The following is a 72089-nucleotide window of genomic DNA, read 5'->3' as shown; positions in this document are numbered from 1 at the left end:
AGGGGCTCTTTTGCTCAAGATGGAAGTACCAAAATTGAATCCACCTGAACACTGGGCAGTAGGTACAAGTGGATGATGCCAGATATGTGGCCAAGCGAAAAATAAAACCACGATAAGGTCCTGCTCAAAATGTCTAGACTGGGTATGCCCACATAATTGTTTCGACGTGTGTAACGAATGTTTTGGATGCTTTTATTTTCATTTATTAATTTTGTCAAATTCAACTCGTATATCGTCAAATTTACGTTTATGAAGTGCATTGTAATAGTTTACTACGTTTGTATATTTTGTGTTTGGTATTCGTACTCATTTTTATACAATCTAAGGTAATACTTGTTTAACAATAAGTCATTAACGTATAATATGTTTTTTGAATCACATAGTATGGTAATAATACATTTTAATAAAGGTAAAAATGAAAATATATTGTACAATCGTCAGGCCCGGTTTAAGGCCAAAGCGAGAACATCCACGGCTTGGGGTGCCACGCCCACAGGCGCGACAGAGACACCGAAACTTTCTACACACGACTTATCGTTCGTAGTGGCCTCTTGCGGCGCCAAGCTGGGATGGGTGCGAGGGACGCCCGAGTGCAAGATTTGTTGCTGCGAAATCTGACATGTGTGAAAGTGTACGAGGGAAAAGTGCGAGGGAGGTAGCGCTAAATGATAAGTCGCTGGTTCGAAAAAAGTGTTCTCGAACCATTCGTGACAATCGCCTAACACTGAAAAACAAAATGGGTGACTTTTGTCGTTCACACAATCTATCGTGTAACTTTTTTCGGCGCGACCACTGGAAGGTTATAGAAGGCCGTCATTCTGTACGATGTTCAGCCGTAAAAATACTGTATAAAGCTGACGTTTATAATGAAAACAGCTATATTCATCTGGGGTAAGAAAGAATAATATATGAGCTGACTGGACGATGAAGCAATAATGAATAATTTGAATAATGTGTTGTCAGTATTTTATAAACGCTGTTAATTAAATGTATAGATTGTTTTACAAACTCAAATTACAGATGTCAGGTAGGTCCTATACCTAATTTCAGATAATGGACATATGCTTCGTGTATTTAAGATTTTGTACGGTATTTAAAGTGTGGTGTCTGTTTAGTACAACAACGCTAAAAGCCAAATGAATATTTTATCCTTGCCAGAGATATACGCTATCTCCGCCCGCCCCCCTTCCCTCCCACTCAAACCCCATAATTTGATGTATATCTTAAGGAAACGACGTACAATTCTGTTTGAATGTTAGTCGTGATTTATACCGTATAGACAATAGTTATTCTCTTACATATTTTGAGTCTGCAGTCGAAATTTTACAGATATTGTTCTTATGATGAAAATGGAACAAATGAATTTTGTACGAGCGATATCATGGAGTAAAAGATGTGTAACACTGCATCCTTCAAGCTGATCTGTGTGACGTCTGTCAGTCACACATACTACATTGAATTAGCATGAAGACATGTTGACAGTGTGACAAATACGCATCCGTCTTACTTAAAAAGATAATGCAGCTATATCAGTTCTTTACGTATTCCGTCTTCGCAAGGTAATTGAAATTAGTATGTATAAAGAAGAGAGATTTTTGCAGTTGTATACACATGATGGGAAACACACGGCTAAAATATTTTGAATAGATGATTACGATTTTTCTTTCAAAAAAGTTCATTAGACGGTAGCTGAAGGTTAGGAAATCTTTGTACACTTTTTAATGATTCGTCTATCATATCTGTAATTCAAAAGAAACAGACCTCCTCAAGTGCGCGAGCGTCGAAATAATTTAAACAAAAACAGACCTCCCGAAGCGCGAGAGCGTCAAAATAATTTCTGGACAGCGTAACTTTTATTCGCTTGACTACGATTTCCGTGTTGTTGATTTTGCATCTTATCAAGAAGTGGTGCGGTTATCGATTATCATAGTAATTCAAGTGCAGTTGCCTTTTATTTCCTCTTTCTTTTTTACGGGCGTTGGATAGTTGTAATACATGTCTTGATTATAAGCGTTTGAAGATGAAACGCACTGATATTGTTACCTTCGAAATATTAAAAAAAAAGAATATTATAAAATTGTAGAGGTTGAATTGTAAAACAATACCCTACTCTACTCTTTCCGCTGTCGATAGTTTGAATTCGTCAATGGACTGGGTCATGAGTTGATTATCTTGTTGCTCGTTGCGGAAGAAAGATAAGTAATGTTGTGATTCATATCAACATCACGTTGATGTTTGCTGTCACTAATGAGGGACGACCTGTTTTAGAATATTCCGCATATCATCTACATCAATGCAGTTATTGCAGCGAACACGATTTGGTTGTTGAGCTCCACGTTAATCCTATCGTACAGCTGACCCTACGTAGGATTTTCATTTCTCTATGTGGTATATTATTAAATCGATGTGCCTGCTGAATCGTCCACGTACAGAAAATTTCAAAATCTCAATGTTTTCTGGATAGCCGAAGGAAGCGTAGCATGGTAATGCAGTTGAACGAGATACGCGTGCCAGTCGGATGGAACCTTTTAATCTTGGCGAACCTGTTGGTGCTATTTGATAGGGTAGACTGTATGTCACATAGTGTTTCTCCCTCCCTCCCTCCCACCCTCTTTCTTTAATTGCCACACCCAGTGGCTCGAATATGAGAGTACAACAATACCAGAATCGTGATTGTGGTGACAGACTGTCTACAGCATTCCGCGAAATTTGTTTATAAATGGTGTTTTTGAATTCAGAGGAAATTGAAGCCATTGCCATTTGAAATTTCCTATTGCAGACCCACGGTAACTTATAAGAGAAGTTTTATTTATTTGTGTGGCTCATGGTTTGGAGAAAATCTTTCTAGTTCTCATCATTTCCATACCTTACTGGTGTGGGTCGAGTTATTTCAGATTTACTGGTTAGGCGAATGAGAAGGGTGTATTAGGAGTATAATATACCGTTTACAGTGTTATTGATGATGACATGGAAAGAGGAAAATGAAACGCAGCACTGCCATAAGGCTTAGTAGGGTCATTCCATCTCAAATCAACTAACAGTCTGAACCTTGATATCTCAGATATGGATGAATTTTTTTCAGGTGATGTACCCACTAACACTAGTTTAAATCTGAAATTCCAAGTTTTTCTGACCTTTGGTTTTTGAGTTTCAAGGGTTTAAAAATCAAAAAAACCTACGTTTTTGATCAATTGATGATTGTTTTAAAATGCTGTAGCTCAAAAACTATACAACGTAGAGAGCTCAAACTTGCACCATTGTTTTCCTCTGAAAATTCCTCTCAATTTGATATGTAACATGACTATGCTACCTAAATCTGAAAATTTTAAACTATTCCAAAAAAACATTTTTTGAAAGTTCCAAAATACCTACCCTCGGATTTTTTTTATAAAAATTGTATGTGTTGTCCAGTCTAACTGTCTACATGCATGCAAAATTTCAAGATGGGATCTCAATAGGTTCTTGTATAAAATAATATTTTACTACCGCAATACACACTAGTGAGGTGAAAAGCGGACTATTTCTAGGCTATGAATAATAAGGTAGACCTGTGTAATTCTAACAAACTTAAATTATTATGTTAGCCTTTTTGCGCAACATTACCCTTTTATTGTTTGTTAATTCATTAAATGATATTTTAATGCGAGAATAAAATATATAAAAAAATAATAACTTAAGAATCTTGCAATTTTGTACGACTTCACTTTTTATTATAAAAAAATGTGAGATTTTCATATAGGCTCAAGGCTCTAGTTTTGGCCACTACCCCTCTTATGTCCACCTTGATGTAATGGGGAAGCTACACTGCATCCTTTCATCATATATTATAAATGGGAGGGAAAACTAAAACATCTGCAGTATGTCTTCATATCAGATTGCCTAAAACATAATGCAAGAGCGCTTGCAATGGCCTTGGCGGAACTGTTAAGTGTCTAGCTGCTAAAGCCAGCTTTAAAAGGCCATATGACCAACAAATCTTAACACCCAAATCACTTTAGGGTCATTCCATATCAAATCACCCAATAAAAAATAAATTTTACACCCACCTCCTTAGATTTTCATGAAATTTGGCTCAAGTGGTTCTAATACCATCCTGACAACACCTGCAATTTTTTTGCTGTATCTCTTATAGTTTTTTTAATAAATTTTTAAAGTTTTTATGTTTTGCATTTTCCGAACCTTCGGAAATGGTAAATTTAATTTGTATTCAAAACTTTAAAATTGCTTATCTTAAAAACTCTTTTAGATAATATCATGAAATTTTGCAGCAAGTTTATTTATTATACATATTTGAAGATAAAAATGATACTATTAAAATATGTTAATATTTTCTATGAAAAAAATAGATATCTATTTTGTTTCTATTTTTTTTAACGGATGTTTTATTTTATAAGAATTGAACAATATCTTGAGTCTCAGACCCGATAGAATGCTTAAATTTGTTTTAATGTACTCTTAAACATATAGGCTACTTGATAAAACAAAAACAATCATGGCTTTTTAACATGTTTATTAACTATAGTAGATTACATTAGAATTATGTACAAAGATAGTGTACTTACAACACTTATGTATAACCCAACTGATTGCTTCAAACATTGAATTTTTTGAGTAATTTTGTCTTTTTAATAAACATTAATGCTGATTCAAACTGTTTTTCCACTTCATCCAAGAGCTTTCAGTTCTTTTGATACAGTCTTTTTTTTGAAGTAATACATTCTTCCAGTGCCGCTTGATTGAGGTGCGTCTACTACACAGACTATGTGCTCCAAAGGCACTATGCAAGGATCTCCTCTTTCAGGCCAATAAATGATGCAGCTGGTCCTGAAGGATGTAGAAATAGAATTTCTGCATCTTCTTCATCATTGAATATTGTTTTTAGCAGTCCAAAGTACCAGTTACCATCATAATTTGCAGCCACATAGCTATTCATAATTGAATATTGTTTTTAGCAGTCCAAAGTACCAGTTACCATCATAATTTGCAGCCACATAGCTATTTATGGATGGTTCAACACGAACCCAATCAGAAGAAGAATGGAAAGAAAAGACTAAGGAGGGTTTTACACTATCTGTAGCCCTTCTAATTTCAAGGTTGTTTGTTGAAAGTGGTTTGAAGTTATGAAAACTTCTTGTTCCAGGAATGGTTCGGGTTGCTGAAAAACGTTTTTCTAGTTGCAAATCAGCTTCTTTTTGTCAGTAAAGTGAAAATGAATGTTTTCAATATTTTTTTCACAAAACTTGTACACATCGATTGCTGTCATTATTTGTTCTTCGTCTGAAAGCTGTAGACTGGCTTTCCTTAAAATTCTTTTAATAGTTCCTCCTAGGCCATCACAAATAGACTTCCCAGGACTTGTTGCAAAAAAAGAGTGTTGGGCCTTCAAATTAAAGACTCTCAAGTGTTCAGTCAAATTTTTAAAACTGTTTCTATTTTTGTACTGCCGAGCACAACCATCTGTAAAGTAGTGAACTGAGTCAATGTCAGTATGATGTAATGACAGCCACTTTGTAATTTCTTTTTGTACAAAGTTAACAAAACCAGAGTCATGTTCTTCGTCATCGCTAATAAAACAGTGGTTGGAAACAAAAACATTGTTTTCCTCATTTCTTAGAAAAACTCCAACTGGGTGTAGAGTACAACCACCTCTATTCCAGTAGTAACTTTGGATCAATAATTTTCACTGAAATCCATCACAATAATTGCTGTTTTGGGTGGTGGGTCTTCTTTCAGTCTTTTAAAGGCTGCTGATTGGGATTTTGCTATAAATGAGTGCGGGGTGATCTTTTCCAATGACCTAACAATAAAGAAATGTAGGTAGTCTTCAACACTGATAGACTGTTTGATCATTTCTGCCCTGTCTGTGTTAACCCACTGACTGATTACAATTTCTTCTTCTAAATCATAATCTTCACTTAGTTTTTCAGTTAAGTACTCAGTGCAGTATTTGCAGGACAGCTGTCGCAATGATGTAGCATGCAGTTTTGGTTTTCCGTGTTGCACACAAGCATCTTAATTAGGTCTTTATAAGATTCTTCAATTTTCACAGCATCCAGTAATAGTTTAACATTCTGGTGGATACTCCATACACATACAGTGTGTGTGCCTGCAGCACCAGCAAGGATACACCATTTAGGTCTCAAGAAACAAAATTTTGAAAATCCTACTTCTACCTCTGGATACTCCCATTTGAAAGAATAATAGAGTTCTCTCAAGTTACACAAAATGAGTCTTTTTTGCATGTACACTTACTTTGTCTTTTGTTTCAGGTAGCACTCTGGAACTTTCATCCTTTTCATAAAAATCTGTTACAGGTCTTACTGTATTTTCAGAAAGAGTTTCACCTTTACATTAAATTCATTCATCACTTTATTTTGACTCCAAGAATCTGGAGCCAAGGTCAGAATCTGGATTTTTCTAGACCTCCCAACAGATGAAATCTTCTCTTTCATAAGAGAAATCATTACATCAAAATCCTTTGCTTTCTCAACCACACTTGTATCTTCTTCGTCATCATCAGAACTTGGTGCATCATATTTTAATGCTTTTGAAACTGCCTTTTTTGCAGTCTTTTCAATACTGCTAACCTTCCTTTTAAAATAAGACCGTGTACTTTGTTCTGACAAGCCATGAAGCTTTATCGGTGTTAAACCTAAATTATCAAGAGCAATGTTTGTTTGTACGAGGGATTCATTTCTGGATTCCAATGATTCTAATTCAACCATGACTTCATCATATGTTTCACTTTCATTGACTTCAACTCTTAATTTTTCCTCACAAAAGTTACGGCATGTTGAGCAAAGCTTTTGTCCAGGTTTTATGCTAATATTTTTTGTCAGTAATTGTTTAGAAAGATCCAAGCCTACACTTCTCAACGATTTTTTGATGGGCTTTTTGTGTTTTTTTAGTGGGTCTACACATGTTGTTCGATACTATTCAAAAACATTTAAAAAGTAGTAGCTGTGGTGTGAACATATATTCTTAAATTCACACAGATTAATTCCAGATTGTAAGTGGATCAAATCTTTTTCTTCCTCACTCAATTCAGATACCGGTTGTAACTTATTTGAAGGTGTGTAGGTTGTTTGGAAACAGTCAGATTTTTTAAATAACCCTACGGCTACAGGTTTGAATATCTGACATACTGATTTCACTTTTGGTCTGATTGCTGTTCTGGTTACTTTTATAGGATATTGGAAAAGAATCTCTGTAAACTAAGTAACAGTACTTACTGAAAGTTCGAATAAACTTAATAAAATACTATCCAAGCACTATTTAACACTGTAATAATTTTTTACTTCAAAACACAGGAGCAACAAAGCAAAATCCAAGCGTACATTGTTACTCCAAGAAGACAAAAACTTATTTTCGGTGTCTAAGTCACTTGGTACTTTTTATTTTTAAAATATAATTAATATTATTTTAAAAATTAGATAACTATTAAACAGGTTCAAAAGCCAACATAATTTTTCTTTTATCTAATAGCCTACTATACAATTAAGAGTATTTTAAAACAAATTTGAGCTTTCTATCAGGTGTGAGACTGTAGATATTGCAGTTTTTGTAAAACTAAACAACCGTTAGCTAAAAAAAAAAAAAAAAAAAAAAAAAATTAAAAAAACTTGTAAATTTTTATTCATTTAGAAGATTTTAATATATCTTTATGGTAATTTTTTTTAACATTTAGGTATAGTACACAAACTTATTCCAAAATTTCATACTGATATCTTGAGTATTCTTTAATATACAAATTTTTTTAGTTGTGAGGACACATTTAAGTTACAACTTCCGACTTCTGAAACAACGCCAAATCTAAAAACTTTAAAAATTTATATAAAAAAGACTATAAGAGATAGGGCAAAAAATTTTTACAAGTCCTTTCAGGATGATAAAAGAAGTAATTGTACCAAGTTTCATCAAAATCTGGTATGGTTGGTGTCAAGGCCTGGGTGACTTGACATGGAGTGACCCTTTATGTATTTGCCATTGAAAACATAAAAAACATTGACTTTGAATATTGCACAACAGAGGACTATGAACTGACCAAAGAATACTTACTTCCTCGGTTTAGTGACTCAAAAGCGATTGTGGGAAAACAAAGACAGTCAAATTACTGTCAAGCCTTATCATTGTAGTCTGGATGAGTCTCTTGAATATGTGACAACGCTGAACCAAATAACACCACCACATATGGAAAATATTACTGCTGGTTTTGTGACAGTAGTATTTGATGACTTTTGGTGGCTAGGATGCATTGAAGAAAAATACAATGACATGTACCGAATAAACTTTTTTACACCCAAAGGGTCCAGCCCAGTCTTTTTACTATCCACAACCAAGAGATATTAGATGTCCCAGGAAATACTCTTTTACAAACAGCGAATCCAACAACCGCTACAGGAAGAACCTACACTTTAAGTGCTAAACAAATGAAGTTGTCGTCTCTTGCTTTGGAGAAATACCTTAAAAGATCAAAAAAGAAGCACTTTTAAATTATGTTACACCTACTCATACTAAACACTAAGTTGCATAAATACCATGTGTATTAACTTTGTAAATACCAATTGGTATTAGAAATACTGTTCTATCCATGCATATATCAACAAGTTAATCTTTTTCCCAAGTGAAATTACTTATATGCCAATTTCTAATATGAGGAACTTGTAAAGGATTACAAGTAACACTGGAAAACCAAGAAAAAGATAATCTCTGCCATTTACAACTAAGGATGAAGGTGAGTGGCTTTATTAAAAATTTTAACTTGTAGCACATATATTACCAATTAAAATGTGTTCACTTCCTTCTGATGCATAGTTAACAGAATCATGAACATTAAATTAAAACAACACTATATTATTTAATGAATTAACAAACAATAAGAGGGTAATGTTGCATAAAAAGGCTAACATAATAATTTAAGTTTGTTAGAATTACATAGGCCTACCTTAGTATTCATAGCCTAGAAATAGTCTGCTTTTCACCTCACTAGTGTGTATTGCAGTAGTAAATATTATTTTATGCAAGAACCCATTGAGATCCCATCTTGAAATTTTGCATTCATGTAATCAGTTAGACTGGACAACACATATAATTTTTATAAAGAAATCTGAGGGTACGTGTTTTGGAAATTTCAAAAAATGTTTTTTTGGAATAGTTTAAAATTTTCAGATTTAGGTAGCATAGTCATGTTACATATCAAATTGAAGGGAATTTTCAGAGGAAAACAATGGTGCAAGTTTGAGCTCTCTGGGTTGTATAGTTTTTGAGCTATATCATTTTAAAACAATCATCAATTGATCAAAAACAGAGTTTTTTTTTTTATTTTTAAGCCCTTGAAACTCAAAAATCAAAGATCAGAAAAATTTGAAATCTCAAATTTAAACTAGTGTTAGTGGGTACATTACCTGAAAAAAAAATTCATCCAAACCTGAGAGGTTATGGTTCAAATCATGTAGTACAATTGGTTGATTTGACATGGAAAGAGCCAGTAGTTTATTTGAGGTACTAATTAATATTTTTTAAGGTAAAAAATGGATTGCTGTGCTTACTCACTTCCAATGGGTGGAACACCAGCACTGATTCATATGCCCTCACTTTATGAGATGCACAGAAGAGATTTGAAGTTTAATTCTGTGTCATAGGCTGTGGCAATATGTGAAGTAATATAGCCTTGAACAGACCTTGGCCAAATTTTTATTACCAGAATTTACTGTTTTTGATGGTTGCTTGAACTCTTTGTTAGATCTGGAATTCTGCATTTCTTTTTCCCCATCCAGAGTTTCTTCATATCCCTTTTGATGACAGTTAACTTTTCATTTGCTCTTGTAGACGTATCGTACAGCATGTGTAATGAGTGATATTTACACTATGATATTGTAACTTCTCTACTGAAATCTTATGATTTGTATAATCTATGGCCACGGATGTCTGCAGAAATTTATACAAGTGGGGCAAGGTTGTAAAACTGTTATTCTTCATGTAACTGTCCCAGTGAAATGGTGTCACGACCCAAGAACTAAATTTGGCAGGACTTAAATAAAATTTATTGTATCTTAAACTGTTATAGTTTAACAGTGAGTATCTTTGGGGGTATCTTACTTTTCTATGTAAAAGATAAGAATATTTAATTACTGTATTATTAATAGTAAGGTGAATATCACATTTTCATTTAATGATCTGCAAGTGTATCCTGATATGATAACATCCTGTGAGATGGGAACGTTGTTGTTGTTGTTGTTGTTGTTGTTGTTGTTGTTGTTGTGGTCTTCAGTCCAGAGACTGGTTTTATGCAGCTCTCCATGCTACTCTATCCTGTGCAAGCTTCTTCATCTCCCAGTACCTACTGTAAACTACTACATCCTTCTGATTCTGTTTAGTGTATTCATCTCTTGGTCTCCGTCTACGATTATTACCCTCCACGCTGCCCTCCAATACCAAATTGGTGATCCCTTGATGCCTCAGAATATGCCCTACCAACCAATCCCTTCTTCTAGTCAAGTTGTGCCACAAATTTCTCTTCTCTTCAATTCCATTCAGTACCTCCTCATTAGTTATGTGATCTACCCATCTAATCTTCAGCATTCTTCTGTAGCGCCACATTTCGAAAGCTTCTATTTTCTTCTTGTGTAAACTATTTATCGTCCACGTTTCACTTCCATGCATGGCTACACTCCAAACAAATACTTTCAGAAACGACTTCCTGACACAGAAATCTATACTCGATGTTAACAAATTTCTCTTCTTCGGAAACGCTTTCCTTGTCATTGCCAGTCTGCATTTTATATCCTCTCTACTTCGACCATCATCAGTTATTTAGCTTCCCAAATAGCAAAACTCATTTACTACTTTAAGCGTCTCATTTCCTAATCTAATTCCCGCAGCATCACCCGATTTCATTTGACTACATTCCATTATCCTCGTTTTGCATTTGTTGATGTTCATCGTATATCCTCCTTTCAAGACACTGTCCATTCCGTTCAGTTGCTCTTCCAGGTCCTTTGCTGTCTCTGACAGAATTACAATGTCATCGGCGAACCGCAAAGTTTTTATTTCTTCTCCATGGAATTTAATTCCTATTCTGAATTTTTCTTTTGTTTCCTTTACTGCTTGCTCAATATACAGATTGAATAACATCGGGGAGAGGCTACAACCCTGTCTCACTCCCTTCCCAACCACTGCTTCCCTTTCATACCCCTCGTCTCTTATAACTGCCATCTGGTTTCTGTACAAATTGTAAATAGCCTTTCGCTCCCTGTATTTTACCCCTGCCACCTTCAGAATTTGAAAGAGAGTATTCCAGTCAACATTGTCCAAAGCTTTCCCTTAAGTATACAAATGCTAGAATATGGAATCCAAACTGATCTTCCCCGAGGTCAGCTTCTACAAGTTTTTCCATTCGTCTCTAAAGAATTCGTGTTAGTATTTTGTAGCCGTTGCTTATTAAACTGATAGTTTGGTAATTTTCACACCTGTCAACACCTGCTTTCTTTGGGATTGGAATTATTGTATTCTTCTTAAAATCTGAGGGTATTTCGCCTGTCTCATACATCTTGCTCACTAGATGGTAGAGTTTTGTTAGGCCTGGCTCTCCCAAGGCTGTCAGTAGTTCTAATGGAATGTTGTCTACTCCCAGGGCCTTGTTTCAACTTAGGTCTTTCTGTGCTCTGTCAATCTCAGGCAGTATCATATCTCCTATTTCATCTTCATCTACATTCTCTTCCATTTCCATAATATTGTCCTCAAGAACATCGCCCTTGTATAGACCCTCTATATACTCCTTCCACCCAGTTGACAGAATCTTCTAGCTGCGCTATATGTGTGGAAGATGAAAGTGAAACCTCCTCCCAATGCAGAAACAGTGTGGTAAGAAAACTTAATGGTGAAAACTTGCAAAGTGATGATATCCCATATACTGAATCATTAAGTGCCATGGTTTGTGATGGTCACACTGAAACTGTAAAATCTTCTATCAAAAGCAGGAAAGGTGTTGTATGCAATCTTTACAGTGAAAACTCGCGAAGTGACAATACTCATTTTTCTGAATTTTTAATATCCGCTGTTCGTGAAGAAGTGCAAAGTGAAAACACATATTCAAGAAACAAATATCACTGGAACAACATCACATACAGAAAAAAAAACCAATTAGTCGACACAGTACTGAAAAGGAAAATCAAGAAGACTTTCTGATTATAGGTGACTCACTATTAAAAAATGTTGATGTGCCAAAATCGAGACTCGACGTTCGCCCTGGTATCAGGATCCAACAATTAAATAATCACTTAATCAATATTCAAAATTCAAATTTGAGATCTTCAGGTGAAGCCACAAGAATCTACAAAGGTGTTTACATTCATGTAGGAACAAATTCACTACGCAGCACCACCGAGGAAGAAATTGTCAGTGAAACTAGAAACTTAATCTGATCAGCTAGAAACTTATACAGGTCTTCAAGAATTGTAGTCAGCGGAATAATCTACAAAAGGTCTGTGAGTGATACTTATATGGAGAGGATAAATTGTAATATTTGTGAGATCTGTAATAATCTAGGAGTAATATTTATCGATCCAAATAAGTTTCCAAGCAATAAATGTCTGGGGAAAGATGGTACTCACTTAAACAGGTTAGGCTCCAAGATCTTCACTAAGACGGTTACTGATATTTGCAACATTATAAATAATAAGGGAAACTAAAAAGCAGAAGAGGGGATGATCATGAACAAAATGTGCCTGAAGAAAGCAGTATTTCTTTCCTTCATTATAATGTAGAGGGATTAGTCAATAAGATTGATGTTTTCAACCACTATCTTTCAGATATTACACCCCACATACTAGTTGTCAGTGAACACCAAAAATCTGCAGATAACATATACATGTTTAAAATCCAAAATTATTCATTAACTGATTTTTACTGTTGTTCTAACCATAAAGGTGGATGAGTGGCCATCTACCTGAGAAGAAATAATCTAGTAGAATCTTATGAAAATATTGCTTGGGTGAAAGAGTATTCCACTGATTTGCACTGTGAAATTGTAGCAATTAAGTTAAAATTCTTGTCTGTTGTATACTTTATCTTAGCATTGTATAGATCACCAAATGGAAATTTTGAATTATTTCTTAATTCCTTTGATACAGTATTATGTAAATTAATGTCCAAGCAAGAGCATATAAATGTTATATTATTATGGGATATTAATGATAACACGTTACAAGATTCCCAAGAAAGCAAACGCTTCAAAGACTGTATCTACTCTTATGGTGCAAAAAGATCTGTTGGGAGACATACCCACTAGAATCACTCCAACTAGTATAAGCTCTATAGACCATGTTATTACTAATTGTGAAAATATTACCACAGCTGCTGTTGTAAATGGCCACATCTCTGACCATCTAGGCCAACTATTATTGCTAAAGGGAGACCCTTGTATAAAACCAAAGAAAATTTACGAATACAAAAGGAATCTCTCTGTTATCAACATAGCCAAACTGAGAGAGAGCCTTGGTCATGAATCTTGGCATCTAGTATTTCAAGCCGAAGGAGTGAATAATAAATGGGATGCCTTTCTAGATACATTATCTTATCATCTAAATTATACTATTCCCATTAGAAAGATAAATATTAATAAGAATAAGGCAAGACAGTCAAGGCCCGTGGAATTTGATAATGTTACCAAAGAACTGAAAGAAAAAATGGAAGAAATGTATATGATACAAAGAGAGACCAAAAACAATGAGCACAGGGATAAATACAAACAATACAAGTACCAGTTTTGCAAGCAAGTCAAAAAATTGAAGCCTGAAAAGATTAACTCGAAAATACAAAATTCAGATTGTATCTCCAAGACCTGCTGGTCAATAGTAAATGAAATAAGAGACAGTAAAACAAAACTAAAAGGTAATATCAACATAAAGATATCTAATAACAATATTGATGTCACCAATCCTCAAGAGATCAGTAACATTTTTAATGACTATTTCATAGATATCATAGAGTCTGACTTCTGTGCCACAGATAAAGTACCTGTTGGAAGTCTTGCTGAGGACAATTCTGAAGCTAATCAACTCCATGAACTTGAAATCAAGGATATTTTGCAGCTCATTAGAGGATGTAAAAACAAAAAATCTGCTAGATGGAATGAAATTTCTCCATTTTTACTTAAACAGTGCGAAAACAATCTAGCATATCCTTTGGTGCATCTAATAAATAGTGTCTTAAAACAAGGAGTGTTCCCTGACATACTAAAATTAGCCATTGTTAAACCTCTCTACAAAAAAGGTGATAAACAACTAGTAGAAAATTACAGACCACTTGCCTTAACTTTTGGTTTTAGCAAGTTAATTGAAAAAATAATTCTGAAATATATGTTATAGCATTATAATAAGCAGAACATCCTGGGAGATTTTCAGCATGGTTTCAGAAGTGGTCGTAGCAGCATGACTGCGATACTTCAATTTATGCTGAAAGCTATTCACAAAATTGATGAAGGCATGCAAGTAGCTAGAGTTTTCCTAGACCTATCAAAGGCTTTTGATAGGGTTGATCATAAGGTACTTCTGTCAAAACTGGCCAGAGATGGATTAAGTGGAACATTATTGCATATCATCACAACATGTTTAAAAAACAGAAGACAGTGTACCTCAATCTCACACAATAGTGGAGAAACATTAAAAAGTTATACGTCAACGGTCAGGAGTATTAATTTTGTGTGCCTCATGGATCGATAATTGGTCCCTTCCTTTTTATATGTTATGTCAATGACTTCCCAAAGATAGTAAAAAATGATACCTTCATTACAATGTATGCAGATTACACTTTAGGCCTTTCTTGGGGAAATGATATTCTCAATCTCGGCATAGAGGTAAAAAAATTTATAGATGTTGCAAAGGAAAAGTTTGAAAATGACAATCTAAAAACTTACAAAAAACAAATATAACCCCCTTCAATGTTGGTGATTGCAAACTTTTATTGATTCTCAAGATAGTTACATCGTAGGGAAAATCTGCAGTGAGTGTAAATTCCTAGGTATATGCATAGATAGCAACTATGGACACAACAAATTGACTATGTGCAAGGCTATCATCTAGCCTGTATATTTTAAGAAGAATAGCTCCATATGTCAATACCCAAACAATGACGATGATGAATTTTGGTTTAATACATCCATTTCTAGCATATGGTCTTGCTCTGTGGGGCGGGGCTTCCAAAACTCATGTAGATTGAGTATTTAAACTCCAGAATATTAGGCAAAAAAGATGCTAGAACATCATGTAAGGAATTGTTTATAGAATTTAAAATTCTGACTATCTATTCAATGTATATGTTTGAAACAATAGTATTAACTGTAGAATATAAGAAATATACCTGTCGTGATGCAGAAATTCGTGATCACAATACTAGACAAGTACAAAGTACCATATGATACACAGAAGACTGAAAAAACTGCAAACAGTCCATACATTAATGGAGCAAAATACTTCAATGCCCTGCCGAATGAACTGAAGGTAATAACTGGAGAGACACTCAAAAAACATCTAAAATCGTGGCTCATTGAGGAGTGCATCTATAGCCTACTGTAGAAACTAAAATCTAAAGTATTATTATGTCAAATAATTTGGACTACATTCTTAAGTTCCTATTATTATAAAGTAAAATTAGATTGTATACTGTCGTATTGTACTACTGATTGCTATGCATGTAATTACATGTTTCATGCAAATAAATTACAAAAAATTACAAAATTACCTTTCTGCTTTCCCTTCTTTGCTTAGAAATGGGTTTCCATCTGAGCTCTTGATATTAATGCGATCGGTTCTCTTTTCTCCAAAGGTGTCTTTAATTTTCCTGTAGGCAGTATCTATGTTACCCCTAGTGATATGCGCCTCTACATCCTTACATGTGTCCTCTAGCCATCCCTGATTAGCCATTTTGCACTTCCTGTCGATCTCATTTTTGAGACATTTGTATTCCTTTTCGCTTGCTTCATTTACTGCATTTTTGTATTTTCTCCTTTCATCAATTAAATTCAATATCTCTTGTGCTATCCAAGGATTTCTATTAGCCTTCATCTTTTTACCTATGTGATCCTCTGCTGCCTTCACTATTTCGTCTCTTAAAGCTACCCATTCTTCTTCTACTGTATTTCTTTCCCCCATTCTTGTCAATCATTCCCTAATGCTCTCCCTGAAACTCTCTACAACCTCTGGTTCTTTCAATTTATCCAGGTCCCATCTCCTTAAATTCCCACATTCTTTGCAATTTCTTCAGTTTTAATCTACAGTTCATAACCAATAGATTGTGGTCAGATTCCACATCTGCCCCTGGAAATGTCTTACAATTTAAAACCTGGTTCCTAAATCTCTGTCTTGCCATTATATAATCTATCTGACACCTTCCAGTATCTCCAGGCTTCCATGTATACATCCTTCTTTCATGATTCCTGAACCAAGTGTTAGCTACGATTAAGTTATGCTCTGTGCAGGCGGCTTCCTCTTTCATTCCATACTCCCATTCCATATTCACCTACTATGTTTCCTTCTCTTCCTTTTCCTACTATCGAGTTCCAGTCACCCATGACTATTAAATTTTTGTCTCCCTTCACTATCTGAATAATTTCTTTTATCTCATCATACATGTCATCAATCTCTTTGTCATCTGCGGAGCTAGTTGGCATATAAACTTGTACTACTGTGGTAGGCATGGGCTTCATATCTATCTTGGCCACAATAATGCGTTCACTATGCTGTTTGCACTAGATTACCCACATTCCTATTTTCCTATTCATTATTAAACCTACTCCTGCATTACCCCTATTTGATTTTGTATTTATAACCCTCTTTTCACCTGACCAGAAGTCTTGTTCCTCCTGCCACCGAACTTCACTAATTCCCACTATATCTTACTTTAACCTATCCATTTCCCTTTTTAAATTTTCTAACCTACCTGCCCTATTAAGGGATCTGACATTCCACGCTCCGATCCGTAGAACGCCAGTTTTCTTTCTCCTGATAACGACGTCCTCTTGAGTAGTCCCCACCCGGACATCCGAATGGGGGACTATTTGACCTATGGAATATTTTACGCAAGAGGACGCCATCATCATTTAACCATACAGTAAAGCTGCGTGCCCTTGGGCTGTAGTTTCCCCTCGCTTTCAGCCATTCGCAGTACCAGCACGGCAAGGCTGTTTTGGTTAGTGTTACAAGGCTAGATCAGTCAATCATCCAGACTGTTGCCCCTGCAACTACTGAAAAGGCTGCTGCCCCTCTTCAGGAACCACACGTTTGTCTGGCCTCTCAACAGGTACCCCTCCGTTGTGGTTGCACCTATGGTATGGCTATCTGTATCGCTGAGGCACGCAAGCCTCCCCACTAGGTCCATGGTTCATTGGGGGGGATAGGAAATAAAGCTAGAAAATATTCTCAAAATTCATTTCAATGTATTTACTAATAATGTTATGTTGACAATGAAAATTTAAAAAAATCAAATTTGGAAAATAATATCAGGTTGACAGAGGAAAAATATTATCAAATACCAACAAAAAATAACCAGCAAAAGATGTCCCAATTAATAGTTCTCAAAATGGAGAGACAGAACATAAAAATTAAAATGTTTATTCAACATTGGTGCCATCTGTAACACTATTTATTTTCAGAACTTCGCACCTGGTCATGTTGACTGACTTATTGCATTATTTTCATCCCTCAATTTTTTATTGTTGATTGGCAGTAGAAATGTTGATTCAGTGAACCACACAATAAAAGTTGAACAAAATGTGTTTTGAAGGCTGTGAGCTAATTATGTGGCGTAGTTCGCGTTAAGTGTAACCCAGAGCCAGTGTTTCATGAATTGATTATGGGAAGCCTTCTAAAACAGCCAGGAAATTTATTAATACAACAGACTTTTAATAACTTAGGACTGAACCAAGATGGTCCCTGTGCCCCAGGTAGAAGATTTTCTGAGTAACCGTGGAAAGTGGACTGCAGAATTTTGAATCTTATGACTGTGTGTTATGCTGTTTTGCACTCCACATTGTTTGACAAGGTGCTAGTCTGCAGAGAGAAAGTTTATTTGCTCTCTTTTAGCTCAGAAATTTGTATTTCTTTCATTAGGCTGATGCATTCCAGCTAATAAATGTAGTATAGACGAATACACGTACTATACAGCATGGCTGTGTTTTTCAGGGTCTGCTAGGTTTGTTCTGAAGGCAGTTTCAGTAAGCCTTGATGGGTCTACTGTGACAACAGATGAATGATAAACTGCATAATTAAGTGTTGCAGCAGGGGAAGGATGAGACCTTATAGGACTTATGACCTATGTCTGGCATGTATACTGCAGTGATGTTTACACAGTGTTGGGTGTTCGATATTCCCCTTTATGTACCTTGATAAAGGCTGTACAAGGAAATCACCTAGAAAACTTTGACATGACTGCAAGACAGCAACAGAATCACTATAATGACATGAAAATGATATAATTTCCCCAGAACACCATGATAACAAAACAAACCCAGGTTATGAAGTGTTTGCTAAAAGCTACCATGTTCCACATTGCAGCTTGCAATCCTAAATCTTTAGATCAGTCAACAAGCTAGTATGGAGGTGCTTTAGGAATTCAAATGGGAATCCATGGAGGGAAGATGTTCTTTTCGAGGAACATTATTGAGAAAATTTAAAGAAACAGCTGAATGAAAGTAATTTTACTATCGCCAACCTACATTTCACATAAGGACCACAAAGATAAGAGTGGAACAGGAAAGGAAATGATTAGTAGTGGTACAGGGTACCTACTACCACACAGCATACAGTTGCTTGGGGAGGTTGTGTTGACGTAGGTCTGCAGTTTAGTAAAATAACAGGCAATCATACCTAGAAATACGTGAAAATTATGTAATGAATGGAAAGTCTGTACTGCAGCTTCCAGGAGGGGGCATGTGTCTCATGGACATCTATGCAAGTAACCATTCAAAAGACACAGTAAATGGTAGTGATATTTTTTTATTTTTGTTTAGCTATATCAAAGCTTTGTTTAATGTTCAAACAGAGTATCATTTAGTGAAGCTAATGTAATGAGTATTAGAGGAATTAGCGTCTGAGAAATGTGTTCATATTATCACATGCAACAGTCACGATTTTTTTGTTTGAGGTTAGTTTGTGGGATAGGTCTGCAGTTTCATAATTTTCTTTTCTCTCATCTTCTGTGAGTGAGCATTATTATGGGGTATTTCGCTGTTTCAGAACTTTAAACCGAACAAGGACATGGGATTTTATAAGGGGGAAGTAGTCATTCAAAGCTTTGTCTGACCATCTAGATTCAGGCCTTTCACTATTTCTCTCAACAAGGACTATTTTCATAAAAAAAAGGAAGGAAGATCAAGGTTTAACATCTGTTAATAACTGGGTCTTTTGGAGATGGAGCTCAAATTCAGACAAAGATGAAGCAGAAAATGGACTTTAGTTTCTTTGAGGGTTCTATCCCAGAATTCAGACTGAGTGAGGTGGCACAGTGATTAGCAAACAGTGCTCTTATTTGAGAGGCCGGCGGTTCAAACCCACATCCAGCGAACTAGATTTAGGTTTTCCGTGATTTCCCTAAATCACTCCAAGTAAATGCTAGGATAGTTCCTTTAAAAGGGCACAGCCGATTTCCTTCTCCATCTTTGACACAATCCAAGCTTGTGCTCTGTCTCTAATGACCTCGATGTCGATGGGATGTTAAACCTAACCTTTCTTCCAGAATTCAGCACATGAGACTTGCCAGATTGGAATATTAACTTCTTTTGCCAGAAAGTTGACCTGGAGTCACTGGTTTATCTAAATAGCCTGTCCACAGAAGCACAGTGGTACACAATTCAGCAGTATTATTTTAAAAATGATTCATTTTCACATTTGGGTTTAGTCAGCATTCAAAAAATGTGACTACCATTTTGCGCAATGCTTTCTCAGGGTTAAACTTTGATGTACAACATCCATTAATCCATTTTCTGATATTTGTGGGGTAGTATCGTAATGTATTCACTACTAATTGTTGATCATTCAATAGTAATTGAATTTACATCCATATATCTGGATCATATTCAAGAGTTGTGTGTTCATATTTCAGTCCTCCTAACCATGTCTTTTTCTGTAGAAAATGGAGGAGATTCATAAAAGATTTATTCTTGATCAAATCCTCCTACTCCATTTTTATAGAACCAATTCTTCTTCTCCTTCTTCTTCTTCTTGCTCTTCTTCTTGTTGTGCCTATTCCAATCTAATCAGACAGTTCCCATTAATGTAACACCAAATAACATAAGTAAGTGTTACATAGTATCTGATTTCTGCACACCTTCAATGCTATAGTGCCACCAGTGTGTAAGTTCTCTAAACAGCTTTATGTTTCAAAAGATGTTGTCCTTGCCTTTGACCTTTAAAAATATTTATTCACAAAATCTGTTATAGCAGTTTTAGTTACTTTGGCATTTTAACTACAGTATTACGAAAATTGTGTGTCTTAGCACATGTGAAAAGTTAAAAATATCTTACATGTATGTCTTACATCCATAGGCTGAGTATTTGTTGTTCCCAGTCTTGGCATCTTTTGCATGAATAACATGAAATCGCTACTGCTGTTTTCTGTTTTATGACGACAAACATTGATAGCCATCAAACTCACCTGCCAGATTTGCAGGATAAGTAGAAAGTAAATAGCAACAATGTAAACAGTAGATTACTTCTCACCACATAGAGGAGGCACTGAGATGCAGAAGGCACATAGCAAGGGGAAAGGACTATGTAGATGCTGTGGTGGGATAGAAGGTACTTATAATACTGGAGTGGGAGCGAGGAAGGGGTAGACAGGTGGAGGACAGGGACTAGCAAAGATTGAGCCAGAGGGGTTACTGGAATGAAGGATGGGTTATAGGTAGAGTTCTCACTTGTGCAATTCAAAAAAGCTGGTGTTGGTGGCAAAAATCCAGAGGGCACAGATTTAGGGAGACTGCAGTAGAACACAAGTGGAAAAACAGAGACTCATCACAGAAGAGACCCCTGTGAAAACACCTACAAGAGACCTATTTTAAAGATTTTTCACTGTATGTACTGAGAAGTTTTGGGTTCTACAAAAAGGACAACCTCAATGAGCAGGGAGCCAGGAGTGAGCATGTTTTTCAACAAAGGATAACAATTTGCAACCTTCCCCTGTAGCACTGTATTACAATGACTGTATTAGATATTGCAGTGATGTATCCCCTTTATTTGTCCTCTAATGGAGATTTAGACAATGAGACACTTTACAACCTAATCGCTCAGTTCCCATTAACATTTCTCTTGTGTCAATAAACATAATGCATATGGAGCTTCATAAACACCAAACATGAGTGTAGAGCTGTTGAGAATCTTATAAAAAAATGTGTTATGTCTGCTGCTCATAGTGCAGAATATGTACCTCAGCATTGCCAAGGTGTCATTCTCTATCATTGGTCTCTTGATATGTTCTCATACTGCTTAGTGAGAAGTGGTTGGCATTCTACATTACAGTGACCACTTGCTTAACTGAACATGTGATAGATTTACCAGTGACCAAAAGATAGCTATGGAATTGGATGCTCAGCAGGCATAACCAGATACTGTATTTCAACCTTGTAGCGACATACAGAAATGCCATTGATGTATCTATTCCATAATGTTCATTAATCGTACAAAGACCACATTTACTTTGATAGAGTGGCAGGTGCACTTCAGCGATCAGTGGTAGGTGTGTGGCACTGCTATGGTCCAAATGCCAATCAACTGTAGGGAACATTGCAGACTTCAGGGTAGTGAGCACAAAAACCAGATGTGTTGTTAAGGAAAGCAAAAGAAGATCGTGGTTATTGTTCCTGGTGTCATTCAAATGCACCACCAATTCCACCAAAACATGGGAAGCTATTAGGGAGATATCTAGTAGCCAGGGAATGTAATTTGCAAATTCTATATGCCACCAAGGCATGAGAGCTCATGGCACATTGTGATTTGCAAGAGCATTGGCAGAGCCTTCCCAGTGCCACTTGTAGTCAGGATTTAGCTGTTCATCCCCACAGAGAGATGGCAGAGAGGAGCAGTTAGGATGCCAATTCCAACAATGAAAAAGAATACACTTTCACCTGAAACATAGATGGATGAAATGGCTTCAATTGCAATAGTATCACTCCTAACATGGTTGTTGTGTTCCTTCTTCGTTTTACAGACAAATACATACCACATTTCTATGCAATACCAAAGTCCTTTGCATTCTGTGTTTTTTTTTTTTTTAAAATATTATTACTCATATTATAATTGACTTGTATATGATGGCAGTAGATAAATTATTTTGTATAGAAACATTTTATTTAAGGAAATACTCGAAGTTTAAGGTTGTGAAAATCCAGCCTGACTAATAAGTGTTTGTTTTAGGATCCACCTGCTTCTCTATTTAATAAAGGAAATCATGTGTTCTTTATAAATTTTGTGGTTCAGGAAATTTTAGTACTAAAATGTGGTTGCATAATTATTAAAGTTTTTTTTTTTTTTTTTTTTTTTTTTTTTTTTTTTTTTTTTTTTAAAATTGGAAACTGCAGACCCTTCAGATATCCAGTAAACATGCTCGTTAATGAAATAATTCAAATATAAAATTTTGGCTTCTACAAAAATCTTAGCGAGCCTTGTTAGAAAACAGAGGCACATGGGAACCTATAAATCTGCTTCAGAAAATATAACCACATATTAATGCCATTTTAAAAATGTACAGTCAGTAGTTAAATGAAATGACTGAACTGCCAGATATGTAAAGTATTGTCTATCATTCCTGTTTTTTATCTTATTATTTGATGTATCTTCACTCACGACATGCATGGTTTCAGAGATTGTGTGTCCATAAAGTTCACAGGCCCGCTTATAGAGGCCACGTGGGTTGGCCCCCTGGTATGGCCACGTGGGTCGGCCCCCTGGTACACTCTGGTGATCCACCAGAGAAGCAGTATTATTTATGCGACTGTAAATGAGTGCTCGGTCTATTCTGTAATCTTATTACTGTTGTTCAGTCAGTGTGTTCAGTGCTACGCACAAACTGTACTTCCAAGGCATCTTATCCGCTTCTCTATAAAGTTTTACATTCCATAAATAATGTTTGTTCTTGCTATAGTAAACTTGGCGACAAGCGAGGGCATTGTTTTGTCCATGTTTTAGTGTCAGTGATAATTCACCTGAGAAATGCCTCAATGGAAGAAGTACTCCAGCGCATCATTGCCCAGCAGCAAGCTTTCAGGAACAACAGCGGGCCCTCGACACCGCTGTAAATCAAGTGGCTTCTACGTGTTTGACAGGTTACTCTCCCATCAGTGCAGCTGTCACCCTTTCCAGTATATGATGAATCAGCTGAAGATGAGACTCCTACAAGACACGGTTACGTAAATATTTCCAGGTTTTTTGCATGGACAATGTATACCTGTGTAGGGCCTTTTTTCTTCACTGGCTTTTACTGCGCATGTATCAGCTGTTGAGCCACCTTGTCCTTTGCAAGAATCAGCCGGACTATAATTTGATGAAATGTGCAAGCTTCTTTCAACCTATTTCTGTGACAGAGCGCATGTCACTGTGATGCCTGTAGAATTTTACCATTGTCATAAACGCCCAAACCAATCTAACAAAGACTGGGCTGCAGAATTACACAGGTTGTGCCAGCATTGTACATTTGTCACAAGCACCCATCATGAATCCTAAGCCAATGACATGGTGCATGATGTTATTATTCGTCTGGCCCTGAATAGGGAGTTCACAAAAAAGTGCTTCCATCTGAGAATCTGACACTTACAGATGTGCTCAATATAGCACAGTTATTTTGAAGTGTCATGGACAGCAGGCGATCAGGTTGCTGTGTGTGTGGGTGTATGTGTGGGGGGGAAGGTATCATAAGTTTCTCAGTCAACCCCTGTTAAGCATGCTGCAATTGTTCAGGATGATGGAGAAGCTGTTGCAGCAGTACAACTTTTGACTCTGCATTGCATGGGGCAGTGTCTTTTACAGTGACAGAAGCAACAGGACGTGCACAGCAGCAACTGCATGTCCCCCTTCCATCTTACCTGTACTGCCTCCTCCAACATGAATGTGCTGCATACCCAAGCATTGAGTGATTTGCAACAACTGTCAAAAGAAAGGCCAAGTTGTATCAGTGCGTAACTCCTCTTCACCTGTGGTAGACACAGTAGTACCAATGGACATAAACTGTGTCTCTACAATGTTTGTTTCTCCATACAAATTGTTTATTGACTTGTGTGTGTTTAATAAACCACTAAAAATGCAAATGGACACAGGAACTGCAATGACTTTAATAAACGCCCAAATGTACATGACTTGGGCTCCCATCCCCTCACACAGTTCTCACAGAAGTTGGTTAGCTACAATAAACAGCAGATTCCGGTCCTAGGTCAGTTCTTCGCTCCTGTCTCTTGCAAATCTGTTGTTGGCCCTCTCAACTTCCTTGTTGTGGATCATTCCCATAATGCAGACCTGTTCAGATTAGATGCATTTAACACTTTCAGTTCCTCCATTGGCAATGAGGTAAATTTAGTACCAGATCAAGTTCCATATCAGCAGCTGGAGATCCTCTGCTCTTGAGCTTTCATCTCTCTTTTCCCCTGGGCTCAGTTGTGCTACCGGTTTCCAGACCCACATTACCCTGATGTAGTCCACCCACCTTCATTTTCGGGTGTGACAGGTGCCTGTCGCATTGCATGACTCTGTCAATGCTGAATTAGACTGTTTGACGTTGCTTGATGTCTTTCAGCCTATTTCTTCAAGTGAATGGGCTACACCACTGGTCACTGTTAAGAAGCCAACGGATAATCTTTGCCTCTGTGGTGACTTTAGTGTCACGATTAATGCACAGTCTGTGATAGATACATACCCTTCACCCTGCCCTAACGAGTTGCTCACAAAATTGTCAGGCAGTCACTAATTTTCCAAGATTGATTTGTCAGAAGTGTACCTCCAGCTCCCCTTGGATAAGACCACTAGGTGTCTTCTCATTGTCAATACACCTTTCAACCTATACCAAAATCAGTGCTTGCCTTTTGGCATCATTAGCATTCCTACAATTTGTCAGCATTTTATAGAACAGCTGACAGCCTCTGTACCCACCTGCATCAATAACCTTGATTATATCATTGTTTTGGGTTCTTCCACCGAAGACCACCTTAGCAATCTCAGATAGTTGTTTTCTGTTTTCCAGTCTGTGGGTCTCAAGTGCAATCTTACCAAATCTCAATTTTTTCAGCTGTCAATTGAGTACCTAAGTTGTGAGGTTTCTTGCACAGAGGTCACTCTGGCTTTGCCACAGCTTACCTCCATTAAGGAACTGCAGGCATTTCTAGGTGAAGTTGTGTACTACCATAAATTTTTATCGGGAGCATCCACTGTTGCTCAGCCCCTACACTCACTTTTGCATAAAAACATGCCATTTTTCTGATTCCCAGCATGTGATGCAGCATTTGCTTTGCTTAAATTTAAGTTTCAATGTGCCCCATGTCTGGCCACTTTTGAGCCGGGTCAGCACCTCTTTATTGGCTACAGATGCCTCTGGCCAAGGTCATGGCACAGTGTTGACGCACAAATATATGAACGGGTCTGAATGCCCCATTGCTTATGCTTCTAAGACTTTAACTCTTGCTCAGCAGCAGCATTCTCAGATTGAAAAGAAGGGCTTAGCGATTGTGTTCCCCCTCAAGAAATTTCACGTCTCTTGTATTTAATTATGAATCACAAGCTGTTGGTTGTACTTTTTAACCCTTCGGCTTCCATGCTGGACAAGGCAGCACCTGTGGGCTCTCTTCCTTTTACCATTATCGTTATCAGATCCATTACCAGCCGATGGTGCAACATGCAAACACCAATGCGGTATCTCGCCTTCCGATTGGGCTAGATCTGACGTTTGATCAAGACAAGTTGCTTTTTTTCTGTTTAGATATTGAGAACTAGAATGTGGTTGATGGTTTTCCCATCACTGTTGCCATCAGAACATCAACCGTCGCTGCATATATCCTGTACATAGTTGAGTCCTCTCTTTTATGTGGTGCAGTTGGCCAGAAAAACCCCAGAGCCAAGCCTCAGATCCTTTGTGTAATTACTCCTCCCTCCAACACTGTCTGTGTGTGTTTGACAGGGTTCTTTTCTTAGCTATGGAGGATGCTGCTCCCGGGTTGTGATTCCCACTTCCTTACGCCATAATATTATGTCATTGGGGGACCTTTCATACCAAAGCTTTGGCCCGCCAGCTTGTTTGGCCTGACTTCATTACACCGCTTATTGCCACTTGCACTCACTGTGCAGTGACAGGCGGCCCCATGCGAGTCTTTTTCCCTCTGGCCAATGCCGCAGCATGCATGGGAGTGTCTACATGTTGATTTTACTGGGTCCTTCCTAAATCAGTGTTAGATCATTGTAGTGGACGCCTATATTCCAAGTTTCCGTATGTGGCACGTTGTCTACCGACGTCCGCGGTAGCCACTGTTTCGGCCCTGTCTCTTGAGAATTTGTATCTTTTTGTCAGGCTAATGATATTTGTCATCTCACAGCTGCCCCCGTTTAATCCTCATTGGACATTTAAAACTCAGATGCAGAAGTATGTATTGGGCAGGCCCCTGAAGCTGCTTTAGACCATTTTTTGAGTTCATACCGTTTCACTCTGATGGGTGTAACAGGACATCCTCTTCTAGCATTACTTTTTTCAACAGCAGTTGTCGATACCAGTATTATGTGTTGAATTTTGGACAAGTCAGTATTATCTTAGCTGCTTTTCTGAAAACTTTCATATAAGCATAATCATATCTCTTCAGGCAGGGGGGGTTACCTTTGCAGTCTTGGATGTTATTGAATTTAGCATATGTTAAAATTCAGGAGTAAGTTAGAACCACGTATTCTTTTGTTTTATCCAAAAAAATTCCTGCCCCGAGATACAGGACTCCAAAGATGACATCGCAAACACCATTTTGAAGATGCGAATTTCAGAAAAAAAATTTAAATTCTGTATCTCTGTAACAGTTCTAGATATTTTGTTAGGGTTTCTTTTTATTTGAAAGATAATTGCTTTATGATTACAATGATATCCTCCATTTGGATGCATCTGTCAAAGTTCTTTTACTGTCTCCTTTTGAATTTTTTTATAATTCCCAGAAAAAAATTTTTTTTTTCGAAAATGCCAATGCAGGAAAGTTAGATTTTTTTCCTGTTAATTAGTATCATATTCTCTGTAAAGGAGAGCTTCCACTTTTAAGTTGGACAGGTTTTATATTTTAAAAAATCAGTTTTTTTTACATTCAAGGGTAATGTATGTCTTCACTTAAGTTGTTTCTTATTAATCTGTTTGTTACAATGTTTATTTCTGTTGTCTTTGTTGCAGTTATTTCTTTTCACTTTCATTGTTGCAGATATTTCTTACACTTTGTTGTAGTTTCTTGTCAGTTTCTTTGTCATGGTTGTTCATTGCAGGTTTCTGTATTGTAGCTGTTCAGTGCTAATTTGTTTACCGAAAAGGCTTCTAAGATATCTGAGACCATTCAGTGAATTCTGTGTTTTTCTGAGGAATTTGCCAGTTGTCACAGTTTGCAGTGTGTTTTGGGAAAAGAACTGTCTGAAATGTCTTCTGACTGGGGCCCAAGGGGAGAGAAGTGTGCTGACTGTTTGCATATACATAAAAGAGTGATATATAACACAAACAAAAAACAGACGTTATTCAGGTTGGGAATTACTGTTCTCATTTGAAGACTGTTTCAAAGTGAAGATGTTTCCAGTGACGACTTTTTGTGTTCTAAATGTTTTGACAGAATAACAACAATGATAGTATCTGAACAAGGTGAAGCCGCCCATGGTGCAGATGATGCAGAGGAAGAATTAAATACCCTGATTCAGTCAACTACAGAGGTATGTGTTGGTCCTGTTAATAAACCGTAGTCAGTGAAGTCGATTCTTAAACTCTGTGCATCAAGAAAGTACAGAGAAATTACTAAAGCTATGGATGAATACACTAAGGCAGAACTGACCGCACACTTCCAAGTAGAAATTCCATCTTCAGAAGAAAATGAACCAAAGCACTCTTGTACCTCTTGCCAGGAATTTTTCACAAATATCAATTCAGCTGTGGTATATTGTGCTTCCTACAGTGAAAAGGTGCAAGTTTTACCTATACACATCAAAGAAAGTTTTGCATCACCCCAGTTCCCAAAACTCTTGAAGACAGATGTTGACTGTGGATATTGAATCACAGACACAGTCCCTTGATTGTTCAGAGATGTCACTAAACCCACCCAAAGATGTAAACAACGATGCATGAGCAGTGCCTACTAGATGGAGGGAATACGACAGCCTATCAGTTCCAGTCATTCCACCAGGAAGGCGCTACGTGGCTTGTATTGTCTGTAGTTAAACCATGGCTAGACAGTCAATACCGCAGTTCGATTGCGTCCGCATTGTTACTTTGTGCCAGGAAGGGCTCTCAACAAGGGAAGTGTCTTCGAGTGAACCAAAGCAATGTTATTTGGGCATGGAGGAGATACAGAGAGAGAGGAACTGTCGGTGACATGCCTTTTCCAGACCTTCCAAGGGTTACTACTGCAGTGGATGACTGCTACCTACGGATTATGGCTCGGAGGAACCCTGACAGCAATGCCACCATGTTGAATAATGCTTTTTGTGCAGCTACAGGACGTCATATTACGACTCAAACTGTGTGCAATAGGCCACATGATGCGCAACTTTACTCCCGACATCCATGGCGAGATCTATCTTTGCACCCACAACCCCATGCAGCATGGTACAGATGGGCCCAACAACATGCCGAATGGACCACTTCACATTCTCTTCACTGATGAGTGTCGCATATGCCTTCAACCAGACAATCTTCAGAGACGGGTTAGGAGGCAACCTGGTCAGGCTGAATGCCTTAATCACATTGTCCAGTGAGTGCAGCAAGGTGAAGGTTACCTGTTGTTTTGAGGGGCCGATGTACGCCACTGGTAGTCATGGAAGGCGCCGTAACAGCTGTACGATACATGAGTGCCATCCTCCGACTGATAGTGCAACCAAATTGGCAGCTTATTGGCAAGGCATACCTCTTCAGGGATGACAATTCGCTCCCCCATTGTGCGCATCTTGTGAATGACTTCAGGATAACGACATTGCTCGACTAGAGTGGCCAGTGTGTTCTCCAGACATAAACCCTATTGAACATGCCTGGGATAGATTGAAAAGGGCTGTTTATGGGCTACATGAGCCACCAACCACTCTGAGGGATCTACGCCAAATCGGCGTTGAGAAATGGGGCAATCTGGACCAAAAGTTCCTTGATGAACTTGTGGATAGTATGCCACGATGAATATAGGCATGCATCAATGCAAGAGGATGTGGTACTGGTATTAGAGGTACCGCTGTGCACAGGAATCTGGACCACCACCTCTGAAGGTACAACATGCAATCTGTGGTTTTCATGAGCAATAAAAAGGGCGGAAATGTTGTTTATGTTGATCTCTATTCGAATTTTCTGCACAGGTTCTGGAATTCTCGGAACCGAGGTGATGCAAAACTTTTTTTTTATGTGTGCATTATTCGAGAGACATTTTCAAAGAAATCAGTTTTGAACCAAATTCCATCAGTATCAAAGTACATGGTAGACAAATCAAGAAATGTGATGTCTGTAAAAGGTGTCTTTGGAAAATCAGATCCCTATTATGGTTACCCTGTAGAAGCAGCTCAAGTTCAAAGAGAGCAGTCATTTTATCTGGAAGGTAAATGGGACTGTTCTCGCCAGAGTACCAACGAAAAAGACACTATAATTGTAACAGCTGAAAATCAAAAAGTTGTGAAATTGAAGAGGTACATGACTTGCAGTATTAACGAAACTTTTGTGATTTATAAGAGCAACTATACAACTTCACATATTGGAAGATCAAAATTTTATGCACTTCGACACCCACCTAGAGGTGTCTGTTTATGTATGTACTGCAGGCATTTTGAACTTTGTGTGGTAACTTTGAAGAACTTATTGGAGAATGTGACACATGACAACTTGGTTGGGCGTCTAAAATCATAGGCGTCTGTGGCGTAAAGCGAGAGACTTGTTTGTTTCAGGAATGTGGTGACTGCCTGGAAAGGGAGGACTGTCTTTACAGACCCTTGGCCTGGAAGACATAGCTGATAACTCTGCAGAAATTACATATGTGATAAGGAAGGAAAATAAACTAATTAAGAAAACTGTTGCCTTTGACAGTTTCATTGATGAACTTGGTAAATGGTCAGTGAAAGCAGTGACACACCAGCATCTGAAGAAATTGCAACAACACAATGCAGAAGTGAAAGGGCATGTACAGTCTAAAGAACTATGTTTAGCGCTTTACTGTGATTTTGCTGAGAACTGGCCTGTAATTCTCCACAAGAAGTATAAGAGTATCATTGGAGTAAAAACCAGGTTTCAGTTTTTACAGGAGTGACATATTTTCAAAAAAAGACAACAGGTGTTGCAGTTATCAGTGATGACACAGGACAAGTCAGCACATGCTTTGCTAGCAATGCACAAAATTCTTCAACTGCAAACAGTGGCGGAGTAGATCATCATTATTTCTGATGGTGTTCCTAGTCTTTTTTAAAAATTGTTACCAGCTGTTTGAATGGAGTAAGTCACGTGTGCCAACTGACTGGACATACAGTGCTACTGGTCAGGGGAAGTGGTCTTGTGATGGTGTATGATTAGATTAGATTAGATTAGATTTACTTTCATTTCAATTGATCCGTAGTGAGGAGGTCCTCCAGGATATACAACATGTCAGAAAAACAATACATGACAAATATTTACAACTGAAACAAATAATCTAATGTACCATTCCACAGGTCCCAAGTGGAATGATCGTCATTTTTTAATGAACACTATATGAAAGAGTCATTTTACAAATACTGATGCACTGAATTTAAAATAAAAAGTTTTATTATTTATTTATAGGGTAGTAAACGTGTAATACAACTACTATAATACTCATTTACAATGAACACATTACTGCACTGAAATTGTGCAGAAGTTATATATATAAGAAGGAATTGACCACCAATAAATAAATCCTTTAGACTTCTCTTAAATTGAATTTCATTTGTTGTTAAGCTTTTTATGGCTGCTGGCAAGTTACTGAAAATGTGTGTTCCTGAATAATGCACACCTTTTTCTACAAGACTAAGTGACTTTAAATCCTTGTGAAGATTATTCTTATTTCTAGTATTGATTCCATGAATTGAGCTGTTGGTTTTAAAAAGTGATATCTTTTTAATGACAAATTTCATTAAGGAATAAATATATTGGGAAGCAGTAGTTAGTATCCCTAGTTCCCTAAACAGGCTTCTGCAGGATGTTCTTGAGTTCACACCACATATAACTCTTACTGCACATTTTTGAAGCAGTAGTTACTATCCCTAGTTCCCTGAACAGGCTTCTGCAGGATGTTCTTGAGTTCACACCACATATAACTCTTACTGCACGTTTTTGTGCCCAGAAAACTTTAGCTTGACTTGATGAATTACCCCAAAAAATAATTCCATATGACATTATGGAATGAAAGTAAGCATGATATGCCAGCTTTTTCATTTTTATATCCCCTATGTCTGACACAATTCGCATTGCAAATAGAGATTTGTTAAGACGCTTCAGTAGTTCTGTGGTGCGCTCCTCCCAGTTGAATTTATTATCAAGCTGTAAGCCCAAGAATTTAACACTGTCCACTGCTGAAGTGCCATGCTACAAAACATAATCGTTCCAGACAAAATGCAGCTGCGATGCAGAATGCTGAGGATTTTGTGAGAGTCATGAAATCTTACACATCCACAGCCTTCAGTGAGCAGAAAAAAGAAGAATAGTCCATACAAACTACTCCTGTGAAAGGAATTCAGAAGACACATTTTTGGACTAAATGTGATGGAAGAACTCATATTGCACACACTTTAAAGAGCCATAAAGGAGAAATTTTGTTCGTTTGGCCAACACCTCAGAAACAGCAGGATGATAATCAGATTCACAACCAGTGAAGGGGGATGTTTATGGGGTGTGTGTATGACTGTGACTTGTGGATTGCAGAGATTATAGACACCAGTTATGAGTTAAATGAAATTGTAGTGAACTTTATGCTACCACATGGACCAGCTGTTGTATATAGGTTTCCAGCTGAAGGACAGCAACAACACCATCAGTGCTCACTTCCTGTTCACAATGTTTTTGAAGATTGTAAGTGTTCCAGTTCCTATTGGTTCAACAGGAAGGCATCACTCTATATCAAAGAAAGATACTGAAGCAGTGGAACACATTTTTAGTTCATTGACTGGCTAATTTCAGTACAAAATGGAGTGCACATAAGTTGTATAAATTGAAACCTTTAAGTCTTTGGACCTTTCACATACATTTTTGAACCATTTAAAATGCTTAAAAAATGAGTCTCTTACTCAGCTTTCAAAACTAAAATTATGTTAAATAAGGCAAGGTTTTATTTCTATGAGCCTGTTATGCGATAATGTGGTAATAAACCTGGTTTTATGTATGGAAAAAATTTCAGTTGTTTATAAAATATGTTCAACCTAAAAGTGGAAGCTCTCATTTTCAGGGAATATAGAACTATATGGTACTAATCAACAGAAAGAACTCAAAATTTTATGGATTAGCATTCTGGAAAAAAAAAAAAAAAAAAAAAAAAGAAATCCATAAATTATAAAAAAAGTTCAGAACGCTATAGTAAAAGAACTTTGTCAGGTAAGTCCACATGGAGGATTTCTTTGTAATCATAAAGCAATTATCTGTCAAATAAAAGAAAGCCAACAAAATATCTAGAACTGTTCCTGAGATACAGCATTGTAAAATTTTTTCCAAAACTCCCATCTTCAAAATGGTATGCAGTTTCATCTTTGGAGGGCTGTATCACGGAGCAGAAATGTTTTTGGAGAAAACAAAAAAATACGTGTTACTTAATTAGTCCTTCATTTTAACACATGCTAAATTCTATAATCTCAGAGACTATGAAGTTAAGATTTTTTTCCTAGCCTACCTGAATTGATATGGACTATGCCTATAATTTTATACACATAAAGTTATAATTCAAGCTAAAATTTATGAAAAGGAATTTCTTTATTTTGCATATTATAATTGATAAATACCAATTCTGAATGTACAGTTGAAATTACTTTTTTCTTTTTGAAAAATATGAAATTATGAATTATTTGGCCCACTTAAAATTTCTGTTATTAATTATGTAATCTAGTACTGTTTATTATGTTAATTTCTGGATTTATTTATGGAATAATTATCGAAACTAACAGAAATTCATTTGTCAACAAAATCCTTAATCCTTTGGAATATTGTTATTCCCGCTGAGTGAGTAGTAGTAAGCATGCCTCTGAAGTGATTGATCATATTTTTGTATTTTGTGTGAACAATGTAATTTCAGGTGTGATTCTTCAGTTTCTCCCAATGTATTTCTTGCTCAAACAGGAGCCACCGAAGGAGCCGTTTGCTGTGTGCTCTTGCTTTTCTGTCAGAGATGTTGTGCCGATCAGGTTGTGCCAAACTTGCTCCCACACCTAGGTTCATGCTGGTAGCGGACATTGTCAGTGTAGTTGAATAGGTTGCTGTGCGACTACCACGGGGACAGATGAAAATGTGTGCCCCGACCGGGACTCGAACCCGGGATCTCCTGCTTACATGGCAGACACTCTATCCATCTGAGCCACTGAGGACACAGAGGATAGCACGACTGCAGGGATTTACCTCTGGCACGCCTCCCGCGAAACCCACATTCTCAACGTATATTCCCGCACTACATTTGTAGTGCCCCCGCCCATTATACTCATTACTCGCGGCGCGTTGCCAATTCCCGTAGGAGTTCGGGCACTGTTTGTGCATTCGCACAGAAGAAGAAGATGGTCAAGTGGCCGGTGAGCCTTAACTATATATATATGCTAAGATGGTATCCGTTCTTTTGGACAATACGTTGAAAATGTGGGTTTCGCGGGAGGCATGCCATAGATAAATCCCTGCAGTCACGCTATCCTCTGTGTCCTCGGTGGCTCAGATGGATAGAGCGTCTGCCACGTAAGCAGGAGATCCCGGGTTTGAGTCCCGGTCGGGGCACACATTTTCATCCGTCCCCGTTGACATATGTCAACGCCTGAAGCAGCTAAAGATGTTCATTTCATTGTAATTTCATTCTAATGAGCTGCATGGTCACCGATGGTATCTGTTCTTTCGGACATGTCCGAAAGAACAGATACCATCTTAGCATATATAAAACGATCAAGTCTAATATCACCAGCAGGGAGAGAGCAGCCATTCGAGACCTGAGACAGAATCCTGAGATTGTTGTCTTACTGGCTGACAAAGGCAATGCTATGGTTCTTCTTTCCTATAAGGACTACATTGAGAAGATGCACAGCCTGCTAAATGACAAACCTTACAGGAAGATCAACGCTGGCCCCACAAAGAAGGTGGAGAACAAGACTAGGCCTGTTCTCAGAGATGCAGATTTACCAGAGGGTGTCGCCAAGAAATTCACACCACAAGGACCTGTATCACCAATACTTTATGGACTCCCTAAAGGCCACAAAGAAGGGGTGCCGTTATGAGCAATTGTCAGCAACATTAGGGCACCTGCATATTTGCTGGTCAAATACCTGGTAGAATTACTAAGCCCTTATGTAGGTAAATGCCCTCATCACGTTTGTAATTCTGTGGATTTTGTAAAATGTCTCGACAACTTCAAGCTAAAAGATTCAGATATCCAGGTGAGTTTTGACGTTCTTTCATTATTCACCAGGGTGGCAGAGTCAATTGAGCTTATTGCACAGAAATTTGACAATAAGACGATCGACCTTTTCAGGCAAATTCTGACCTACACGTATTTTCTCTGTAATGGAGAATACTATGAACAAACAGAAGGAGTCACAATGGGGAGCCCACTCTCGCCTGTGGTCGCGAATTTCTATGTGGAGTACTTCAAGGAGGAAGCTTTGGCGTCATCCAAATGGAAATCTACTTGTTTTTTTCTGTTAATGTGGATGACACGTTTGTGATATGGCCCCATGGAAGGGACAAACTCCTAGACTTCCTTACACACCTGAACTTCTTACATCTGAACATCAAATTTACTATGGAGACTGAAGCAGAAGGGAGATTACCATTCCTGGACGTCATGGTCAAAAGAAGAGCGGATGGCACCCTGGGCCATGGGTTATAGAGGAAGAAAATGCACACCGACCTGTATTTGCATGTGGATAGCTGCCACCGCCCTTCGCAGAGGGATGGGGTGCTAAAAACACTGGTGCACAGGGCGCGCACCATCTCTTGACACAGAGAGTCTGCCTCATGAGCTGGAACACCTCAAAACTGTATTCCAGAAAAACGGGTATTTGGAATGGCAGATCAGACACGCTCTCCACCCCACCTCTTCAGTACAGCGAGTGGAGACGGAAGAAGTCACGGAGGAAGAGAGAGCCACTGCTTACATACCATATACTGGCACTCTATCAGGGAAAATTGGATGAATATTGAGCAAACACCGAGTAGGAACTGTCTTTTGCCCACCCAATAAAACACGAGCATTATTGGGAAGTGTCAAAGACGATCTCGGTTTGCGGAAGGCTGGCATATACCAGATTCCGTGTAAGTGTGGGAAGACTTATATTGGACTGACAGTTTGCACCATCGAAGATCATTGCCGATAACATCAGAGGCACACTTAACTTAGGTATCCCAACAAGTCGGCAGTCGGAGAACACTGTTTGTCCGAAAATCATGAAATGGGCTACCAACATACCAAGGTCTTGGCACAGACATCTAAATACTAGGACAGCGTCGTTAGAGAGGTTATCGAAATTTGTACCAGAGACAGACTCATCAACCGAGATTGTGGCTATAACCTCAGCAAGGCATGGGAACCAGCATTGAGTGTAATTAAAAAGACGCTCAGCAAAGTAAGCGAACGGGCAACCAGGACAGAAGAGGCAATTACACTGATGCCACCACAGACGCAGACGCCAGCGTCTCAGCGACCGCCGATGTGCGGGCGTGAACCTCGGAGAGAACACCTTGCAAGGGAGGCAATTAAGATGGCTGCCCGCCCTCAGGAGCTCAGTTCGTCAGCGCACCTGACGATGGTCACATGTCTGATCGCCAAAATACTGTGCCCGTTGGACACTATGGACCGGCAGTACACCTGTGGACTGTTCGAGCATGAAATGTAATTTCAGCTTAGTTATTGTGAAAAATCAAAAGACTGTATGATACACTAAAATTTGACACAATATGTTAAAATTTGACAAAATACGTTAACGTAACAACAAAAATTTTGCAACAGCAATCTTCAAATTCGTTTGGATCAATTCAACCATAAGGACCCAATAATTTGAGAATTTCAGCTTCAAGAATCAGACCCCTAGACAAGAAGAACTGGAGCCAAATCTATGTGGAAACATAGATAAACTAGAAAGTTTATAGTAATCTTCACTCTTCTCAAATCTTCATAAAAGACTAATGTGGAAAATAGCTGCAAATAGGAAGGAGGGGGTAGATTACATGGGGTAAAGAGACGGCGGAGCTGCTACATGGACACCAACCACAGACCCTCCTTCACATGTTGCATCTGATGGTGTGTCCACTAGCGTCACTGGCTCCACGACAGTTCTGGCCAGATGTGCCGTGTCTGAACTCATGGTTTTGGCCACCAGTTGAACTGGATTCCTGTCTTCATCGAGCGTTGCCAGGGCTGGTGACTGCGCATTTTCATCCACAGTCCTGACGGGCAAACATCCTATCACTTTGAGTAGCTGCAGCCGTGTACTGCGGGGTCTGTTCTTGCGAGAGAGGTGATGGCATGCCAAACTGCCCCCTCAGCTCTGCTGCCCCTACTCACTGGAGCCTGCTTACCACATGCTGCAGGAGCCACCTTCGTCTGGCAGTGAAATGGATGACAGCACTATTGTTACTTTTCATGATTCATAACCTCAGTGCTTTGTGAGATCAGTGCCTTTTTTTCCCACAGTACCAGTGCTTTTTCAGTACCTGTGTGTTTTTTCCGTATTTCGAATTTTTACAGTAACATGTACTTTTCTGTGCCTAGTGTTTTTATGTATGTGGTTTTCCCACCCCTGGAAGCGATTTCAGAGATCGTGTATCCATACAGTTCACAGGTCCGCTTACAGAAGCCATCTGGGTTGGGCCCCTGGCATGCTCTGGTGAGCTGCTCAAGAAACAGTATTATTCAAGTGATTGAAAATGAGTGCTTGGCCTATTCTGTAACCTGTATTATTGTTGGCCAGTCAATGTCTTCAGTGCTACACACAACCTGTACTTCCTTGTATCTTACGTGTTTCTCTATACAGTACTATGTTCCATAAATCATGTTCATGCTTGCTTCAGCATTATTCACTCACTGCTAAATTTACAGCTGCAACAGTGCCATTAATGCAAGAAAATTTTATTGGTTCATAATGTTATGAAACTTAATAAATACCTAACTGTTGAAGTTGGCATGCTGTCTTAGGTCAGTAAGAAGTCCAGGTTGTATTTCAAATTATAGAATAAAATGTCATCTTTTGTGCCATGAAAATGTATATTGACTTGTGATCAATTTTAAAACAGAAAAATGGGTTGAAAAATAGTACACCTTCAAACTCTGTCACATCAACTGACAGCTTCTCAACAACCATTCAACTACTGGCCTTGCACCAAGCATTACATAAACGAGTAACAATTACAAATAAGTTCGTTATTATTATAATTTTAATCTGTTTTCATGTACAATGAAGAAATAAACATTCATAAAGTTTTAAGTGTCACAACATAATCTCCACAAACAAATAATGCATCTAAGATAATGATTTTGTTAAACAGAAAACATTCCTATACAATTTTCATCACTTACTTCCTCCAGCAGTATTTTCAAAAATAATTGATTCCTATACGCGTGGGGAAATTGGAGTCATAAGAATTTGTAATAAAGAACGGGCTTAAGCAGGGAGATGCCCTGTCTCTGCTACTTTTTAATTTAGTCCTAGAATTTGTTGTACGAATGGCAGCAGATAATTCAGAGGGTGTAGAGTTAAATGGAAATATTAAGATATTAGGGTATGCAGATGATCTAAACATCATTAGCGATAGGATAGAATCTGTAACAGCAAATGCGAATGCGTTAATCAAGGCTAGTGAAGATGTAAGTCTAAGGATAAGTGAAGACAAAACTAAATACCTGGTTGCTACTAGAATGCCAACAGCAGTAGATCAGGAAATGTTAAGAGTTGGAGACATGCAGTTTGAAAAAGTGAACACATTTAAGTATCTAGGCGTGGACATCACTTCGAGACATGAGATTGAATCCGAACTGAAGAAGAGATTACGGGTGGGAAATGCAAGCTACTTCTCACTGAATAGATTACTTTCATCACGGATATTGTCTAGGAATTTAAAGATTAGAATATAGAAAACTATTATTCTACCAGTTATGCTGTATGGGTGTGAGACTTGGTCTCTCTCAGTGCAAAATGAAAAGTCGTTTCGAGTATTTGAAAACAAAATTTTGAGGAAAATTTTAGGAGCAAAAAGGGATGACATTAGCAGAGAGTGGCGAAAACTGCATAATGAAGAGGTTCACGAACTCTATTCAAGCCCTGACATAATCAGTATTATTAAATCACGATGGGCGGGTCACGTAGCTTGAATGGATGAGGGCAGGGCAGCGCGCAGAGTACTGGTAGGGCACTTAGAGGGAAAATGTCCTGTGGGGAGACCGAGGCATTGAGGGAAAATGTCCTGTGGGGAGACCGAGGCATTGAAGGTGAATGGAAGGAAATAGCCCAAGACAGGGACAGATGGCGGAAATACATTGCTGCGGTAATGGACTCTCGAGTCCGGTATGACCAGTGTGTGTGTGTGTGTGTGTGTGTGTGTGTGTGTGTGTGCACAAAACAACTTTCTTTGAAAAATACAAATTCCAGTTATAATATTGAACTGTTTTACAGTGAAGAGCCAAAGAAACTGGTACTCCTGCGTAATATCATGTAGGGCCTCCCTGCGTGATATCATGTAGGGCCTCCCTGCGTGATATCATGTAGGGCCTCTGCGAGCACGCAGAGGTGCTGTAACACGATGTGGCATAGACTCCACTAATGCCGGAAGTAGTGTTGGAGGGAACTGACACCATGAATTCTGCAGGACTGTCCATACGACTGTAAGAGTACAAGGGGGTGGAGACCTCTTCTGAATAGCATGTTGCAAGGCATCTCAGATAGGTTCAATAATGTTCATGTCTGGGGAGTTATGTGGCGAGCAGAAGTGTTTAAACTCAGAAGAGTGTTCCTGGAGCCACTCTGTGGCAATTCTGAACGTTTGGGCTGTCGCATTCTACTGGAATTTCCCAAGTCTGTCGGAATGAACAAAGGAAATAAATGGATGTAGGTGATCATACAGGGTGCTTACGTATGTGTCACCTGTCAGAGTTGTATCTAGACATATCAGGGGTCCCATACCACTCCAATTGCATATGCCCCACACCATCATAGGGCCTCCACCAGTTTGAACAGTCCGCTGCTGACGTGCAGGGTCCACGGTTTAATGAGGTTGTCTCCAGATCCATACATGTCCATCCGCTCGAAACAATCTGAAACAAGACCCTCCCAACCAGGCAACATGTTTCCAGTCATCAACAGTCCAATGTTAGTATTGACGGGCCCAGGCAAGGTGTAAAGCTTTGTGCTGTGCAGTCATCAAGAGTACACATGTGCCCCTTTGGTTCAGAAAGCCCAAATCGATGATGTTCGTTGAATGGTTCGCACGCTGACACTTGTTGATGACCCAGCATTGAAATCCGCAGCAGTTTATGGAAAGGTTGCACTTCAGTCACGTTGAACGATTCTCTTCAGTCATCGTTGGTCCCGTTCTTGTAAGATCTTTTTCCGGCCACAGCAGTGTCAGGGAGTTGATTTTTTTTACTGGATTCCTGATATTCACTGTACACTCACAAAATGGTCGTACAGGAAAATCCCCACTTCATCTCTACCGCGGAGATGCTGTGTCTCATTGCTCATGTGCCGACCATAACACCACATACAAACTCACTCAAATCTTGATAACCTCCCATTGTAGCAGCAGTAACTGATCTAAAAACTGTGCCAGACACTTGTCTTAAATAGGTGTTACTGACCACAGCGCTGTATTCTGCCTGTTTAAATATGTCTGTATGTGAATACACATGCTTATACCAGTTTCTTTGGCACTTAAGTGTATTTACCTACGTTTACAGATGTTTCAGTTCTAAGGTTTTATTAAACAATGGAAACTCCAGGTCGGAATATCAAAATTGTTATAAACAGGATAGATTGCTACTTACCTTAATGATGAACCGTTGAGTTGCAGACAGGCACAACAGAAAAGACTGTTACACATTATAGATATTAGCCAAAGCCTTCTCCAGAAAAGAAAACACATACACCTTCACACAAATAAGCACACCTCATACACACACATGACAGCTACCACCAGCAGCTCCAACCGGAATGGAACTATCATGTAAGTAATAAGCAATCTGGAATGGGGGGGGGGGGGGAGGGTGGAGGATGAGGGAGGGTTAGTAGGATGGGTTTGGGGAGAGAAGAACACTGGCTGGTGGGACATGGAGGGACTAGAGACCGTTAGTCACAGTGTCAGGAGGGGGGTGTACGGAAAAAGAAAGAAAAATGTGGAGTGGAAAAGAGAGGAGCAGAGAAGGGCAAAGGATATGGGAACATTGGCAGAGGGCGGCACATAAAGAGGTTGAGGGAATGTGGAAGGGGAGGAGGTTATAGGACGAAGGGCTGAAACTATTGGACAAAGAATGTGAGGACAGTAGTTTACTGTAAGTTGAGGCCGCAATAATTTCGGGGGCAGAGAATGTGTTCTGTGGTTGTTTAGGCTCTGGATTTGAGTCTTGGTAGAGATTTACCATTCCATTTCCCCATACACACAAAATCCTTGCACCACCCCCCAACAGCTAGCTACAAAAGATGCCCCCTTCATCACTCAATACCACCCCGACTGTAACAACTAAACCTCATCCCTTGTCAGGGCTTTGATAATCTATCATCATGCTCTGAAAAGAGGGGCATCCTTCCCAAAATCCTACCTACCCTTCCTGAAGTGGTGTTTCTTCGTCCACTCAACCTCCAAAACATCCTAGTCAATCCCTACGCTACTCCCAATCCCAACCTCTTGCCACAAGGACCATATTCCTGGGGGAGTCCCACGTGCAAGACCAGCCTAATCCACCTACCCAGCACATCCTGTTCCAAACCTGTCACAGGATCATCTTACCCCATCAAGGGCTGGGGCACGTATGAAAGCAGCCATGTTGTACACCAGCTCTGCTGCAACCATTGCATAGCTTTTTATATTGGTATGACTACCAACTAGCTGTCCACCAGGATGAATGGCCGCCGCCAAACTGTGACCAAGAGCAAAGGAGACCACCCTGTGGCACAACATGCAGCCGAATGTAACATCCTTGATTTCAGTGGCTGCTTCACAACCTAGGCCACCTGGACTCTCCCCTCCATCACCAGGTTTTCTGAAATGTGCAGATGAGAGTTATCCTTACAAGTTAGAGGTCAGGATACAAGATGCTTTCCTACGTAAGCAACACCTTATCGGGGTTTTCTTCGACCTGGAGGCATACCATTTTGCGGCAGCTTTATGAGTGGGGTTTCCGTGGGCGTTTACCCACACTCATCAGATCCTTTCTGTCGGACAGGTATTTTAAGTATAAGGTTGGGAATGTCCTGTCTGACCGTTTTAAGCAGGAGAACGGTGTCCCTCAAGGAAGTGTCCTCAGTGTGACAGCTTTCGCAATTGCCATCAATAGTATTGCGTCCACAGTATGACGGCCCGTGCAGTGCTCCTTGTTTGTGGACGATTTCTCCATTTTCTGTGCATCTTCCTCCCTCACAGCTGCTACACGCCAATTACAGCTGACACTCGTGCGATTGGAGGAATGGTCTAAGACCACGGGCTTTAAATTCTCTTTGGAGAAGACCGTTTGTGTAGATTTTAACCGTTCCCGTTCTCTTTTTAATCTCCCTGTTTTAAAACTAGGAGACACTGTTCTCCCCTTTAGGGAAAAAGTGCAATATCTCGGGCTTATTTTTGATGAGAAGCTCACATGGTTGCCACACTTAAAGGATCTAAAAGTCCGCTGTTTAAAGGCTTTAAACATCCTTAAATGCGTCAGTCATAGATCCTGGGGTGCTGACAGGGCACGTCTGCTCCAACTTTATAAGGCCTTTGTGCGACCTCGACTGGAATACGGATGTCAAGCTTATGGCTCTGCAAGACCTTCCTACCTCAAAATGTTGGATGTGATTCACCATGAGGGTATTAGGCTTTCAACGGGGGCTTATCGCACGAGTCCAGTTGCTAGTCTGTGTGTTGAGGCGGGAGAGCCTCCGCTGTCCATTCGGCGTCTTCTCCTCGTGGTATGGCACGCGTACAGGGCCAAGTCCACTCCTCTTTCATTGGCATCCAACACTTTTTCCCAGCCGGCACTGGCACGTCTCTTCCGCCACCGTCCGGCGGCAACAAAGCCGTTTGGCATCCGTGCAAAGTAGAGTCTCGAGTCAGTACACCTGGAGGGCATTAAGGTACTCCACCGGGGATGGAGTAGGGGATCTCCCTGGCGACTACAAAGGCCAAGATTACTTCTTGATCTGGCTGCTTACAGGAAGTATTGTACCCCGGACCACTTTTTTAAAATTAAACTTACTGAGATTTTAGAACGTCATTCTGATTTTATTACTGTTTACACGGATGGGTCTAAACAGGGGGATTTTGTGGGCTGCTCTGCTGTGTTTCCCGATACTGTCCATCGGATAGGGCTCCCAGAGCAGTTCTCAGTTTACTATGCAGAACTGTTTGCCATTCTGCAAGCATTAGAGCATATGCGCCGACATCGTGGCACGAAATTCATCATCTGCTCCAATTCCCAAAGTGCTCTACACACTCTTGAACAGATGTACCCAGCAGATCGGATGGTGCAAGAGGTGCAGGACGCACTCCTGCTCTTGCAACAGCAGGGTAAGGATGTAATTTTCTGCTGGGTTCCAGGGCACATAGGGATTCCTGGAAATGAACTTGCAGATGCGGCTGCCAAGGAGGCTTGCTCCATCCCACCTCCTGCTCGCTGTTCCGTCCCCCTGCAGGCCATTACGTCTTTCATGACTCGGAAGGTCATGCGTTGGTGGGAGGCTCAGTGGCTGGACGTGAGGGATAATAAGTTGCGAGCGATGAAGGATTCTGTCCGACCGTGGATCACCACCTTCCGACAACGACGCGCTGAGGAAGTAGCCCTTACACGGCTTAGAATAGGACATTGTCCTTTGACACATGGTTTTCTGTTACGTCGTGAGGAGCCACCAACGTGTCAGACATGTGGGACACAGCTGTCGATACGACATATTTTAACTGAGTGTGTTTTATATGCAGGTTTGAGGGAAGATTTCAGTTTCCCACCAGACCTACCCTCTCTTTTAACTAATAATGAGGCGAGTGTCACTAGAGTTTTACGTTTTTGTGTGATGTCTGGCCTTCTTCCCAAAATATTGGGATTGAAGTCTTAATGTGCTGTCCAGTGGTTTGGTCACCCATTATTTGTAAGTGGTCACTCAGCCACCGTTAATTATTTTTACCTGTTTGTACTGCTATTTTATTTTTAGTTTTATCTCCCTGTTTTGATGTGCTGTGTCCAATCTTGCAATTTGAACAATACCCATTCTCTCACAATTCGGCTCTGAATTGAACTTTTGGGAACGGGCGCTGATAACCTCGCTGTTGTGCGCCCTAAAACACTAATAATAATAATCATCATCATCAGGAATTCTTCAAAGGTGGTTAGGTGGGAGAGTGGATGGATCATGGTTGGATGGTGGTATGAACTGGAAGAGGCAGGCTACAGTGTTGGAATTAGGTTGACTTTGGTTGGAGGAACTGGTTGCAAAGAAGTGTTCTGTTGCAGGAAATGGGAGAAAGACAGTAGGTTGGAGGGACTGGTAACAGAGTTTCCATTGCAGGAATTGGGAGAAGGACTGTGGAGTCTTGGTGGAGATTTCCTGTGCCATTTCCCCACACACCCCCAGTCCTCCCACCAACCCAACAGCCAGTTACAAATGAGTGCCCCATTTGTCACCCAATACCACCCCAACTGGAGCAACTAAACCACACCCCTTGTCAGGGCTTTGATAATCTATCATAAAGCTCTGAGAAGAGGGACATCCTACCCAAGATCCATCCTACCCCTCCTGAAGTGGTGTTCCTTCACCCACACAATCTACAAAACATCATAGTCAATACCTATGCCACTCTCAATATACCATATCTCTGTGGGAGGCTTAGAGGCAAGACCAGCCCAATTCACTACCCAGCACATCCTATTCCAGTCCTGTTACAGGCTTCTCTTTCTCCATCAAGGGCCGGGCCACCTGTACAAGCAGCCACGTTGTACACCAGCTAAGCTGCAACCATTGCATAGCTTTTTATATTGGTATGACTACCAACCATCTGTCCACCAAGATGAATGGCCACATTCAAATGGTGACCAAGAGAGAAGTAGACAACCCTGTGGCACAACATGCAGCTGAGTGTAACTTGCTTGATTTCAATGGCTTGTTCTCAACCTGGGCCATGTGGAGTCTCTCCACCACCACCAGCTTTTCTGAAATGCACAGATGAGAGTTATCCTTACATTACAATCCTCCCCCAGGTCCCCTCCTGAGAACACAGAGGAAAGGACAGCAATATATACTCTCGAAACAGATCCTGACCTAATCATCCATCCTGCAGACAAAGGCTCCATCACTGTCGTGACGAGTTGCAGTGACTATCTTTGTCAATTGTCTGACTTGTCCACCTATAAAATATGCCAGAGTGATTCCATCTCGGAAGTCCATCGTAACTTCCAGTTCCTGCTCAAAGCCTTATGACCATCCCAGAACCTCTCCCCTAAATCCATTTCCCTCCACACCCCTACGACACCATGCACATGCACGTTCTATATGCTCCCCAAAATTCACAAACCCAACAATCCTGGACTCTCATTGCAGCTGGTTAATGTGCTCACACTGAAAGGATTTCAGCCCTCCAAGCAATTGTCCATAATGTACCATTCCACATCAAAGATACCAATCATTCCCTTCACCAACTCTCCACTACCCCCACCCCATCCCTCTACCTCCTGGTTCCCTGTTGGTCACTGTTAACGTTAGTTCCCTATATGCCATCATCCTTCATGCCCATGGTGTTGCCACAGTTGAACACTACTTTTCCTTTGATTCATCTAACTAATTTTGTCCTACCATGTAACTACTCCTTTGCAGGGAAGGTATACAGACACATCCTTGGCACAGCCATGGGCATCCACATGACATCATAACCTCCACAAACAAATAATACGTCTGAGATAATGATTTTGTTAAACAGAAAACATTCCTATACAATGTTGATCACTTTCTCCAGCTGATTTTCAAAAATAATTAATTCCTGTACAAAATCTCATAAAATTTTCAGCTCAAACAACTATCTTTGAAAAACACAAGTTCCTAAGACAACCTGTTTATGGGCCATCTAGAGAAAACTTTCCTAGCCTCTCAAACCACTGGTCTGGTTCAGGTTCATTGATGATATCTTCATTATTTGGACTCAGGGCCAATATACCCTATCCTCATTCCTTCACAACCTCAAAACCTTCTCTTCCATCCGCTTCACCTGGTCCTCTTCAATCCTGCATGCCACGTTCCTAGAGTTTGACTTCCTCTTCTCTGATGACTCCATCCATGCCTCTGTCCACATTAAATCCGCCAACAGTACATGTATTTTGACAGTTTCCATCCCTTCCAAACCAAAAAATCCCTCCCGTACAACCTTGCAACCTGGGATCAGCATATCTGCAGTGGTAAGAACTCCATTCGCCAGTATGCTGAAGGTCTTACCAAGACCTTTGCTGACAGGCGCTATCCCCTGCAACTAGTCCACAAACAGGTTTACCATGCCATTTCCCCATACACTGCCAATCCTGCAAACAACCCCTACGAGCCACTTACAAAAAAGTGTCCACTTTGTCACCAAGTCCCAATGGGAACAACTGAACCACATCCCTTATCAGGGCATTGATATTCTTATCATCATACGGACATCGTACCCAAGATCCTTTCTACCCTTCTTGAAGTCGTGTTCCATCACCCATACAACCTCCACAACATCCTAGTCCATCACTATGCCATTCCCAATCCCACCCCATTGCCATACGGATCATATTCATGTGGAAGACTCTGGTGCAAGACCGGCCCAATCCACCCAACCAACAATTACTATTGCAGTCCTGTCACAAACCTGTCTTACCACATCAAAGGTCCCACCGCCTGCAAAAGCAGGCATGTTGCATACCACCTCTGCTGCAACCATTACACAGCTTTTTATATTGGTATAACTACCAAAAAGCTGTCCACCAGGAAGAACAGCAAATGCCAAACTATGGCCAAGAGCAGCTGAACATAAGCAGCCATTGAAATCAAGTATGTTCACAACCTGGGCCATTGGGATCCTCCCCTCCACCACTAGCTTCTCTGAAATGGGCAGATGGGAGTTATCTTCACAACACTTTCTCCACTCCTGAAATTATCCCCACCTCAGCCTACAGTAACCTACTGCTCCCACACTCTCCACCCAACAGTTTTGGCTCCTTGTCCTATCACTTCCTCCCTTTTCACATTCCCTCACCCTCTTTACATGGCTCTCTCTGCCATTGTAACTGTCCATCTTTTCTGCTCCTCCCCTTTTACTCCCCCTCCACATCCTATCCCCTGCCACTGTGCCTGCAGTCTCTAGTCCCTACATGTCTCACCAGACAGTGCTCTTGCCTCCCCCTACCCCCCCCCCAAATCCCTTACTGTCTCTTCCCCTTCTTTTCCCCACTCCAAATTGCTATTCACATGTCAGTCACAATCCGGTTGGAGCTGTTGCTGGTAACAGTCATGTGGGAGAGGTGTGCTTGCTTGTGTGAATGTGTGTTTTCTTTGCTGAAGAAGGCTTTGGCCAGAAGCTGTAATGTCTTTTCATTGTGCCTGTCTGCATCTCAATGGTTCATCTTTACAGTGAGTAGCAATCTGTCCTTTTTGTTATAATTTAAAGGTTTTATTAATTCCGACAAAGAACTGTCTTTAAAACTATGTTAAACGCTGTTAATATTTGGAATGCGTACATGAAATGTCACTATGTTTTCTATTTGATAATTCTACATGTATTATTCAAAAAATAGTATTGTATGATCAAGTTTCTATATTTGAAACTATTGACTTAACTGAAAAGAAATATGTTTATGCGAACTTCCAGTTGGTCTAGATTTGTAGCTTTGTATAAAAAATGATATGATAAATTTTGTCATTAGATTACTTTTAATGATGTTAAATAATGATTAAAATGTATGACAGAAAGAAACATAATCACAAATATTAATCAACATGAAAAAAAATTGTGCAGTGTATCGCTTACTTCACTAAAAGTGTATATCGTCTGCTCCTCTGTGTGTGTGTGTGTGTGTGTGTGTGTGTGTGTGTGTGTGTGTGGTGATTTTTTTCCAGTGTAATGCATGAACGCATTAGCATATCTACCTACTTTTGCTGCCTTATGACAGTTACAGCCCACACTAGTCCTCTGTGAGTAGCTGCATTTTAATTGTAACACCTAGCTGTTCCTGGCCACGCATTGCTGTTTTGAGTCTGGTTAAATGGAAAGGAAAGGAAAGAGAAAGCATACATTTCTGATATAAATGGGAAATGGATATACCGGTGTGTCCCAACCTCCTCCTCCTTCATCTCTGCTCATCTCCTCCTCCCTCTCTCTTTGTCCTTTCCCTCCTCCATCCTTCTCTATCTATCTGTCACCTCCTCCCCTCACTCTCTGTCCATTTCCTCCCACTTTCTATTTCCCCCTTCAGCGCTCTCTCTCTCTCTCTCTCTCTCTCTCTCTCTCTCTCTCTCACTCACACACACACACACACACACACACACACACACACACACACACACACACACACAGTATGAAGAATAATTCATATCCTCCATTACTTGTTCATGAACTATAGCCTGGGTCTCCACCATAAATTCTGCCTTCTTCTGCTCCCTCAATTGTTCTTTTCAGCAGACCATCATGCCAGAGAGTATGTGGCCTATCAGTTAAGCCCTTCTTCTTTTTAGTGTTTCATGAAGCATCTTTTCTCATTGTTCTAATGAAAACTTCACCATTCATGATCACATGTCTCCAGCTGAATTTCATCAGTCTGCTATAGTACCGTGTTTTGAATTCAGTGAGTTTTCTCTCCTCTCTTGTTCCTATCATCCAAGCTTCGCTGCAGTATGTTGCAGTGCTCTTCAACATTTGTTTCCTCATGTCAAGGCTTAGATTCCTTGTAGTGAATATATTTTCCTACTTACGTTAAGCATTCATGGCCTGGATAATTCTGCATATCATCTCATTGTAGCTTCTGCCATCACTCGTGATTTTACTTCCCAGTAAATGAAACTCATTCACTTCCTCAGTGGTTTCATTTTTCAACTTAACCGCTGTATTTCTTGTTTTGTTTCTACTGCAGACTAGAACTTACACTTTCTGTGTGTTTGTTGTATCGAATTTCTCTTCCATTGTCCTATCCATTGTGTTCAGGATTTTTTGCATGTCTCTTTCACTTTCTGCTGTTAATGCTGTGTCATTGGCAAATCTCAGCATGTCTACCTTATATCCATGAACTGTTACGCTTGTATTTACTTCTTCTCTCACCCTGTTGATTGCATTCTGTTTGTATATTAAATAATTATGGGAATATGGAACAACCTTACCTTACCCCCTTTTAAATGCTAGCTAAACGCGAAAGAACTTGCCCCCCTTCTAACAGCCGTGTACCGCAAGTCTCTAGAGGAACGGAGGGTTCCAAATGATTGGAAAAGAGCACAGGTAGTCCCAGTCTTCAAGAAGGGTCGTCGAGCAGATGCGCAAAACTATAGACCTATATCTCTGACGTCGATCTGTTGTAGAGTTTTGGAACATGTTTTTTGCTCGAGTATCATGTCGTTTTTGGAAACCCAGAATCTACTATGTAGGAATCAACATGGATTCCGGAAACAGCGATCGTGTGAGACCCAACTCGCGTTATTTGTTCATGAGACCCAGAAAATATTAGATACAGGCTCCCAGGTAGATGCTATTTTTCTTGACTTCCGGAAGGCGTTCGATACAGTTCCGCACTGTCGCCTGATAAACAAAGTAAGAGCCTATGGAATATCAGACCAGCTGTGTGGCTGGATTGAAGAGTTTTTAGCAAACAGAACACAGCATGTTGTTATCAATGGAGAGACGTCTACAGACGTTAAAGTAACCTCTGGTGTGCCACAGGGGAGTGTTATGGGACCATTGCTTTTCACAATATATATAAATGACCTAGTAGATAGTGTCGGAAGTTCCATGCGGCTTTTCGTGGATGATGCTGTAGTATACAGAGAAGTTGCAGCATTAGAAAATTGTAGCGAAATGCAGGAAGATCTGCAGCAGATAGGCACTTGGTGCAGGGAGTGGCAACTGTCCCTTAACATAGACAAATGTAATGTATTGCGAATACATAGAAAGAAGGATCCTTTATTGTATGATTATATGATAGCAGAACAAACACTGGTAGCAGTTACTTCTGTAAAATATCTGGGAGTATGCGTGCGGAACGATTTGAAGTGGAATGATCATATAAAATTAATTGTTGGTAAGGCGGGTACCAGGTTGAGATTCATTGGGAGAGTGCTTAGAAAATGTAGTCCATCAACAAAGGAGGTGGCTTACAAAACACTCGTTCGACCTATACTTGAGTATTGCTCATCAGTGTGGGATCCATACCAGATCGGGTTGACGGAGGAGATAGAGAAGATCCAAAGAAGAGTGGCGCGTTTCATCACAGGGTTATTTGGTAACCGTGATAGCGTTACGGAGATGTTGAATAAACTCAAGTGGCAGACTCTGCAAGAGAGGCGCTCTGCATCGCGGTGTAGCTTGCTCGCCAGGTTTCGAGAGGGTGCGTTTCTGGATGAGGTATCGAATATATTGCTTCCCCCTACTTATACCTCCCGAGGAGATCACGAATGTAAAATTAGAGAGATTAGAGCGCGCACGGAGGCTTTCAGACAGTCGTTGTTCCCGCGAACCATACGCGACTGGAACAGGAAAGGGAGGTAATGACAGTGGCACGTAAAGTGCCCTCTGCCACACACCGTTGGGTGGCTTGCAGAGTAAAAATGTAGATGTAGATGTAGATGTAGATGTAGATGTAGATGTAATTCTTGTTGATCACCAAGGCAAACTACTCAAATTTCACCCTTGTAGATACTTTGTATAAGTCTCCTCTGTCTAAGACTGATTCCTGACTGGTGAAAGATATTGAATAATACACTCCAGTAGACGTTGTCAGATGCTATCTCAAGATCAACAAACGCTATGAATGTAGTACCTCTTGCCCTTCTTCAACTGTTTCTCTATCACTTGTCTCAGTGCCAGTATTGCTTCTCTTGTCCCCACAGCTTTTCTAAAACCGTACTGGTCATCAGTTAATTGTCTCTCTGTTTGTTTTCCCATTCTTATGAGAATAATTTTGGTGACAGTTGCCGGCCGCGGTGGTCTAGCGGTTCTAGGCGCGCAGTCCCGAACCGCGCGACTGCTACGGTCGCAGGTTCGAATCCTGCCTCGGGCATGGATGTGTGTGATGTCCTTAGGTTAGTTAGGTTTAAGTAGTTCTAAGTTCTAGGGGTGTGATGACCTCAGATGTTAAGTCCCATAGTGCTCAGAGCCATTTGATGACAGTTTTTAATGAATATCACACCAGCCTCAATGTTCAGTGTTGTTCACATGTCCTTACATCTGTTTTATTTAGGTAATGGTACTAATATGCATTAAACAAAGTCTTCTGATAACTCTCAAGACCTGTAAATATCACCTACTGTGTCATAAAGTGCCATTTTCACTTTATTACCCAAATTTTTAAATAGTTCTCCTTGTATGCTATCAGCTCCTGGAGCCATCCTTTCTCTAAGGCCCTGTAGTGGTTTTTCATACCCTTCTTTCATAATAGGTGCTGCTACATCATCCATTTCTACTTCTTCCTTTTCAATTGTCAGAGTGCTGTTGCCTCCTCCATATACCTGTTGTAAGTATTCCTTATTCTTTATCTTGTTTTACCCTCTTATTAACCTTGTTACATAACCTTCTGTATTTCTGCATTCATTCTTTATCTTTCAAGTTCTTACACTGGCTTCTTTCCTGTATCATATTCATGAATTCCCGACTTATCCATGTTTCTTTTTATCTAATACCACTTCTGCTGAGTTTAACAGCATTTCTTTATTTTACTCAATTTCTGTTCTATCCACATGTATTCTCCGGGATCCTCAACGGTACTGTTTGTTTGTGCCGTTTGCCAATGTTTGGTAGACTCATCTTTAAGCTTAGATACCTCCCACTGTTTTCTTTCTTTTACCTTTAATCTTCTGAACTTTAGTTCACAACACATCATAACTGGATTATGGTCACTGTTATCAGCTCCAGGATAGCTTCAGCTGTCCTTCGTTTGATTCTTCAGTCTTTCTCTTACCAGGACATAAGCCTATTTGTGTCCTTTGTATGTCTCTTGGGATTTTCCCCATATATATATATCATCCTCCTTGGATGATGTTGGACTACAATATTTGTTACAGCTAAGTTTGTTGTATGCAGAACTCTACAAATCTCTCTCCTCTCTCATTTCCTTGTCCCAATCTATATCTAGTAATTGTATTTCCTTCGGTTCCTTCTCCTATTGTTGCATTCCAATCACCAAGTAAAATAAGGTTTCCTTCATTCTTTATTTTCTCTATCAATTCACTTAGCTCTTCATAACATTTTCTCCCAATTCTTCTTCCTCCTCTGTTGTTGGCATATTGACTGTCTTTTGATTTATTTTCAATTTTTGCGATAATTAGTCATTGTATTGACAAATCCCTTGACTATGTCTTCCAGCTTCTTATGTGCCATATCATGTTATGTCTGCTGTATCATAATGGATTACTCAATAAATCTCTGTTATCAAGTTCTGTAATTTCTGAGTCTGGAGTAAGGTTCTTACATTCCACGTACAAATTCTCCTCTCGTTGTTGTATTCTCCTGATGTATCTTCTCCAGCTATCTCCATCCGATGATCTGAGTGGGGGACTGTAGTTTTCCATTGCCTTCTCCATCCTGTGTTGTTGACCTTCTAGTGGCTCTTCTTCCTTTAAGAACAGTTTCCCATCCCAAGGGCAAGAGAGTGCGCTATGCCTCTGCCCATTCATCTGTCGTCTGAGGAGGCTATTGGTACTTGGTTGAGGAGGGGGAGAGGGGCATGGGGGACCACTCCATTTACTAATGGTCACTTAAACAGTGTAAGACAGAAAAACAGGAACATTTCCACAATACAATAAAACTAGATGTGATGAAGTAAAGAAATTTCATTCATAGTAATTGAAACCTTACAACTTTTCCATTTACGAAACATTGATGACATTTATCATTTTTTTTAAATTACGTCCTTTAGATGGCGTCCTCCTGTACAAATACATTCGTGAAATCTGCTGTTGAGAGTCCTCACTGACTGCTGCAACATTTCAGCTGGGGCTGTGAACTGCATCCCGAATTCTCTGTTTTAAATCATCCAGGGCTCTTGGTTGAGTTGTGTAGACTTTGCTCTTGAGGTGCCCCACAAGAAAATAATAACAAACGGATAAAACTGGTGATCTAGGGGGCCAGGGAATGTTACCAAATCATGAGATCATATCGTTGCCAAACAATTCTCACACATATGCCATTGATTGCCACACAGTGTGTGATGTCACTCCATCCTGTTGAAACCAGGCTTCTTGAACATTTGGAATTTTGTTCAATGCAGGCGTAACAAAAGTTCGTAACATCTCCACATAATGATCGGCATTGACAGTTATTGTGTTTCCCTGTTCATTTGCGAAAAAATACAGTCTAATAATCCCATGTGATGAAACACCACACCACACTGTCACTTTAATAGAGTGTAAAGGCCGCTCATGAACCTTATTAGGATTTGTGTTTGCCCAGTAATGGTAGTTCTGTTTATTCACATAACCTGTGAGATGAAAATGTGCCTCATCTGACATCCACAACTTGTTTAGAAATTGATTGTCATTGTTTATTTTTGTTATCATTTGTTGACAGAATCCTAATTGTAACTGGCAATTGTTGTCCAATTGTTGCACGATCTGTAGTTTGTACGGATGAAATTTTAAATCAAGATTGAGATTTCTGTGAACACACTCCTGGGACTTTCCAACCACTGCCCTTTTCTTATGAACTGAACATTGAAAGCTCCGTAGGACAGACTCGCGTACAACATCAGTGTTCGCTGGAGAACACACACTTCTTGGTCGTCCTGTTGGTTTCTTCTTGAGGGCAGATCCAGTCTCTTCAAAGTTATTAATCCAACATTTTATCGCATGTTTCGACGGAACAGCATAATGAGGTCCTAAATTATGAAAATATCGAAACTCCCTCTTCGCCGCTACCAACTATCATTGTTTTTATAAAACATTTTTATGGCTAACGTACGCTGCTTTCCATTCCACCGATCTATGATTGTTGAAATGGCGGAGTATTTAATCACTAACTGTTACGAACTCACTGTGCTGCCACCTGCCCATGGCTGCCACTACTCATTTCAAGTAATCCTGTTATTCTGTGTCACCCTGTACTAATGGCAGGTGTCAAGAATTTCCTTTTTTTTAGTCTGCAGATGCATTTTAACATCATGCCCATGACAGAGGTATAAGTATATAAAATCACCCACATATTCGAATGCAATGTTCTGTCAAAATTTTGAAGCAATTGGTGATGAACTTTCAGACACTTAAAATTTTGAGCAAATGAACATTTGCATTTTTGTATAGATTTCCGCTATAATTTTTACAAATATATTTATACATTACTAGCCTACAAATCCAGCAAAACTGATTATTCACTTTGTCACTTTTCTGCTATAAATACACAGTATATGTACACTGGGGACAACTGTTTTTCTTATCTACAACGAAATTTTGTAAATGACTCCGTGGCAATGCCTCTTCGTAACTCTCTAGATGGTTATTTGTTTTCACCAACAACCATTTCAGCTTTGCAGATGAAAGCTATCAAAAGCACTGGCAGGTGTCAAGAGGTTCCATATGTTGACTCGACTGTAGGAGTATATTAGTAGTAAAGAAGAAATTTATTAAAACTTCATACATGATGTGGCATTTTTTCATGCATCTCAAGTGTTTGTGTGACATCATATCTCTTGAACTATGTTTCATACTAGAATATATTTGTGTAGGTACATTCAGTGGCATGTGTGATACCATCTGCAAAATATGTTGCAAATTGTGGTATTAGCAAAGAAGTAATAAATTTAAATGTCATGCATGATGCAGCAGTTTTTCCACACATGTCAGTGTTTATGATGTCCTGTTCCCTGTTCTATGTGTTATACAATGATGTAATTTTGTGGGTACATTCAGAGGCATATGTGGATACATCTGCAGAATGTGTTGCAAAAAGAGTTAATAGCAAAGAAGAAATAAATTGAAACATCATGTACATTGCAGCAGCCTTTCACGCATCTCAGTATTTATGACAATGTATCTCCTGAAATATTTTGGTACCATGATATAATTTTTTAGGTGCATTTAGTGGAATGTGTGGATATTGTTTGTGAAATTTATTGCCAGTAGAGTTGGTAACAGAGAAGTAATACATTTAAACATTATATATGATGCAGCAGTTTTTCACACAGCTCATTTCATATTATGTTGTATCACCTGGAACTATGATAAGTAGGTGGTTCTTACCCCCACAGTGATTGTTGCCTGGGCTATGTGTAACAAGTTTGCTTGAAATTGGTCCACTGATTTAAGAGGAGATGTGAAACATACATACATTTGAAAGTAGTTGGTAAAGAACTTTCAGAGATTTAAGATTCTGAACGAATGAACATTTACATTTTTACTTATGTAAATGTATGTTTATTCAAAATCTTGAATCACTCAAAAGTTCCTACCAGTTATTTTGAAACTTTGGCACAACAATGCACTCACGCACACAAGGTTTTATACACCTATGGGAGCATCATATGGTGTGTGTGTGTGTGTGTGTGTGTGTGTGTGTGTGTGTGTGTGTGTGTGTGTTTATACCTTATGGGACACCAGTAGATTTATAAAAACACAAGCATATTTGAATGCAACATTGAGCTGGTATTTCAAAGGAATTGGTGAAGAGCATTTGGAGATTGGAGATTTAAGATTCTGAACAAGTGCACATGAGGTTTTTGCTAACAATGTTTCCCGTTTAGTATGGTAGTAGCTGTACCCGGCCATACTTTGCTGTGGTTCAGTCTGCTTCAAGAGAAAAGAAAAAAAAAGGAGAGCACATGTTTCTAAAATATATGGGAATTGCATACATGTCCTAATCTCCTTCTCTCCCCTGTCTCAGTCCACCTTCCCCTTCCCGTTTTCTTTGTTCATATCCTCTTCTTTCCCCCTCTCTCTGTCCATCACCTCCTCTCACTCTCTCTGTCCATCTTCTCCTCCCCCCTCTCTGTCTCTGTCTCCTCCTACCCCATCCCTCTCCCCATCTTTCAGTCCATCACCTCCTCCCCCCTTTCTCTGTTCATCTTCTCCTTCCCCCCTTCTCTCTCTATCTCCTCATCTCCTCCAGTCCCCCCCCCTCTCACTCTCCAGCTCCTCCTCCCTGCTTTCTAAGTCCATTTCCTCCCACCCCTAAGTCTGTCTCCTCTTCCCCCCCCCCCCCCCCCTCTCTCTGACCCTGAGCCAAGTTTATTGTTATTGCAAATCCAGAATCTGTAGTAATATTCTAATCATGAACTAATAATGCATAAATACAACTTCCCTCTTTACCAACAACATTTCAGTATTTGTGTGTGTGTACAACTTGAGATTTTTGGAAACAATATTTTACCTTTGCATATAACATTTTTATATTGATGTATTACATGCATTGAAAATGTACATATATTAAAGAATTAGGTACCTATAAACATACTCTTATTAGAATTTGTTGGTGTGTCAAAATTTGAATCCAAATGGTCAAGAACTTTCAGAAATTAGTGACTTTGAACAACCAGTTTTATAATGTTTCTACTTTTATTACATGTGTATTACATATAAGATGGCATTTGAAGAGGTATATAAAAACACTTGAGTATTTGAATGCGATGTTGTGTCCAAATTTCAAAGCAATCCATGAAGAACTTTTGGAGATTTGAGTTTTTGAAGAAATGAACATCTGTGTTTATACTTGTATAGAAACTGAAAATGTTTCCAATTTCAAATCTCCAAAAGTTTTTGACTGAATGTTTTGAAATTTTGACACAATGATGCACTGGAATACACTTGTGTGTTTATGTAGCTATTTTTAAATATATGTAATATATAATTTTTCATAAATTGAATAATAGGGGAACGTTGCAAAAATGTATCAAAGAAATAGTTACTGTAAAACACAACTGCAATAAAGTGCAATGTTGTGTAAAAAAAAAAGTTAAAGCAATCAATCAAGAACTTTCATAGATACATAATTTTGAACAAAAAAACTTCCTCTTTCTCCATCTCCTCCTACCCTCTCTCTCTGCCCCTCTCTAAGTCCGTCAGCACCTCCCCCCTTTCTCTGTCCATCTTCTCCTCCCCCTCTGTCCATCTGCTTCCCCTCTCTGTCCATCTCCTTCATGTTTTCTATGTCCATTTCCTCCCATCCCTCTGTCCATCTTATCTTCCCATGCCTCTCTGACCTTCAGGCTTGTTTATTGTTTTGGCAAATTCAGGTTCTGTAGTAGTATCCTAATCATGAACCATTAAGCTATAGATACGACTTTCCAGTTTGCTAACAACATTTCGCTATTGTATATTTTATAACATTTTCCTATTATTAAACTTATATAAATTTACGTGTTACATATATTAAAAAATATGTAAATAAAAACAAGTGCATCTACCAATGGAATGTTCTGGCAAAATGTCAAAGCAGTCAGTCGAAAACTTCAGAGATTAACAATTCTGAACAAACGAATATTTACGTTTTTGTGTGTACCCTTTTATTGCTTATATACAAGGTGGTGTTCCTGTAGGTATATAAAAATATGTGAGTATTCAAATGCAATGTTGTGTCAAAATTTCAAAGCAATCCACGAAGAACTTTCAGAGTTTTGAGATTTTGAAGAAATGAGCATCTGTTTTTGTACTTATGTAGAAAATGTAGATATTCGTAATGGCAAATCTCTGAAAGTTTTTGACTGATTGGTTTGAAATTTTGACGCAATGTTCCATTGTTATACACATGTCTTTTATATAGTTAATTTTTAATATAATTTTTTATTAATTTAAAAATAGGAAAATAATCTCAGAAATATATGTATTATATATCAATATTTAAAAAATAGGTACCTAAAAACATGCCTTTATTAGAGTGTTGTGTCAAAATTTCATCATATTCACTCGGCCCAAACAGCAAAGGATAGAAACTTTCAAATCTGAAGAAAGTGTTGATCTTATACCTTAGGCATTGTTTAAGAAGGGATTTTTTGAAATTTTAGCCCTAAGGGGCTGAAATGGGGGCTGAAAGGTTTTTTGAAAACACACACATCAAAAAAAGTTTTACATCACCCCAGTTCCCAGAACTCTTGAAGATATACGTTGACTGTGGATATTGTATCACAGACACAGTCCCTTTGACTGTTCAGAGATGTCGCTAAACCCGCCCAAAGATGTAAGCAACCATCCATGAGCAGTGCCTATTAGACAGAGGGGGTCCGACAGCTGATCAGTTCCAGTCATTCTGCCAGGAAGGAACTACACGGCTCGTGTTGTCTGTAGTTCAACCATGCGTAGACGGTCAATACCACAGTTTGATCGCGTCCGCATTGTTACTTTGTGCCAGGAAGCGCTCTCAACAAGGGAAGTGTCCAGGCGTCTCGAGGTGAACCAAAGCGATGTTATTTGCTCATGGAGGAGATACAAAGAGACAGGAACTGTCGCTGACATGCCTTGCTCAGGTGGCCCAAGGGCTACTACTGCAGTGGATGACCGCTACCTACGGATTATGGCTCAGAGGAACCCTGACAGCAATGCCACCATGTTGAATAATGCTTTTCGTGCAGCCACAGGACGTCGTATTGCAACTCAAACTGTGCGCAATAGGCTGCATGATGTGCAACTTCACTCCTGGCATCCATGGCGAGGTCCGTCTTTGCAACCATGACACCATGCAGCGCGGTACAGATGTGCCCAACAACACGCTTAATGGACTGCTCAGGATTGGCATCAGTTCTCCTCACCAACGAGTATTGCATATGTCCTTAACCAGACAATCGTTGGAAATGTGTTTGGAGGCAACCTGGTCAGGCTGAACACCTTTGACACGCTGTCCAGCGAGTGCAGCAAGGTGGAGGTTCCCTGCTGTTTTGGAGTGGAATTACGTGGGGCCGATGTATGCCACTGGTGGTCATGGAAGGTGCTACAATGACTGTATGATACGTGAATGCCGTCCTCCGATCGATGGTGCAGCCATATTGGCGAGGCATTCGTCTTCATGGACAACAATTCTTGCCCCCATCATGCACATCTTGTGAATGACTTCCTTCAGGATAACAACATCGCTTGACTAGAGTGGCCAGCATGTTGTCGAGACATAAACCCTATTGAACATGCCTGGGATAGATTGAAAAGGGCTGTTTATGGAAGACGTGACCCACCAACCACTCTGAGTGATGTACACCGAATCATCTTTGAGGAATGGGACAATATGGACCAACAGCACCTTGATGAACTTGTGGATAGTAATCCATGACGAATACAGGCTTGCATCAATGCAAGAGGACATGCTGCTGGGTATTAGAGGTACCGTTGTGCACAGCAATCTGGACCACCACCTCTGAAGGTCTCGCTGTATGATGGTACAATGTGCAGTGTGTGGTTTTCGTGAGCAATAAAAAGGGTGGAAATGATGTTTATGTTGATATCTATTCCACTTATCTGTACTGTTTTCGGAACTCTTGGAACCGAGTTGATGCAAAACTTTTTTTATGTGTATGTTGCTATTAAGGGAGTTTTTGGAGCTAGATATATGAGAATTGGTTTTTGGTTTCTTAGTCAGAATTAAAGAAAATGTATTTCAGTAGTTTTGGGAATTTAAACCCCTTAGGTGAAACAGCGGTCAAAAAATTTTTTTTCCTTTTTTAAACAAATCATTTTTAAAGAACTGCTAAAGCATTTTTAAAGGTACATCTATGAAAATTTGTATTTGACTTCTAAGTTAGAAATAAAAAAATACATGTTTCGGTGTTTCTGGAAATTCAACCCACAAGGGGTTGACGTAGGTGATGAACGTTATTATTGATATATTTCATTACAAAAGCAGTTTTGAAATTAAACCTCTGAAAATTTGAATTCTGCTTCACTTCCCCAATTATGTCTCATTCATGCTGGATTACTGATGTCCCAGAAACTTATATGTGTCAGTAGGACATTCCACTACCCTACCCATGGTATAGTATCCTGCCAGTGCGTAATATGGTCAGAGCATTCTCACCCTCAGACGTGAGTAGTGTTTCTCAGTCCCTGAGGCTGAGATCAACACTGTCAGTTTGAGTACTGATCATGTGCCATCAGAGTCCTAAAGTCTGTATTTCGCCTACAATACATTTGGCTGAGAGAGTAGCTGACTTTTACTTACGTTGACTGCAGTGAAGGTGGTGAGCAGCCTGTTCATATTTGTTCCCCAAAAAGTGATCAGTCAACATGAGAAGAAACAGCTGCGTGGAATGAATATCTGAATTACACAGTGACATTAACTGTGGTTACTTCCCTTACTACTTACTAAGATGTGATTAAGGGTGAGGGCTCTCCTCCTTGTTCTTTGATACGACTTTCTTTCTGTAGCTCAAAAGAAAAAAAAAAGGTCATGTTATAAAGATTTCTCGGATCTGCTTCATCTAAACAAAGCGGGTCATAACTATGGTTTTCTCCAGGTTTGGACAGTAAAGCTACCTGTTGAGTATTGTCAAGTGAATGGGATGTACTATTCTTTGTATACATCCATTGTATACTATCAACACAGACCAAGAAGTGTTCCAGATGGGTGCTACTTACAACACCCATGCATGGCGGCCTGTTCTGGTCACAGCAAGATTTCTAATGTTGTTCCTGTAAACAAATGTTTTAGATGAATTATTGATTGAAAAATAAATGGAAAGAGTAATTTTCATCTGCACATAATCTATACTTTCAGCAGAAGCCCTATGTTTCTGTACGGAAAATGACATGCCATTGAAGCTAAGACCCAGGCGCATCTTGTGGTTTCCATACTGGTTAAGGCAATGACATTTACTGATCAGAAGTATCCTAGGCCTCGGGCTACACTATAGATCAGTCTGTCACCACAACCAAGATTGTAGGAAAGGGAGGGGAGAGGGTGTGTGGAGGGGGGAGGGGGAAGGGCAGTATCACACTCTAACTATAAGCTGACATACTGAATCTCCATTTCATGGTCAACTACTAAATAATAACAAAAGTTAACTCTAAGATAAAAAAGCTAACTCAAAGATAAGATCTATAGGTAGCATATTTATCTGCTGACATCGCATTTCCTGATGCTTTATTGCAACAAATCAAGATGCATTTTGGAGAGATCTTTAATGCAGAGTATGTTAGATCCACTGCTTGCTTAATTTCTTTTTTGTGTTTTCAATTCTAAACTTGAGATGTTTAATGTTTTGTGTGTGTTCGATCTGTGTAATTTATGAGTTCACAAGGTGAAAAAGTGATGCTGTTTGATGTCACTGCTCTTGTGCTGTGATTGGCTGACAGAAGCAAACCAAGCAGCTGCTATGTTAATTAATGTCTGGAAAGCTAACATACTATAATTTACATGTACATCTGTACTCTGTTAACCACTGTGAAGTTCCTGTCAGAGGGTATACCCCATTGTACCAATTATTAGGGTGTCGTCTTGTTCTGTTCATCTATGGAGTGCAGGAAGAATGATTGTTTGAATGTCTCTGTGCATGCTGTTGTAATTATCCTGATCCTATCCTCATGATCCCTATGTGAGTGATGCAAAGGGGGTTGTAATATATTGCTGGAGTCATCGTTTAGAGTTGATTCTTGAAAATTTGTTAGTAGATTGCTTTGGGACAGTTTACTTCTATCTTCGGGAGTCTGCCAGTTCAGTTTTTTCAGTATCTCTGTGACACTCTCACACAAATCAAACAAATGTGTGACCATTCGTGCTGCCCTTCTCTGTATACTTTCAACATCCCCTGTTATTCCTATCTGGTATGGTCCCACACACATGAGCAATATTCTACAATTGGTCATGCGAGTGATTTGTAAGTAATCTCCTTTATAGACTGTACGCACTTCCCCAGTATTCTTCCAGTAAACTGAAGTCTACCACCTGCTTTACTCGTGACTGAACCTATGTGATCATTTCATTTCACATTCGTAGAAAATGTTACACCCAGATGTTTTTATGAGTTGGCCAATTTCAATAGTGACTCATTGATACTATAGTCATAGGATACTATGTTTCTTTTTTCTTTTGTCTTCTTTTGTGAAGTGCACAGTTTTACATTTCTGAACATTTTACGTGAGTTTCCAGTATTTGCACTGCTTTGAAATCTTATCAAGAACTGACAGAATATTTATGTATCTTCTTCCAGAAAGTGCTTCATTACACATAACTGCATCATAGGCAAAAAGTCTGAGGTTACTATTAATATTGTCTGGGAAGTCATTAATACACAACTTGATCAACAAGGGTCCCAACACACTTCACTGGGGCACAGCCAAAGTTACTCATACATCTAATGATGACTCTCCATCCAAGATAACATGCTGCATCCTCTCTATCAAAAAAGTCCTCAATCCAGTCACAGATTTCATTTGAGACGCCATATGATCATAGTTATGAAAATAAGTACACGTGTGGTACTGAGGCAACTGCTTTTCGGAAATAGAAGCTTCTTTACAGTTTCTTTCCTATCATGAACTGTTCTACTAGATACATACATATCCAGTGTATGGTCAGTTATTCTTTAATTTGAGCTATAGTTCCTGTACATGCTCCTGCCCTGTGCTGAATTAATTTGAGCTATAGTTCCTCTACATCTACACGCTCCTGCCCTGTGCTGTAAGTTTCAAGTTCCTCGTCGATATATGACACTACTGATTTTCAAGTTTTTGGTTACATCAGGAGTTGAGTCTAGCAGGAGATAGGAGGATCCACTTATCAATTTATGCTCACCCCTGACATCGAGTCTTGCCCAATCAATCTCACATGTAGCTTCAGTTTCTCATTGGCTTTAAATTTCTTGTCTACTGCAACAAATACACCACTTCTATTTTCTATTTGACTATTCTTTTGATATACACTTAAATTTTCCCCAAAAACCTCATTGCTATTAATTTCAGGTTTCAACCAGCTTTCTGTACCTAGTATTATTAAGCTTCACAACTTTTCAGGAGCACTTCAAAATCTGGCACTTTGTTGTGAATGCTTCAGCAGTTAACCATTAGATTTTTAATACTCTCACCTGTGGGAGGCATTTCTTTTGATCTTACGTTGATATTTCTGGATTTCCTACAGCTATCGTTACCTGGATTTGGTGGAGAATTGCCTAATCTAAAAAAAACCTTGTGTGCACCTCACACATGATCAGCTGCCTGAGTAGCAATCTGTGATGTATAGTGAACACCTGACACATTTAGGAGGACCCAACAGTTCTCAACCCTATAGAGCAAGTCCAGGAAGTGTCTAGATAGTCACAGAAAGTTCAAATGTCGGTTTTTATATTTATACTTGTGTACTATAAAACTATGCAGTTTAAGTAATTATACGGCATTAAAGATCTCTTCAAACTGCATCATTGTTCAAAAAATGGCTCTGAACACTATGGGACTCAACTTCTGAGGTCATTAGTCCCTTAGAACTTAGAACTAGTTAAACCTAACTAACCTAAGGACATCACACACATCCATGACCGAGGCAGGATTCGAACCTGCGACCGTAGCGGTCTCGCGGTTCCAGACTGCGGCACTTATAACCGCATGGCCACTTCGGCCGGCTGCATCATTGTTCATATGGTCTATTGTGCTCGATTGTCAGAAAATATGATGTCAGTGGCTAAATATGTTACCATCATTTTTATGCTTTTTATTTAGTAGTCTAAATAGATAGTTAAAACAATGTAATTGCATCTTATTACCTACTATGCAAATTTTGTATGCTATAATTCATAAATCTTTCCACTTGTTATAGCATAGAGAAGCAGTGTTCTACTTCTTTGGTCATCATTGGAAATCTCACATTATCTGCAGAAATTGAACACATTCAGGAAAGCTTCACCAACTTCTATTCTTAAAGAAAGTTCAATGAGGTCAGAGTACATGATGCTTTCATGAAATCTTTCCAACTGTCAACACATTCAGTTCTTGATGTCAGTCTGAAGACTGTAATTTAAACAAAGTAACAACTACTCCCCATGAATCATGGACCTTGCCATCGGTGGGGAGGCTTGCATCCCTCAGCGATACAGATAGCTGTACCGTAGGTGCAACCACAATGGAGGGGTATCTGTTGAGAGGCCAGACAAACATGTGGTTCCTAAAGAGGGGCAGCAGCCTTTTCAGTGGTTGCAGGGCCAACAGTCTGGATGACTGACTAATCTACCCTTGTAACACTAACCAAAACGGCCTTGCTGTGCTGGTACTGCGAACGGCTGAAAGCAAGGGGAAACTACAGCCGTAATTTCCCCGAGGCAAAACAGTCCCCCATTCGGATATCCAGGTGGGGACTATTCAGGAGGACAGTGTTATCAGGAGATAGAAAACTGGCATTTTATGGTTTGGAGCTTGGAGTGTCAGATTCCTTAATTGAGCAGGTAGGTTAGAAAATTTAAAAAGGGAAATGGATAGGTAAAAGTTAGATATAGTGGGAATTAGTGAAGTTCGGTGGCAGGATGAACAAGACTTCTGGTCAGGTGAATACAGGGTTATAAATACAAAATCAAATAGGGGTAATGCAGGAGGAGGTTTAATAATGAATAAAAAAGTAGGAATGCGGGTAAGCTACTACAAACAACGTAGTGAACGCATTATTGTGGCCAAGATAGATACAAAACCCATGCCTACCACAGTAGTACAAGTTTATATGCCAACTAGCTCTGCAGATGACGAAGAGATTGATGAAATGTATGACGAGATAAAAGAAATTATTCAGATGGTGAAGGGAGATGAAAATTTTATAGTCATGGGTGACTGGAATTCGATAGTAGGAAAAGGAAGAGAAGGAAACGTAGTAGGTGAATATGGAATGGGGTTAAGGAATGAAAGAGGAAGCCGCCTGGTAGAATTTTGCACAGAGCATAACTTAATCATAGCTAACACTTAGTTCAAGAACCACAAAAGAAGGTTGTATACATGGAAGAAGCCTGGAAATACTGGAAGGTGTCAGATAGATTATATAATGGTAAGACAGAGATTTAGGAACCAGGTTTTAAATTGTAAGACATTTCCAGGGGCAGATGTGGAATCTGACGGCAATCTATTGGTTATGAACTGTAGATTAAAACTAAATAAACTGCGAAAAAGTGGTAAATTGAGGAGATGGGACCTGGATAAACTCAAAGAACCAGAGGTTGTAGGGAGCTTCAGGGAGAGCATTAGGGAATGATTGACAAGAATGGGGGAAAGAAATAGAGTAGAAGAAAAATGGGTAGCTTTTGGTGACGAAATGGTGAAGGTAGCAGAGGATCAAGTAGGTAAAAAGACGAGGGCTAGTAGAAATCCTTGGGTAACAGAAGAGATATTGAATTTAATTGATGAAAGGATAAAATACAAAAATGCACTAAATGAAGCAGGCAAAAAGGAATACAAACGTCTCAAGAATGAGATCGACAGGAAGTGCAAAATGGCTAATCAGGGATGGCTAGAGGACAAATGTAAGGATGTAGAGGCACATATCACTAGGGGTAAGTTAGATACTGCCTACAGGAAAATTAAAGAGATCTTTGGAGAAAAGAGAACGACTTGCATGAATATCAAGAGCTCAGATGGAAATCCAGTAATAAGCAAAGAAGGGAAAGCAGAAAGGTGGAAGGAGTATGTAGAGGGTCTATACAAGGACAATGTTCTTGAGGTTAATATTATAGAAATGGAAGAGAATGTAGATGAAGATGAAGTAGGAGATATGATACTGCGTGAAGAGTTTGACAGAGCACTGAAAGACCTAAGTCGAAACAAGACCCCGGAAGTAGACAACATCCCATTAGAGCTAACGACAGCATTGGGAGAGCCAGGCCTAACAAAACTCTACCATCTAGTGAGCAAGATGTATGAGACAGGCGAAATACCCTCAGATTTCAAGAAGAATATAATAATTCCAATCCCAAAGAAAGCAGATGTTGACAGGTGTGAAAATTGCCGAACTATCAGTTTAATAAGAAACGGCTGCAAAATTCTAACATAAATTCTTTAGAGACGAATTGAAAAACTGGTAGAAGCCGACCTCGGGGAAGATCAGTTTGGATTCCGTAGAAATGTTGGAACACGTGAGGCAATACTGACCCTATGACTTATCTTAGAGAATAGCCTACATTTCTATCATTTGTAGACTTAGAGAAAGCTTTTGACAATGTTGATTGGAACACTCTTTTTCAAATTCTGAAGGTGGCAGGGGTAAAATACAGGGAGCGAAAGGCTATTTACAATTTGTACAGAAAGCAGATGGCAGTTATAAGAGTCGAGGGGCATGAAAGGAAAGCAGTGGTTGGGAAGGGAGTGAGACAGGGTTGTAGCCTCTCCCCGATGTTATTCAATCTGTATATTGAGCAAGCAGTAAAGGACACAAAAGGAAAATTTGGAGTAGGAATTAAAATCCATGGGGATGAAATAAAAACTTTGAGGTTCGCTGATGACATTGTAATTCTGTCAGAGACAGCAAAGGACCTGGGGGAGCAGCTGAACGGAATGGACAGTGTCTTGAAACGAGGATATGAGATGAACATCAACAAAAGCAAAACAAGGATAATGGAATGTAGTCGAATTAAATCGGGTGGTGCTGCGGGAATTAGATTAGGAAATGAGACGCTTAAAGTGGTAAATGAGTTTTGCTATTTGGGGAGTAAAATAACTCATGATGGTCGAAGTAGAGAAGATATAAAATGTAGACAGGCAATGGCAAGGAAAGTGTTTCTGAAGAAGAGAAATTTGTTAACATCGAGTATAGATTTAAATGTCAGGAAGTCGTTTCTAAAAGTATTTGCGTGGAGTGTAGCTATGTATGGAAGTGAAACATGGACGATAAATAGTTTAGACAAGAAGAGAATAGAAGCTTTCAAAATGTGGTGCTACAGAAGAATGCTGAATATTAGATGGGTAGATCACATAACTAATGAGGAGGTATTGAATAGAATTGGGGAGAAGAGAAATTTGTGGCTCAACTTGACTAGAGGAAGGGATTGGTTGGTAGGACATATTCTGAGGCATCAAGGGATTACCAATTTAGTATTGGAGGGCAGCATGGAGGGTAAAAATCATAGAGGGAGACCAAGAGATGAATACATTGAACAGATTCAGAAAGATGTAGGTTGCAGTAGGTACTGGGAGATGAAGAAGCTTGCACAGGTTAGAGTAGCATGGAGAGCTGCATCAAACCAGTCTCAGGACTGAAGACCACAACAACAACAACAACAATTGTCGTTTCTTTATCTGGAAAAACAATTCACTGTTTTGAAAACAATGTTGGCTCAAACAGCTGTGCAGTTGATAAGCGAGCATTAAAACTGAATCATTCACTGATTTGAAACATGATGCAGTCATAGACATCTTGTGCACACACACCTTTCTTGATTCTGTAAAATGTTCCCACTTTGCAGTTGATTCATCATGTCATATTCCCCGTGATGGTCAATGTCAAGTGAGCCTAAGCACGCTAGACAAATGCTGGAATGTGATATACATATTCAAGTTTTCACTGCATCATTATGCCTTTGTTGTAGTCTATTGAATAGAATGTCACAATAAGATGTGACTTTAATTAAGAAATTGTAACCAGAAGAGGAAACCTTCATCTTGCAATAAACCTTCAGTCCTGTAGCCTTGTTTATTGTCCTGTAATCATTAGTATCATCATTCATATTTTTTTCCATCCACTCAACTGTGTCCTTTTGGTATTTGTATATAGAGGTTATGATCCACAATTTGAAATTCTATCTGATGAACTGAGGACAGGTAGAAAACACTTCTTCATTATCATGGTTGTGTATTAGGAGACTTCAATTTCCACAATTGCTTATTGCATGTGAAACAATGTACAACAGTTAAATCAAATTTCTGTGCATAGTAGTGAATGGATTGAGCATTTTCATGCAGTTCTTAATTCTAATATGAACTCCACTTCTTTGGCCACTCACGACAGGAGTACCATCATAACATTGTGCTATCAGGGAATGTGAGGATGCAAAAAAATGTTTTTTCTAATGCTTTCAAGAAGATCAGTTTTTCAAGTATCTCATATATGAGGCTAGTTTTTTTTAAGTAAGTAGCATTTTGAAAAAAAAAAAATAAAGCAAGTACAGTTTTCTTAGCAATTATATTTTTACATAAAAGTCTGTACTTTAATCTACTTTCCTGCATAATTCCCACCCTTATTTTGTGTGTTTACATTCGTTCATGAGTATTTGAAATGCTTCCTCTGATGGAGGATACCGCTGACTGTGAAACATATCGTGATTTATTTTCTTAGTGCTAAAGTCACAAAAGCAGCTTAAACTCATTGGCAGATAAGGGAAATGTATGGAAAAAATGTTAAGGGCTGCAGTGGCCAAAGACAACAGTGGCCAGAGACAGTGGTCAAGTGTTAATGTGTTGTGCTTATAAGAATGTGTATTTTCTGATTTAGAAGAAGGCATTGTGGTCGAAAACTCAGAAGTACAGCAGTCTTTTTGTTGTTCTTGTCTGCAACTCAGTGTCTGCTCTGTGTAGCAATCAATCCTGTCCATATTATTGTCGTTATTCCACCCTGGATTTTCCATTTTTGATTTTAAAAAATAAAAAAGGTGGATAACAATAAATAATGACTAATGTTAACAGGCAGCAAAACCACAAAAATATATTTCATAATGAGGGTTGCAATACAGGGATACATAGCAGGAATTTTAAGAAGACATAGGAAAACACCAATGGGCTAGGGAAGAGACTTGAGCAGAAGACATAATTACGTGTGCAATGAAAATGATCTGGTTTCTGAAGGGACCTGTAGCTAGGCAAATGAATGGTAGGTTATACTTTAAATCAAATCATTATTTGCATATCATTATTCTGAGATGTAATATATGTAGTCATTTCAACAATTCTAGTGTATGATCCAACAGGCATCATATATTTGAAATAGAAACAACAAAAATTGCAATTAAAAAGAGAAACTATGGTATCGATGTGCAGATTGTGTATAGACCAAGAATAAATATTTTAAATTTTATGCGTAAACCTTTTCTGTTTAGTTGTAATCATCAGTTATGACCATATTCAAACATGCAACCCTCTTGTTAATTGCAAGTTGGTGCCGTGCAACTGACTGTGTTTTTAAAATAAAAAGCAAAATGTATTCAGTTTAATCTTAAGTGTTACTCATTGCATTAAAGGTGGATACTGTAAAAAAAAACACAATATAAGCACAACGTGTTTGGCGGTTACAGTTATCTCTCATCGTAGTGAAATGCAGACAAATACATTGGCTTGTTTTGTGTTCTTTCACTACTTGTTGAACACTAGAATCATCTTTAGAGAATTTACAGGTAAAAGTGAACAAATGTAAATTCATAATACGTGAAGGATGATAAGGATTTAGTGTTCTGTTGATGACCTCATTGGATATGGAGCCCTTGCTTGGACTAGACAAAAATGGGGCAGGAAACAGGACTTGATTTTCAAAGAAATCATTGCCTTCATTGTTTCAGTGAAGCTAGGAAAACTTAAATTTACATGGTTGTGTGGCTACTTGTACTACTCCCGAGTCCAGGTCTACTTCCATAACCATTCTAACATCTCAAATTTCAGATATGAGTAGTAAGAGTATTGTGTAAATAGACAAAACAATCATCTTAAGAGGCTCACCTTAAGGAAACCAGAGGCTTATACTAATTCCTCAAATTCCCTTTTTAATGAAAGTTAGGCCAATAATAATAAAGATGAACCCACAATATTACATGGGAAGTAGTGTCTATGTAGACTTTTTTGGTGTTGTTGGTGTATTTGTATGTTCTGCTGCATCTTTAAGGTACTACGTGTAACATAAGGCAAGAAATTGTGAAACACCACATGTTCAAAACCAAATTAAAAGCTTATCTTATTTGTCACTCTGTATTTAAGTTGTCTGATCAGTCAGATACAAGCATTGAAAATGTGTATTTCTTTTAGGGCAAGCAATAATGCTTGTTGTAATTATGTTCTGATTTTCACATTGCCTCAGTAATTAATGTTGAGCTAAAACAATTCTTGTACTCATGCAAGTCTTAAAGGAGGTTTCAACAGTAAAAAAATCATTGAATTTTACAACTATAAAGTTCTTATTAGGTCTGTAAGATTTAGGTTTTTTTTCTTTTTTCTTACTGAAAATTGATCAATTAAATTATTATAATGAACATTATTTGTTTTGTAGACTCATTAAAGAGGTTTAAATGTTTTTCTTTGTGATAGAATCCAACAGAACATTGTGAATTAATGAATAAATTAATGGAAGAGTGTTTGGTATTCCATATCATGTAACATTGCCCCATGCAGACATCACATAATCTGTAACATCATTAGTTTTTGGACCTAGGACTTTTCTGAATAAAAAAAACTAATGTTTGTGAAAATCTCACTCCTTAGTAGAATACATTTGACTGAAATGAACTAAATACCACAGATTAGGTACATAACAAAACACAGATTAGGATAACAGGATTGCATACAATCTTTGACTTTTGGGGGTTCAGTATGGTGTGAAGCCTTCATGAGCTGCAGAATCTCTAAACAACGTAGCATGAAATCAAAGAGGCCCTGTATATGGCCCTGAGGTTTCTCCCCATGGTCTGCAAACAAATCCACAAAGTACCAACAGTGGTTGGAAGAGATTCCTATGAAGAAGTTGCCAACAGACAGTTCCCCTTGATCTGTTTGATGGATGATAGCCAGGTTACCAAGGAGTGCAGAGAAGTTGTGTTGTCTATAATTCTTCAAAGGAGAATTGTGTACTCCCCTCCCGATTTCCTTGCCATTATAGTCACGTAGTGTCCTACTGGAAAATTGTACATAGTGTTGCACGAAGGAGTGGCAGTTCCTAGTTCACTAAAACCTTCATGACATGGCATTCAGAGATCACAATGCCCTCAACATGTAGGAATCAAGATCACCTGTGTGTCCAGTGGAGCCCAAAATGATTACCATTGGGATTTGAAACTTCCTGACAGATTAAAACTGTGTGCCGGACTGAGACTCGAACTCGGGACCTTTGCGTTTCGCAGGCAAGTGCTCTACCAATTGAGCTACCCAAGCACAACTCACGCCCCGTCCTCACAGCTTTACTTCTGCCAGTACCTCGTCTCCTACCTTCCAAACTTTACAGAAACTCTCCTGCAAGAGTACTTGCCCACGAAAGGCAAAGGTCCCGAGTTCGAGTCTCAGTCTGGCACACAGTTTTAATCTGCCAGGAAGTTTCATATCAGCACACACTCCTCTGCAGAGTGAAAGTCTCATTCTGGAAGCCATTGGGATTTGTTCGCTATTCCATTTAGCAATGCAGCCTTCCACACTGCAGTCACTGTGACAACCAACCTGTAAGTCAGCACTACAGTAGTCATTCAGTATGGCAGCAACAGCATTGACATTCCATTAGAGTCTGGTGTGTTTGTTTCTTCTGGATAATGCAGGCTAGTGCAACAGCATATGTGCCACCAGTTTAGCCGGCAACAGAGAATGTCAGGCTGTTGAAGTAGGCAGAGCCACATCTATTGAATTCTTTCATAGTCAAGCTTACACCATGAGTGAAATTCTACATCCAGTTATAGCTAAGCAGACCAACTGATGGTCATCCCATGATGGACTCACATTGTGTGGTTCTACACTCACTCATCACTTTTTACAACCCTCTGGTTCCATATATCTGTCACTGTCATAGCTGATTGTCTGCACCTGAGAAAATATCATAGCATGACAAACCAACTTACTTGATGTCAATCATTGTGCCTCCTTTAGACTCAAGCCCATGTTAGTAATGCACTTTTTGATGTTTGTGAGGCCTACTGTACCTGATTTTCAGTTTGGATGTGATGAGGGTGCTTCATTGACTGAGATTGTTACAACAAGAAATATTTAAATATGCAATACACTGTATTCTGGTTAACAGTTTATGAATATATGCTAGTATTCCTAGCTTCAAAATATAATTCCTGTCTAGGATTCTAATTAATATTTTTGTTTTGCAGGAACCAAATCGTACCTCACCGTGGATGATTTGCAACACAGATGTATCAGTGACATTGGTACCTCACAAAGTATATGTCCAGGAAACAGGATGACTGCCATTACTTCTCAGTTATCTTTCTATAGCCCAGTACAGTGTTTGCCACCTTCAATTGATACCAGCAACTATACAACAGATAGTCACAACAGTACAGAAATTTCACATCTGCAGCTGCTTATACATAATAAAGAGGAGCTTTGTGATCTAAACATTGATGTTAATGCAGAAGGTGATGATTCTTCTACCCGCACATCATTAGTAAATGCAACTGTTTGCGATAGAATGTCATACGGATTTATAGTAAATGAAAACAGTATTGTTTCTGGAATTGACTTAAAGCAAAGTAATCAATTAATACAGGCTGAAAAAGAAGGAGAAACAACTATTTTGTACCCAGAATCAAAAGATAAAGA

At 39.2% G+C, this 72089-nt stretch overlaps 1 non-coding gene across 1 annotated transcript; it reads left to right on the top strand.

The window, feature by feature from the left end:
• The first annotated feature begins 34054 nt into the window (after window positions 1–34054).
• Window positions 34055–34128, top strand: Trnat-cgu (transfer RNA threonine (anticodon CGU)). The gene has a single exon. It is a non-coding gene; the product is annotated as a tRNA-Thr (tRNA).
• The last annotated feature ends 37961 nt before the right edge of the window (window positions 34129–72089 follow it).

This window comes from Schistocerca nitens, chromosome 2 (genome assembly GCF_023898315.1).
Source record: "Schistocerca nitens isolate TAMUIC-IGC-003100 chromosome 2, iqSchNite1.1, whole genome shotgun sequence".
NCBI classification, from domain to species: Eukaryota; Metazoa; Arthropoda; class Insecta; order Orthoptera; family Acrididae; genus Schistocerca; species Schistocerca nitens.
Note: the sequence above shows the minus strand (reverse complement) of the source record. Positions and strands in the feature narration are given on the sequence as shown.